The sequence below is a fragment of the Cygnus atratus genome, chromosome 3, assembly GCF_013377495.2.
Source record: "Cygnus atratus isolate AKBS03 ecotype Queensland, Australia chromosome 3, CAtr_DNAZoo_HiC_assembly, whole genome shotgun sequence".
Classification (NCBI taxonomy): domain Eukaryota; kingdom Metazoa; phylum Chordata; class Aves; order Anseriformes; family Anatidae; genus Cygnus; species Cygnus atratus.
In genome coordinates this window covers 49,170,400-49,237,310 of record NC_066364.1, presented here as the reverse complement: position 1 = coordinate 49,237,310, position 66,911 = coordinate 49,170,400, and the positions used below count along the sequence as shown (strand labels likewise).

Sequence of the window (66,911 nt, the reverse complement as noted above, 5' to 3'; positions counted from 1 at the left end):
TAAAACTAAAATGCCGGATGCCTTTGAAAGTCTTATTCATTCCAGACAGTTATTTCAGTGCACCCCTTCTCGCTTAGTTTAGCTCAGGTCTAGCATCAGATTCTTCCTAAGGTTTAAGAGCAACACCAGCAACTTTGCCACATGCCTCCGTCAAGGCTTAGCCCTTCTTAGTCCTCAGTGGAACGGAGCAAGTGGCACATGGGCCTTATTCAGGCTCTCTGCACAGAGGTGGACTCAATCATTATTGATGAAAGATTAGTAGACGTGGTATCTGCACACTATTTGTATTGGACTACATAGACTTATATGGAGTCTGTAGCTCCATTTTTAACTTACGCTACACAAAATCAGTTGTGAAAATATAAATTAAAAAATGGTAGCTTGAGGACACCGAGTTACCAGTCTCTGGCAGTTTCATCCAAGTGTCTGTAGATGTCCCACTGTTGTTACACCTCATGTGTGTGTCAACACTCACTTGCTGGTGCAGCGATCGTGCCTTGTGACTGTGGACCACAGAAAACTGATAGATAGGAAAGCATCGTTCTGGCTGGTAGTTTTATGGCTTTCTGTCCCAGCTTTCCTTTTTTCGGTCTACCTCCAGACCTGGGAGTATATTCTTTGCTTGTGAGTCTGTATCCTCTTGGCCACCCTTGTCTGAGGGGGGGTGGCACGGGAAGCTTCTGCACATCGGGGTTCAGACAGCTGGGATTGTGTGAGCCCTGCCACCCCTGGTTTGAAAACAGAATTCTTCTCATCTTAGGCACCTACTCATGTGCTAGCTGGCACGATCTCATCAAAACAAGTCTTCCCATGTTTACCTTTTGACATGTACCCTAAAATCAGACACCTAAATTACTGTACATAAATATTCTATATGCTGTATTGTTTGTGTTTTTCTGTTGTATCTGCATAGGCATATTAGTTTTAGTGACTTCTGAAACCAAAATAATGATTTATATCCCCTTGTAAAATATTTTTTTCTTCACTGCACTGTCCTGGAGTGGAAGTAGCATTTTTGGTACTGGACTTAGGATTTGATCATATACTATATGAGGACTGCTGTGCTTTGAAGCCCAGCAAAAGTCAGGCAGTTTAAGTTTAGGGTGTTTCTGGGTGATAAGTGAAGCACAAAGGGGTGTTTACTCTCCCTTCAGTTATGTGAGTGTCCCAGTATCTGCAGAGAAAACTTCAGAAGAGAACTGCATAGACTATGGCTTCTGTCCAGATATATTTTGCTCAGCAAAAGTATGCGCTTAACCTTACCCATGTGAGTAATCCCATCATTATTCAGAGGAGCACTTGAAAACATACTTTGATGACTACAGATAGGATTACTCACACGCTGTGGCTTTCTGTTTTGCCGAGGAGCAGACCCAGTACTCTTCCACTGCTTCCAGATCCCCCTGCCCCGGTTCCCAGAGCAGAACAAATGTCCTTATCTGCAAGATCTGTTGCCAAACCCTGCCTTAAACAAGGGCTTAACCACACCAAAGAATGTCATGCAATAGCCCTAACAGGGAATGAAACTGATACTGTCTGACATTACAACCGCTGTCCCCATCACAGAGCTCCAAGCAATCGCATTATTTTGGGGTTCTTTCACATGATGCTCTTTTTTTCATACATGGTCCTATCTTAAACTCCTCAGTCTGGAGTACTGGGGACAGTACAGTGTATTTTAACAAGGTACTAAAGAACAGCTAATCTGTCTGCTTTGCTACCTGCAGAATAACTGATCTGGGGGTTACACTGTTAAGTAGTTACACGTTCTTGTGACCTGAGGGATTCAGGACCAGGTCATCTGTAATTGGTATGTGTGAGGTAGAGAAAATAAGAAAAAGGAAAAGTCTTAAATGTGTGATGACACTGAGTAATCCTTACAGGCTATGATTTTAATTATGACTCTAAAACACAGTGCAGCTTGATAGTCTTTAACCCTTAAAGCCAGGTCGTCCTGTCACTGAAGTCAGTTGGTATTTGATCTTCGATTAAGTGAGACCTGAATTTCCCTAGCCCAATGATACTATATATATATATTTCCCCTGGAAATAAAATGTTAATCGTTCTACTGGTACACTTTTTGTGACTTTATGCATGACTAGCTTTGAGGATCCTCTGGGGCATCCTTTTCTTTCAGTTGAGGAAGCATATTACTGTAAGAAAGGAAATAGCATTTGTGTATATATACTGGTAGAATTTCTGTTTGCTTGCTTTTTTCCACGTGGAGAAGAATATGTTTAACACTAGTCATACATTATAAATGTAGCATAGACAGAGTGAGTTGATTTATTTCTCTTAAATATTCACAGATGATCTAAATCCTCTCAAAGGAGAGCACTGGGTTTGAGAACAAATGCTTCTAAGTTCCTTTGGGGCATATTTTCTTCTCATAGTTCATGAAAAGAATTTCTTTTCATATATATTTTTTTTTATCTGAGTCCTTCAGTTCTTTTATGTTTATATTTGTCATCTCTATCTTAGTGCAAATTTATTGTGCTGGTCAATGGCTCTGGAGATTTGTAATGGTTTTATGAGATATTGGATTAGAATTCTTATCTGTCTTAATTGCTGGTCATTATTGCACAATAATAATGTGTTTTATCCTGAAACTGATATAATATTTTATTAAACAGTCTTGCAATTTTTAGGGACGTATTTTCTGAGTTAAAAATAGGAATAAGAGCAATTATCATTAATTTAATGATAACTAAGGGAAAGGATTAAGTAAATGTATTTGCTATTTTGAATCTGTATTTTAAAATGATGTGAAAAGATTCATTTTCTACTTTAATAGCTGACGTGATTTTCAATTTATGAAAATTTTAACCATGTAGAAAAAAAAGCTCTGCAAACTATGTGCACTCTGTGTTGAATGCTTTGGGTGGTGCCGAGTGTCTGAACAAGGGAGCGAACCCTGCCTGGGGGTTGAGGGGCTTTGTGTAACAAAACCCAGGACAGTCTGGCACCCCCCACTCCGGGCGAAAAGGGGTAGAGGTCTCACTGGCATCTCTCACAGTTTATTTTTACCAACTCCTTACGTGCAGTCGCTCAGGAAGCCTCCATAGCAGGGGGCTGAGCAACATACAAGGCCTTTGCGTGTGCCTTTCACAAGGGCTTATAAAATGCAAGGTCGCATGTACTCTGGAGGCATGATGCCAGAACGGCATTTGGAGCTGCTAAAAGGAGAGTCTGGATTCATCCTATACACTTGCACAAGCATATCTTAAAGATGCTTGCCTGAATCCCGCAACAGATTTGTAGAAGATAAATTAAATTCAAAGATTAAGAAGAAAATGGTGAGTGTAGACAAAAGAATAAGTTTTTTGCTATCAAGGGAAATGCAATCAAGCCTTATCTGCATTGCTTCATCTCTTGTGAAGAAGATTTAGAGCACATCTGTGTGCTGGTAACCTAGCCATTTTGTACCAGATTGTGTACCAGATGAATCGTGCATTTTGGAAACACAGGAGAAGTATGTATTCTTGGGAAAGAGTTATTTGCCCAGAATATGTGGATTTAATACAATATACGTGACTAATGATTTTTTAAGTGTGTATTTATTATCTGCAGTTACATGCAATAATAAAGACAAACACATTATTTAATCTTTACACCCTTGTATAATTTGATCAACTTCCGACACTCACCAGCTCTCCATTTGGTGCACACTCCTGGCAGGAGCTGGGCTGGTGCTCTGGTGTTTCATGGAGATCCCTGCTGCAGCAAAACACGTGATTCTTTTTTTGCCAGTATTTGTATAAGCTGGCTGGGCCAGTAGTCTCTAGGACAAATTCAATAGCGACAAAAAGAGCTGCAGATGTTGTAGAAATGACAAAACAATACAATTGATATCCACTTGGTGTTCAGTTGATGTGAAAACTAAGTGTAACTTCTTCGTGCAGGAACTGGAGTGGACAGACAGCATACAGAAAATGAGAATTGCAGCAATCTATAGCCCTACTCTTTGTGATTTGTCCTTTTAGCCCTTCTCAGGAGTCTATTTATTTTCCAGTTCTCTTAACTCTCAAATTAGTGCAATCTGTGCCAAGATTTTATTAATCTTATTTATTCTGATCAAGTTACACCCGTCACTTGACTTCATCATTCATACTTTTGATGGCTTTGTATGTCCCTGCCAGGTGATTTAGTTTCTTCCCTGAAGGTAACCATAGTGAATGATTCTGCTAAGAGAAATGCTATGCAGGAGATGAGGAAAAACAATAAGAACAGCTCACTGAAAGCCTAAAATGAGACATCTGAATAATCTCTGATACTGACTGCAAGAGCACTGAGTTTGATGATGCTGAGAAAAATCAAGCCTAAAAATGGGGAAGTATCCTTTTCTTGTTATATCTGATGTATTAATCTGATTGCAAAGAGGTTTGGACACAAAAACAGCTCTTTCAAATAAATGACTAGCCTAGGTTTATGAATAACCAGAAGCAGTGAGGAATCACTTCCCCACCTAGTGACAGATAACTCTCCTTCTGCATTCCTGTCTGACCCAGGCTCGGATACTGCTCGGGTGCTAGTTGCAGGCCCTGTGGGTAGGACCCAGTGCTCACAGGCGTCTCATTATTCATGTTGCCTCCTAATGTATCTCGTGGGGATAGAGCTGGCTTGCACAGGAGTAGGAAAAACCAACACCAAGGGGCAATTCTTAAGAAGATTGTCTCCATGGTCTCGTTGCCACTGATGAAAATGAAATGAAGTTTTTACTGAGGTGATCATGGATATAGCAAAAGAACCAGGGATAAATGGATGATCTCTGAGCAATATTTTCACAAAGTTTTTCAATAGATAAGTCAGTATTGCTGGTGTCTTTCTCATATTGAGTAAATATTAGGAGTGAGTAAATAGCATGTGGAAACAGTAAAATGAGGAGCAGCGTAGCCTCTGTGCTGGAAGGCTAACTTGCCATGGACATCGGTGCCGACTTGATCTTTGAACTGGTTAAAGAAGTGGTAGAAGGGATCCGTACCATTGATAAGATCAGAAACAGGTTAGCACTGCTGTGTTCACAGAGGTCAGTTCTGTTTATCATTGCTGCTGTTTTCAAGAGCACACACAAAGCCAAGGGATTTCTAAGTTAAACAAAGGGCAACATCTCTTGAGCATAGCTGGAGCTGGGCCGACGGTGCTCCGAGATACCACAGCCAGTTGTTTGGAAACAGCTCCAGGTATGACCATGTCGTGCTTGTTTGATTCTGGAAGCGTGGCCCCCTCCTCCTGAGTGACCAAATCACGAGCTGCACTCAGCCAAAGGGAGTAACAGCCACTGTCACAGAATTTGTAGTGAATGCTGCACCTGGAATACTATTTGGCAAATGTTTGTTGGTTGAAAAACACACATTTTGTGCAATGCACAGAATATATACACAAACATCCAGGGAGACTTAGGCAGTTGGGCTGTTACGTGGGCAAGGACCTGTCCCTTCTTGTGAGTTTTCCCACCTTTCATGAGAAAGGAACAACATGAGTAGCAAAAACTTCTCATATCTTGAAGGCCTCAGCACAGAATGGCTAATTTTTGGTGAGCTGGGGCTCTGGGAGTTAGAGCAAAGATGTTCTGTATCGTGCTGCTCATATCAGTGAAGAGCAGGGGTAAGAAAAATAACAGCACTAAAGTCCTGCAGGGATAAACAAACTTTTGTGGTGGGAAGTCACACAGATTACAGAGAAAGAGAAGACAGAGCTCCTCCTGCACCCTAAAATATGGTGTGCATTACTTATGGGCTCTTTAGCAAAGCACGGTGTGTTCATCCTTCCAAAATACTTTAGCACATGGAAGAAAGAGAGTTATTTAATGAGATTATTGCAAGAGTCGGTATCACAAACCAGCATGTATTTTCTGAATCTCTTTCTCAGGAGAAGGCCCACTGGGAATTCCCTGAAACATTCAGCCGTGCATAAACATCTGATACAGAAAATTTCTATCCAAATCCTTTAAGTTTGGCAAAGTTATAAGCAACTAGAGGTAGAATCTCAGGATGAAAAATCACAGGCAATTTTAATCTTAGCTGGCACTGCAACCTCTGTTGATATTTGAAGGGGGAGAGATTTCCACATCTGAAAGGCTCCTCTCCAAAACTGTACATACCCATCAGTGACTCAAAATAGTGTATGTTTTATGATAGGTACATCAAGCCATCAACATTTTCATTTCTAAACAAGCAAACCTTCTCCATTCCTCTGCCCCCTTCCCTGTCTTATACAACTCCATTTTTTACCTTCTAAAAACTTTCAGAAAAAAAATGAGCTGTACTATAATTTTCACAAAATTATTCCCTGTTCCTTTCACCACTGAAGGAAGAAAAATGCATCTATAAAGGCTGGTGATTATGTATGCGTATTATGTCATGTCTTTAGTCTTACTGTTTAAGAGCAGCTTGACTGGGAGGTAAGGTCGGGCACCATGCACGCAGCCTGTGCGCTGTTTGCCCCACTGCTGTGGGTGCCCTGATACCCTCAGGGGGCTGACCATTCTGTAAGTAGGTGGCTATGAGGACAAGGCTTCTGCCTGGAGGATTCATGGCAAACGCTGTTGCAGAAGGCTGGAGGGGAGCCATCTCCAAATGGCACTTTATCACCCAATGTGCCACCACGCCAGTGCCACATGCCCCGGAGCTAAGGCACCGTGCTGTACAATGTTATCAGGATCCCCCTGATCCTGCAGACAGTTCCGTTTCTGGCAAAGCTGCGTTTTTCTGATGACGATGTTAACACCAACAGCCCTGGCTGGCCGTGCTGGCCGGGCCCCTGTGGTTCTGCAGGGACTCGTTATTCATCCACCCTGACGACTGACGTTGCCCTGTGTGTTATCGCCTCCTGGGCTGCTGCCAGGATCTCTTGAGTGTTACAGCAAACTCAGGGCAACATTAGAAGCACCCAGTACGCAGCTAACTGCTCGTAAAGGAGTTAAAACAGGACAGGGGGCCCCAGGGAGCCTCCTCTCTGGGACAAGAGCAGAGCTTGGCGGCTGCCCGGGACGGGAGCCAACGCTGGGCCAGGCGCACGCAGCTCCGCCAGCAGCGGTGGGGCTGGGGCAGCTCTCACGGCCAGCCCGGCCTCTCCACTCCAGGTATTTCCCTCTCGTTTCTCTGGGTTTTGGGTTTTGTCAGCTGGGTGGTGTGTAAGGAAAGAAGCCTGCTCTGCAGGGAAAGGGAGGGAGCGAGCAGCCTGCTCAGCCCACGGCGGGCACAGCCAGCCTGCCTCTGGGGCACCGCAGGCCTCAGGGGCTTAAGGGAATGCTTCAGCACTTGGATGAGGGGGGGAGTGGGGTTAAAAACAATCGCACGACTGCAAGCGTAACCATTTCGAGTTTCCTTAGTTCCCCATTTGTCCATTTTCTGCTCAGCAGTTCAGTCGTGCTTCTTGAACAGCCCACGTGTGTGTGTGGGACCACGCTCGGGCTGGCACGTCGGCCAGCGCCAGGTACGGAGGCTGCCCGCTGAGGAGGACAAAAGGGGCAGCAGCTTTCCCTCAGCCCTGCCAGCGCCAGCAGTCACTGCAACTGGTTTGCCTTTTTAACACTTATTCTTGCAAAACCCTTTGCACAAACAGCTCTGAGAAGTGCCAGCTTAGCGCCAGCTGCCGCGTCAGACCGAAATAGCCTGTCCTCGGGAGCCCTCCCAGGTACCCAGACCGCTGCGGCCTCAGGCGCTCTGTACAGCCCAGGCTGTCCTTGCCGATAGGAGCAGGGCGGCCTTTAGCCTCTGCTTTGCACTCGGTTAATTTTTGGCACGTTAGCACATTAAAGCCTGCTGTGCCCCTGTCTTGCAGCAGTGAGTGCTGGAACCACGGCTTGACAGGTGCCTGTTGGGGCTGGGCTCCTGCGGGCTCCAGCAGTGCCCTCCTGCTCGCCCTCCTGCCGTATTTTGCAGCACTGGGACCGACTGCCAGCAAACCGCCTGCGAAGATCCCACCTGAACTGGGAAGATTTGCGGTGAAACCCGAACCGCCGCTGAGCTGCAGCTCCCCTTTCTCCCCCGGCCACGGAGAGGTCAGTTGGGAAACCCAAGCCCCAGCGTGGTCCAAGGGTTGCGCGGGGACGGGCAACCGAGAGCAGGCCTCCGGCAGATGCAAGGTGCACCCATCGCACGTGCTCCAGGGGTGGCCGAAGGAGCGACTGTGCTTGACCGTGGGCTGCTGGGAGGCAGGGAACATCAGCATTATTAAAAATCCCCTCATTTCTGGTTCTTTTCTTCACTTTTTTTCCTTTTTTTAATAACAATTACCGGTACAAAACATTCTGGTGACTATGCTAGGGAACAGAAACCATTGATGCTCTGCCAAATGGGATCCCTGTTGCAGGAGGCTGAGGCTGCAAGGCTGTCAGCTTTGGGGCGCTGGTAGGGCTGAGGGGTGCAGCTGGTGGTCAGAGCTGAATTCCTTCAGCTTGGGTTCGTGGTGGTCAGCGGTGCTGGTTCAGGGTTCATCTTCACCCCTGCGTTGTGCCCATTCTCCCTGCTGTGTGGGCACTTTCATGGTTGTCTCATGAAAGGAGATGTAATGATTAACAGGGAGAGACTTAAGCGTTGCCTGAAGAAGAGGAAGAGGGGTTGTAACACCACTGGGCTGTGGTGCAGAAGGAATGTGATGATGGGCAGCAGTGCTGGCCCCCTCCCTTCCCACACAGCAGGAATATCAAACCTTAAGTAGTAAAACCACAGGGGGAAGTGAGAAGCTGTGAAGTGTTATGAGCAAGGATCTTGAAAATAGATGTGATCCCGCAGTTTTCTTGCCTAAACTTGCATCAAAGATGCTGAAAGCCACAGGAAAATGTGAAATCAGCCCCTCCCTTACAACTGTAGGCACCGTTTTCCAGAAGAGGTTCTCAGAGAGCAGTCGGTGAGGCTGGATTTCTGCAGTCAAGGATGAGCAAGTCCTGTAGGAAGCGCAAGGAGAGTGAGAGTAGGACCATAAAGGAGCAAGACCAAAGGTCCGTCTCACCCAGCATCCTGTCCAAGAGTCAGTATTGACAGATGCTCCAGGAAAATGGGAGAGGCATAGGCAAAGGAGAATTCTGCCCTAGATACATCCTCAGCTTTTGGCAGGAATCCACCATGGGGTGCCCAAGCCAGCAGGTGCCCCTTGACTCTCATATTTAATAAAACTTCAATAATTAATTTAGTAAATTACTTAAAGATAAATCTGAAGGGTTTATCAGCTCTGCCTTTGTCCAGCCTCCTTTGGGCCCATCTAGTCCTTGGTTTGGGGGCCTTGCAGATGCTGATGCTCAGCCTTGCTCCTCACCTTGTAGGTGCCTGTCCCCGCCAGCTCTGTGCCCTGGAGATGGCAGCACCCAAGGTGGCAGTGGTGGGCGCAGGGCTCATCGGCCTGTCCACAGCGCTCTGCATCTCCGAGGCTTTCCCCAGCTGCCGCCTCAGCGTCCTTTCGGAGCAGTTCAGCCCCAACACGACGGGCGATGTGGCAGCCGGGATGCTCATCCCTCACACTTACCCAGGTGAGTGCAAACCGGTGTGACTGCGTGCCCGGGGTGCAGCAATGCACAGCGTTTTGGGAGGAAAAGTACCATTCCCTGCATCCCCACCTGTCCTATCTCCTCGATGCTGGCTTGCATACTTTTCCTCTTTGCATTTTCACTCCCCTGTGCGTTTGGTTGTGTTTGCACGCAGGCACGCCGATCCACGTGCAGAAGCAGTGGTTCAAAGAGACCTTCACGTACCTTTTTGCCATCAGCAACTCGGCTGAGGCATCAGAGGCTGGCATCCACCTGGTCTCTGGGTAAGAGCAGCCTCAAGGGCACCCTTTGGCACGTGTGTGCTTTGTGCTGGAGCAGGCAGAGGCTTTCCTTGCTGGAGCTCAGGAGTATGCCCCGCATGGAGTAGCTCTCATGAGCATATTCCCAAGAAACTGCATTGCAGCTGCTTGGATAGGACATATTTTCAAGCACAGTTCATGCATGGGTGTGTGTAGAGAAACCACTCAAGACTGGCCTGCCTCAAATGTCTTTTTTTGATGGATGATTTCCATGCTGCCATCTACCACTTGCAGACGCTGCAGGGGGACTTCATTGTCCATTCACAGCTGCTGGGAAACTGCTGGGCAGGCAGTCTGAAAAACAGAGCCCTCACAAAGCCTGGACCGCAGCTCCCACCTCCTGGGCATTTCCCTAAATTCACTGCCACCAGCCCCAGGGCTGGAGAGCAGGCGGGGCACGGTCAGTGGGGACAGACTCCTGAATCCTCGGGTTTGTGCTAAGATTGCAGCGACGGGGCAGAGCTTTAGCGGCTAAGTTTTGCAGCTTTTTCTCTGTGTCCTTCCAGCTGGCAGGTGTTTAAAACCCCTCCCAAAGACGAGGTGCCTTTCTGGTCTGACATCGTCCTGGGGTTTCGACCGATGTCCGCAGCAGAGCTGCAGAAGTTCCCACAGCACAGATCCGGCCAGGCCTTCACGACGCTGAAGTGCGACTGCCCACCCTACCTGCTGTGGCTGGAGAAGAGGTCGGTTTGGTGAAGGACGGGTGTGCGGAGAAAAGCCCCGGCCCAGGGGAGCTGGGGGGAGCTTGTTGGGTTTGGACAAAATTGGAGAAGGGCTGTTTCTAACTAGGGAAAACGCAGAGGGCTGGAGTGTGCATTTAGGCCGTGTAAGTGCCTCTGAAATGAGCAAACGGTTGTCTGGACTTGAGAGAAGGCGACAGGCTGCACGCTGATCTGAGATCAAGCGGAGAGACGTGCACCGACACCGCGGTACAAATTGCCAGCCGAGCTGATTGCTTGGATGCCTTTCATCTCGCTGCAACATGGGAGAAAATGTTTCTGCTCCAGCAGGCAGCCCAGGAGGGCGTGCTGCAGTGCCACCAGGGCCACGCCGGGGCTGCGCCGTCTCTCTGCACACACGCTCTGTCGTGTTGCATCGCTCACCGAGTCGGAAACCTCTGCTGAAGCACAAGCGAGTTGTTAAACCCGTTCAGGATCTGCCACGTGATATCTCGTCTCGCCTTATTCCTGTTATAGCCCTCTTATTCCTCAAAGGACGCAGTCTAATAAGATGATCGAGCTCCTTTTCTTTCTCTTCTCTCTGGTGGCGAGAAATGAGAACGTGCTAATGCATGTAACTAATTCCCAAAACCCCAGGGATCTGAGCAGTATTTGTAAACTGTTCTCTTGGCAAGCCACAAGGAAAATTGTCTTTGTGCCCACCTTGCTGGTCCAAAAATGAACTTCAGGAATTTTTTCCTGCTTGCTTGCCTGAATTCAGGAGTTTTCAGCAGTTTTTATTGGTGTATTTTTTATGGAGTGATGGCAGCATCCCAATGACAGTGCTCGGGGGCTCTCCCAGCAATTTGCCGAGCCAGGGCGGCTGCATGAGACCTCCCCAGGTCTTACCAGCTCTTGCAGCATCCTGCTGCACCCAGGCCCCTGTCCCCAGAGCACCAGGTGTGCCTTGGATCTGCACCTCAGCTTGCTTGAGCTGTTAAAGCTGGGACCGTTACAGAAATGAGTTGTTAAGTCCATGAGGATCTGTCTGTCTATCTAGGGTTGTATGGCAGACCCTGCTGTGTAATATTCATCAACGTGCTTGACCTTTTCCTGTCCAACAAGTTAAAAAAAATAGCTTTGATCAGGCCAAATCAGTCAAGTCACAAACAGAAGCCCCATGTGGTTTTCTTTACTTTTTATCCCATCTGTTGTCCCATCCTGTTTTTGATCTGTTAAAGGCCATCTCACGTACTTAATGTGCATAATAATTACACGCGGGTCTAGGAGGTTCCTTTCTACCTCACTTCTGGCTTTTTTCTTTGTTTTTCAGGCTGAGAGCAAACGGTGTCCAGGTGCATACCAGAAAAGTTGCAGACTTATGGGAGCTGCACAGGGAGTACGACATTGTGGTCAACTGCACGGGCATTGGAGCCCACCAGCTCGTGGGGGACCCGGAGCTGCTCCCCGTCAGGGGACAGGTTCTCAAGGTGCACGCTCCTTGGGTGAAACACTTCATCCGGGACGGGGACGGCTCGACTTACGTCTACCCGGGGATACACAGCGTAACCCTGGGGGGAACCAGGGAGAAGGGGAGCTGGAGTCTCTCCCCTGACCCTGGCACTACCAAGGACATCTTTGACAGATGTTGCTCTCTTGAGCCCTCCCTGCAGCGAGCTCAGGATATCAGGGTGAAGGTGGGCTTAAGGCCATCCAGGTCGTCTGTGAGACTGCAGAGAGAGGTCCTGAGCCGGGGAGGAGCAAAGCTCCTGGTGGTCCACAGCTACGGGCACGGGGCAGGTGGCTTTTCGGTGCACAGAGGCACAGCCAAAGAGGCCGCCCGCCTGGTGGGAGAGTGCATTGCTGCCCTGCAGGGCTCCTCATCGAGGGCCAAACTTTGAGTCCCTGAGCCTCCTTTCCCATTTATGACAGGCTAAGGTAGCATTTCCTACTCCTCTGGGCTTTGATTCCATCACTGGAGAGAAGAAACCTAAATCAACAGCTTGTGCCATTGCAGATGCTCGGTGGTATCTCACCTGGCTTCCAGCAGCCCCCTTGGAAAGGTGTGATGGGTCAATCCAAGTATTAGTCCAGCTGTCCATCTCCTCCATCTATTGTTCCTGCCCTGGGGATTTCTTCTAGCTTTGTACCCAGGAGGATGCGAGATACGTAGATATCCTTCATATAGGAGGAATCAGATTGCTTCAGTATGGTATAAATAACATAGATTATTTCTTCGTCTGCCTGGAAAGGCTATTGGATGCACTAGGTTCAGATTCAGTAAAAAATAGTTCTCTCCTGTTATACCAAATCTAATCTAGTATTGTCCTCTCTCCTGCCACCTTGCTGACAAACTTTACCGTTATCCCTATGATTTAAAATAAAAAGGAAACCTGCCTAGGGCTGCATTACAGTGCTCCAGGTCGGCTCCCACAGAAAACAATACTAGGCCACTCATGCACACCGACCAGACAAGCATGATTTTAAGAGCAGGTTAAATACCTTTTGTATCTTGACATTTCTTTGAGAGGAAGTTGCTCATGTGAACTCATGTGAACTACATCATCTTTCACACTTGTTTGCAACTCTTCTATTCCATGTACCACAGATATTGCTCTCAAACACAGATATTTTCTTCACCCCAACAGCAGCATTGACATGCCCTGTATCCTAAGGAAGAGAATTTTTCAGGGTGGGCTTGGCAGTGCAAACATTTCTTTTCTACTTCTCGTCAGCACTTGCAGTTTCCTTGTAACAGCTCATATAAATAAACCAGTGACAAACCAGGAAGAATCTTAGCACCAACTGCAGTTGCACAGGGGAGAGAAGAGCAATTTAACTCTAGATAAACACCGTAAAGACAAATTTGTCTGTAGCTGGATGCGAGCAAGCTCCTCTCCTGGAAGGAAGCTGAGCCACAGGAGCCCGGACTCTCACTCCATGGCAGAAGCTGAGCTGAACTTTACACTCAGTGATTTAAGCCCTTTGATGTGTCTGAAGATACTCCCCATAATTCACAGAATCACACAGCATCACAGGAGGGCTGAGGTGGGCAGGGCCCTCTGGAGGCCACCTGCTCCAACCCCTGCTCAAGCAGGGATACCCAGAGCTGCTTGCCCAGGACCATCTCCAGGGGGCTTTTGAGGATCTCCAAGGAGGAGACTCCACAGCCTCTCTGGCAGTGCTCAGTCCCCCTCACAGTAAAAAAAAATAAATAAATAAATAAAAAAATTCCTGATGTTTAAAAGCACTTCAAATTAGAGCTTGCTGTCAAAGTACAAGATGAATATCTGTTAGTGATTAAACTGCTCATTAGACTTTAAATGGCTTATTTAAGTGTTAGCACCCACTTTTGAGTAGTTCTTTGTCCTTACAATTACAAAACAGATCAAAATCTTTTAATAAATCACACGATCAGAATTAACTGATAAATTAAAATTGTAATAGCAAAGCAGAGGTCATTTCTGTCGGGTTTTCTTCCATAAACAAGGGGTTTTCTCACTCAGAGGGGCCTGAGAGGGCCAAGCAAGGCCCTTGTGTAACTGCCACGCTCAGAAGTGGCTGCCAGCTCCTGCTACTCACAGGTGGAATGGGGAAAGTTATCCTGCGCAAGGGACAGCTGCCGAAAGGAGCATCATCAAATTAAATTACGGGTCAATTAGTGCTTGGATCAACCTAAGCCAGCCCTGCCTTCAGCGGTCTTGGCCTCTTCTCCTCGGCTCTAGATGCTAATTTTGTGCCTCCCCCCCCCCCCCCAATAATTTGTCCTTTCCAATGGTATGAGCGGTCAGAGCTGCTGCTTTTGGCAGCAGTGTTGGTGTGGTGCTTGTCGAACCACTGCTTTGTCCTCAGATAACACAGAACAAAAAAAAATACATGGTTAAAAAACAGGAGAATGTTTTTTTTTTTTTTCCTGATCTCGATTTTAACCTTAAAAAGTAACAAAAAGTTGAGCTTAATCTGCAGCTAGAAACACTACTACTGCTAATATCCGCCTGTCCATCGGATGGCTTCTGGACCACATCCCGTGCTTTTGTGGTCCCCGACATCGTGTGGTTCCATAAAGGGAGGCACTTCTTCACCCAGGCACAGAGCTCCTTGCCCTTATGTCTCTCCTGAACCTGGACACATCGTTTAATGCCCCCATCTCTCTTATGAGAACCAGCAACTAGTTACTCTCCACGACCCTCCATGAATTTCTAGATCTATACCATGCGCCTTCTCAGACTTCTTTCCCATCTCGAAGACTCCTGGTTTATGTAGTTGCTGCTCATACAAAGCCATCCCACATCTTTGTTCTTCCTTGTTGCCCACCTTTATGCCCTTTCTTTATGCCCTCAGTGACAGTTTAGGCAAACCTTCCCAAAACGCGAGCAGAGCGCGTTGACTGGGTTGTGCTACTCTGCAGCCCCCTCGTTTCCTCTGCTGCTGTAAGATGCTGGTGAAGCCCAGCGTCACTGCTCCTCGCTGCAAAGCTCTGCTGATCCTTCCTTCCTAGGCCATACCTGCCCTTGCAACTGATTTATTATCATGGCTTTCACCACTTGCCTGCCATGGGGGTCAGATTTATTGCATTTCTCCAGGTCATTCTCCAGTGTCACATCCTCTTTGACGTGGCTGTTGTAAGTAAAATGTTGCACACCACCCCTCACGGCGCAACAACTTCGCATTAGCATTCATTTAAAACCCACGAGTGAGTAACATCTGCTTCTCATGAATTTGTTACTATCTCTTTCATCTATTTCGTCTAAAACCTCATCTAATGGCCCTTCAATCCGAGGCAGATTCTCTGCATTATCCCCTTAACAAATGGTTGTGCTGTGGGAATTTCACTGAGCTTTTCTGTGCTGAATGCAGACACAAGTGATCTATCTGGCTGTTCTGTTAGGGCTTATTTGACCTCAAACGCCTTTGATACCCTGATCATCCGCTGACTGCAATCTCTGGTCACCTGTAGCCCCTCTGGCAGCCCCCTGCTCCTGATGGGTCAGAGAAAGCTTTTGGTCTATTAGCAAATTATTTCTTCAAAGTCTTTTTTTAGCCTGCCTGTTTCTACTTTTCATTTGAAAGAGTTCGTGTTCTCTTCCATTTCCTCCTTTGGACGTGATTTATTTTGCTTCTTGCCATGTAATTTTTATCGTGATATTACAAAAAGCCAGTAACTGTCTTTCTTCTGGAAAGGCTCTGACACTTCCGTTGGGTTGGTGCCCTTGTGTAAAATCCAAACATTTTAGTCTCACATCTTATTTTTAGACTTAGAGCAAACAGAAGCAAGCTCACGTGCAGCCTGACTGCTTCAATTCCTGTGCGCTGTTAAAGGGGCTTTATTTGTCCAGATTGCACCTTGCCATTTCCCGATTACTTGTGGTTATGAAGATGTTAGAACAGCACCTTTAAGGCCATGCCATCTTCTGCCCCTGCTCCTCTCTGCCTGGTTGCTTTCTCCCCATCTCTAGCTTGAAAATCCTTTAAAAATATTACTCTTTCGCACAGAGGCTGTCTTCCCTGCTAAGGTCATGCCATGCAAAGACTGACCCCCTGGAGTTTGTTGAGGTGAGGCCTTCCCTGCTTTAGCTGCCCAAGCCTTGAGCATCAGTCTCTGGTGATATCTTATCAGGCATCCTTGAGTCTCTGCTCCTCACCCAAGGTCCTTGCCAGAAGCTGAAGCAAAGGTGTGGCCACTGTGAACTCTTCGGCTCCAGCTGAAGATGGCATCCGAGCAATTTGCAAAACTCAGTTTTGGTTCTAAATCTGGCTGGGCTCTTGCATCGGCTCCATAGTCTTCACCTGGAAACACCAAGTAGGTGTTGGGGAAACACCCGCACACGGGAACGGGTTAATTAGAAGGTCGTTAAGCCTCCTTGACTTTCCATGGTGATGGAAGAGCCCTTAAAGAACGTCACGTAGCTGTCCCCTGTGGAAAGCTGCTGTCTCTCTACAGGCAGGAGCAGTTCATGCTTTCCTCGCCCACGTCAGCTCCAGGGCTCACTCAAGACATGATAATTTCTCCTACCTAGCACAACATCCTCCCCTCCCAGGTCCTTCACTCACCTGTCTGAAATCCCTGGGGGAGATAATTAGGTTTCAACACCAGCCTGGCCCCGGGAGGCCCTCCCTCCTAAGCCCATGCATGTCCACACATGAGCTAAAGGGACCGTACCAGAGCCGTGCCTTCCTACCCGCGCTTTCTAATCGCCGTTGACTAGGCACTCCTGGCAGATGGCAACCAATCTGTCACGCTCGTAATGAACTTCAGAGGCATAATTCTGGCACAGAAAAGGAACAATTATATTTTGAGACGTTTTTATCCGTCCTTACGACTTGCAGACAGCAGATGGGCTGCGTGATGGATTTTAGAACTTGAGCACAAAATAATAGTTTTCTGCAAGAGGGGATTTCGTTGGTTTTCTCTGCAAAAACAAAGCCATAAAGACATATTGTCTTGATATAGGCTTTTGCCTATATTTAAAACAAATTGCCAAATTTCTGAAAAACATGGGAAAATTAGAGTTCCCCATTCATTATAATTCTTTTCCAGTCAAGTACAACTTGAATAAACTTCAGTGTGACACATTCAAATTCCTTTGGTTTGGAGTAAATGATGTAGTAATTAAAGGGAAAATCATGGTCTGGACCGAGATTTATGTTGTTTCCGCAGCTATTTTAAAGAATTGTGTAACGCTGCACGACGGTTTATTTTATCCTGCTTTATTCCCTGTTTTCCACCAGAGGGAGATGTTGGATCGAGCAGTTACTGACACAAACCCACAAGCTCGATAACAAAGCCCAAACGACGTGATGCTGAACTCAGATGGTGGAAATGTGGGTGCCTGTGGGGTTGCACTTACCTGTAAGGCACTGCTGGCTTGGAGAACTTGGGTGCTGCAGGAGAGCATAAGAAATGATCGTGTTCAGTTAGGGCCTTCAAATCTTACGGGGAGAGCTTAAAAAAAAAAGCGTCAAGGAAGCAGAAATGTGAGGGGAACAGCACACCTGAAGCTGTTGTTAATAAAAATGCTAGGTTATAATCCTAAACCAAGCTATTGCTATTACAGGGTCTTGTGAAGCTTTTCACCCACCAAAAGGCTGCAGGGGAAATCATTGCCATGGGTAGCCAAGCATCTGTGGTTCCCCATGTTATGGAGCTGGACATCCCCCAGGTCCATCCCCACAGGGCTCCAGCCTCACCCAGCTCTTGGGGAGCAGCTCGTCTCCCACACGGCAATCAGGTGCTGAGGTGTTAGTAACTGTCAGTGTTTTAGGGCTGATCAGAAATAGCCCGTTTCCTTCCTGAGAATCCCCCTCAAACGCCTGTTTTTCTCAATAAAGACGTCAAAGTCAACATTTCTTGGAGGAGGAAAATTGGAGATCGGTTGTGGTTTAACCCTGGCAGGCAGCTTGACCCCACACGGCCACTCGCTCACTCTCCCCAGGTGGGGAGTGAACTGGAGAGGTAAAAGTGCCAGACCTCACGGGTCGAGACCAAGACAGCTCGCTCCAGGGGCAGGAAAGGCCTCGGCTCTGTGCGAGCACTGCTCTGCAACAACTGAAACATCCCCATGTTATCACCCCTGTTCTCATCACAGATCCAAAGCACGGCACTGTGTGAGCCTCTGCAAAGAAATCAACTCCATCCCAGCCCAAACCATGACATGCGTTGAAATTCAGCCATATGAAAAAAGGCAGGTGAAAAGAAAGTGGAAAGAAACTTTTTGAAAGTGAGCTTCAGTGAAATGTTATTTCCAAATGTAACAGAAGTTTTAAGGCAATCTTTTCTCTGTTCTGTTTCTCTCCTGTGAGACTTCATCTCATGCCATCAGTAGGAGAGCGCTGTTAAAATGCTTTGCTTTCCTCCATTTGTGGTCATCCTCCTGTGCATTACCCACAAGGGGACAAGGTATTTCGGACAAGGTTTTTCTCACATGTTAACAGGCGTACACCGTGTGCACCCCACGCATCGTCCTCACGTCCCTGTTCTAAACTACCTCCTTGTTGGATTTCAGCTGCTGACCATGTCCTGGAAAACACTCGTCCTGGTTATCTGCTGTGGCAGGGCTCCCAGGTTAATCGCCATCCTTGCTCCAGGTGATAATCTGGATAAAGCAAAGGGCTGGAAAATAAACCTCCTCCAGGGGATGCACTGGAGCCAAGGAGGGAGCCTTGTGTCTGCTTTCCAGGGGCTTTTGGATTGGGCTCCAGGGGGATAAAGCCTCTCGTCCCTGCATGCCCTACAGCCTGTTGACTTCTGGAAGAAAGGGGCTTAAGCACCTGAGGTCCAGGAAGCTGGGTCTCCTTGCAGCGCTGAAGAACGTGGGGAGGCTTCTCAGTCACTTGGGTCTCTGCTTCCTGATCAGTGCAGTAAACGAGCCAAGTTTTGGGAAAGTGCAGGAAACCTCGGGCTCCAAGAAGCAGCCCACACCTTCCCAGAGGTGAAGTGCTGGGTGAGACGCGTCGAGAAGCACCGACGACCTCGCTTTTGAAAATCCCTCCAAGGCTTGCTGTGGCTTTTGGCCGTGCTGTGAGTGTGCCTGCACAATGTCAGACTTCCAGCAGTAATCACGGGGAGAACTGCCACGGAGATTTGCAGCAGGGTAATTGCCTCAAACAGAAGGATAAATAGCTTTTTGTGGCATTTAATGGGCCTCTTAAGTGAATGGCAATAAACTCCATGTGAACAGATGTTTTCTCTCTTTTTTTTCGTTCCCTTGCATCTCATACATAATCATGCCCTAAAATGTTCTTGTCTGGGTTTCTGAGAGCAATCTTGCTGGTGTTTGTCTTAGTGTAAGACTGAGCACTCCGGCACAAAGACTGAGCAAAAAGCCCTTGATTTCATGAGGCAGTGGGCAAAACTGGAACACAGGAGGCTCCCTCTGAGCACCAGGAGGCACTTCTTCACTGTGAGCGTGACGGAGCACAGGCACGGGTTGCCCACAGAGGCTGTGGGGTCTCCTCCTTGGAGATCTTCAAAATCCACCTGGAGATGGTCCTGGGCAAGCAGCTCTGGGTGTCCCTGCTTGAGCAGGGCTTGGCGCGGGTGGCCTCCAGAGGTCCCTGCCCACCTCAGCCACGCTGTGATGCTGCGATCCCTAACAGCTCCGGCTGCTGTACCTCCGTGACCATTTTCTGTCCCTCGCATTAAGGGAAGGAGTGAGAAGTTAGTGGAAAAGTTTGCCCCTTCCAGCCACTGCGCTGCAGGTCTCGGTGCTAGGGTCGCTCCCCGCTTGCTGCAATGCCCTGGGCATTGCAACATTCTTCAGATATGGGTGAAACCTCTCGTAAAGGTGGATGCATATTTCAAAGCTCACCTGCATATGGGCCCAGGATGTTTTTGCACACCTCCTTCCTGCAGAACCTGTCCCGAACGCTGCTTTTCACCCACCAGATCCACCCGGGCTGCTGCCAGCCACCCCCAGCTTCTCTTTGACCCTATTGCCTTTAACGAGGCACAAACTGTACGGACGCATGCCAGTGCAGCGGGCAGCACTGCTAGACAGAAAAAGCGCACAGCGCATCGGCTGCGGGTCTCCATTTGTTGGTGAAGCTGCTGCCTGGCTCTTCTGCTGCTGAACAGCCCCCGGGCTGCGGCTGGCGGCCCTTCTCCCGGTGGGGGGACCTCTTCCCCAGGCGCCTGCAGATGAAAGCCACTCTGACATCTGCTCCCTCACTCCAGCGCTGTTACCATCCCCTACATAAACGCTCTCGTTGGACTGCGCTATGTAAACCCATTAAAAGCACGTAGTAGAAAGGCTTATGTAACTTCTTAAAGCCGTAATTACTAACCCAGCTGCGGTGCTTGGCAGAACTGTGAGCGTTATAGATTAATCCTCTTGCCAAATCACGTGTTTTAATGAAAGATATTCATCCTCAGGCTCAGAAGTGCAAAAATGCCTGTAAGATTGGTTGCATCCAAAAAAAAGAAAAGAAAAAAAAAAGAAAGAAAAAAGAAAGAAAAAAAGGAGAAAACTGCACCCAGATTAAGACCAAGGTAATCTGTAAAACATACAGAAAAATGGAGTTTCTAATAGAAACTCAGGGTAATTTTTACGCAAAGTTGGACATCTGTCTGGGATTACAGTGGAGATACAGGGGGAATACAGACAACAAACTAATACCGCAAAAATCTTTCTGCGATAGCACTTGAACTGAATTTGGGATATACCTGCTTAATTCCTGTAAACCAGCATGTCTTTTTTTTAAAAAAATAGCAGTACCTGTTTTCAATTTGTAGACTGGAATCTGTTCAATGAAATTGTCAGCCTTTACTGCAAAAAGCAGGCAGAGTTTTGCTCATCCAGAACGCAGAATGCAAAATCACTGTTGCTCCTTCCTAGGAGAGAAATACAGCTGCTGGAGGCAACAGTCTCATTGTGGTTGCCACGAAGATTAGGCCTGAATTAACAAAGGGAAGGCTTGGGGACAGCAGAGAGCTGCAGAGCATCTCTTACTGACGAGCCTTCTTGTTGCCTTCTTCCAGCACAAACATGAGCATGTGCACGGGTACCGCTACGTGCAGGTGGGGATGCACAAGAGCATGCCTCCGAGCTAAGCCTTGGTCTACGATCCCCTCTTCAGGCCATTCATTATTGCGTATCCCTTTCACCAGTTTCAGAGCACATGGCCAGGCTGTCTGGATCTCTCTGTCGTCAGCGGGGAGGGAGCGCTGCTGCCTGTGTCCCTGGCGTCGAGCTGGCGCGCAGCAGCATCGGCCTTTTGTTGGGCTGCCCGCACAGACTGCCGGCGTGAGGAGGAACGAGGGGAGGCCGCACAAACAGTCCCCTTATCTGCTATCTCCAAGCCTACCAGCGGTGAGCTATGAAGTGGTTTCAGTGTTCCAGGCAGCTGAGTTTTTGCTACGATAGCCTTTCAGATGCATATTTCTCAGCAGCCGTAAGCGGATAACAGACCTGTGTGGCCAGTTTGCTTCTGGGTCACTAGCATCTAAAAGGTAACAGGAAGAGAGGCTTTCCCCGAGTTGTAAGTGGGATTTAGAGCACAGGGAGGACTAAGCAGAGCTCCTGCAAAAGGTCTGTCACCTTGTGCACGGGTGAATACAGCCAGCGTTTTCAACTTCAAGGAGCAGAAGTGAGACCAGGCTGGCAGCCCGGCAGTCACTGACAGTCACCCGGGGACCTCCAAGTGTTTTGTCCCACATTCCGGAGGACTACAGCAGAGTCCCAGCACACAGATGTGCAAGGCAGTAAAACCAGCCTGGAATGAAGCTCTGCCTCCTCCAGGCTCAGGATGAGTCCCCACGCACAGCTCCACATCTTCTGCAGGGGGACGCTGTGCTTGGCTTCATGCAGCCGCTTTTAATGCGACCTTGTGGAAGTTTCTGCACAAAAGCTCTCTGTTTTCAGGCACACGGACCAACGTCACTGCAGCTTTCAAAGCACGAGCCAGGAGTGTAGGAGGGAGGAGAGGAAAAAAGGTCGTCCTTCGCTCTGTCCTGTAGATTTTGGCATGTGGCTCATACCAAATGGGGTTGTTAAGCTGAGTAGAAAAGAGCATTTTTAATCATTCTCTCATTTTATAGGAGGGACACTTTACTTCCATTAACAGCCCTTGGAGAATCCAATAAATTCCCAGTGGTGTTTTTCCTGCCTGGGCTTTAATTCTGCATAGAGATCTGGGCAAACATTTTGCCAAGCCAGAAGATGAACACAAGTCATGACAGTGGGTGGAGGCAGAACGTTACAGCTGAGAATGGCCGTAAGAGAAATCAGCATCAAATGACTGCTGCAAAGAAGGTGGCAATGGAAAACTGAAGGAATTTGTCCTTGTCTCGCCTTTTCTATGATGTTCTCAAATCCACAGCCCAGCACAAGATCAACCTTTTCCTTGAGCTGGCTGGCTTCAGCTGGCCACACAGCAGCAGGTCCTCTGGAGCAAACAGAGAGCCTCACCTTGACCCCTGCTTTAAATGAGCCCCACAACCAACCCCAGCAAGTTGGTGCTGCCCTTAGTGCTGTGAGCCCGGCATGCATTTGCTTCGCATGGACTTTTAGGATTCTTTGAACTAGGATGTGATCTGTTGAAGTCTGGTGTGTGCGTAATGGAAAGCTCACCAGTGTCAGGAGAGGTTTTGCTACACAACAGTATCCCAGGCAAGATTTAATTTATGAGCAGAAGAGACAGGACTGAAGCAATGAACTTCCATTAATGTTAAATTTCTTCCTCGCAGAAGTTTAGCACTCTGCTGCTAGGAAAATTCATGAATACTGGTGGAATTTCATATTTTTAAGGACTTTCTCTGAAGAAATGAAGGGAGCTGTAGAAATTTGTGGTAGAAAAAGTAGTAGAAATAGCTGTAGAAATAGTAGTAGACACATCAGGAGCCAAGTTTGATTCCAGTTATGAAGGCATAACACTCACTGCTCTCAGTAGGAATGTCATGCTCATACTCAAAGCCGGTGTTTTTGCTACTCCTTGCGTTATGTGGCAGCACTTTTTGCTGCGATGGATCCAGCATGATACATTTTCCCCTAAGACTATCCAACTTGCTTGGGGGACAGCAGGGAGGGGAGGCCGCTTGCTGCCCATCTCAAAAAGCAAGCATGCTTTGCAGAAGCTGTGAAACCACCTGAATGCATTTGCTGGCACCTCAGAAAGGCTGAGATGATTCCCCCGGCTGAACAGGAGCCGCATGCACGATACTGGAATTTTGATTTCCTTTTCCTCCCAACAGGAGCTGCTCACAGGCAGGTGCCTTTGCAGCTCATTCCTGGGGAAATAAATTAGTTTGCAACTCACTCCAGGTTGCTGGATGCTGGAGAGGTGAGAATTTGAAGGTGCCACCTTAATTCCCATTGACTCTTGTGCTAGTCCAGGTACCTGAGGTTTCCTGAGGTCTTTGTTTCAGTGTTGCCTTTTTCTCTGTCTTTAGAAATCCTCTGTTCTGTTTAAGATGGGCAGACTTACGTTTAAAGAGATGGGGGAGAGGCATAAGAAATGCAGCCGTTTGTTAAAACACAAAGGATAAAGGAAACACCAAGCTCCCAGGCTGTTCTTTACGGGGATCGCTCCCCGCATCCTCCCAAACAGAGGAAGGCCGATCAGCCTGGCGGGGACCCACACGAGATCAGCGTTTAGGGCTGTGGTTTGGTGAGGACCAGAAGAGCGGCGGGGTTCAGAGCTTTCCACTGAAGCTGTACAACAACAGCACAACAGCAAGCGGACGTTGGATGCTAAATATGGGAAAGACCCGATTTTTTTTTCCTGATGGACCTCATTTATTTGACTGCGCTCTGACAAAGCGTTTAGGAAAGCTTCAGTCCCTCAGCGTTTAAACTTCGAGCGGCTTTGGGGAGCTCGATCCCCTCACACTGCTGCGGGATTCTCCTCACAGCCACAAGCCTGCTGCCACCGGGCCTTCCCCTTCCAAAACTGACCGGCAGGGAGCCCGGGGGGCCCGGGTGTGAGGGCAGGGGGCTGGGGGCTGAAGGCTGGGGTCTGAGGGCTGGGGTCTGGGGGCTGAGGGCTGAGGGCCAGACAGGCCCCTCCGCCCCCTTCCCGCCGCGGTGCCCGGGGCCCGTGGCGGCCCCTCCCCGGCCGGCCCCGCTCGGGGCGGGGTCTCGCCGCTGCCCCATCGGCCCGGGCCCCGTCCCGCCGGCGGCATGAGCCCTGCGGCGGGGCGGCGATGCCCAAGGAGCGGCCGCTGCGGCGGGGCTCGGCCTTCCGCCTCTGCCTGCTCTCGGCCGCGCTCTTCCTCTGCCTCCAGCTGAGCATGCGGCGATCCTGGTGCCCGGAGGAGAAGCCCCGGGGGGCGGCGGCTGCGGAGCTGGCTCCCCCCCGGGCTCCCCCCCGGGGTCCCCCCCAGTCCCGCGGCACGGCGGCGCCCCCGGGCCGGCGGCGGGTGACCTACGTGCGGAGCGGCCGGCGGCGGGGCGCCCAGCCCGGCTGCTGCCCCCCGCAGCCCCCGGGCGGCCCCCGCAGGAAGGTAGGGGCCGGGGGAGGGCAGCCGTGTCGCGACAGGAGCCGGGGGGTGGCTCTGTGGCAGCTCGGGGGGTTGTCGTGTCAGACACCGAGGTGCTGGTGCAGACCTTTGAACGTGCGGCCGCCAGAGCCTGCCTGGACGGAGAGACCTCTTGGTCGCCTCCAGACACCACCTGGGCAGGTGTCCCCTGCCCTGCCCGTGTGCAAATCCGCTCTCCTCTCTTTGCACATATTCCCCCAGTAGTTTATTTAAAGCAGAGGTAATCAGTGAGCTCTTGCGTTTTAGATTTTCTCTTGTTCTGCCTCGTCTTCCATGGGGAGCTGTGATGGGAAAAGGAAACCGCTGGTTTCTCTCCCTGGTTTCCTGAAGGCTTTAGAAGGAGAAATGAGATGATGCCTTACATCCTTCACCACCATGGCAGTGATGAGGATGACGTTGTCGCGGGGTGGCATTGTTCTTCAGCATGATAACCACGTGGCATCCTGGCGTTGGTACCTTGTTGAGGTGTCTGCATCTCGCAGTGTCAGTTTTTGTGGCTTTTCTGGTCAATGTTGAGTTAGCTGGTGTTCTCCTAAAGCCCAGCTTTTGAATGATTGTAATTATGGGATAATTTTAGCATTCATAGGAAAAAAATTGTTATCACGTGGATTCAGATAGCTTCTTGAAGACATGCGCTAAGCATGGCATCAAACACAGGAGACAAAAGTAAAGCACTCCCTGAACCTGTTTCATGATCTTTTTGAGGAAATCAAAGGGGAGAACTAGCAATACGAGAGAGCGCTCATCGCACCAGAGACCTAGCAGTGCTTCGTGGTGTTGGAGAGCTCGAGGCTCCCTCGTCCCACAGTATGTTTCCATGCATTTCCAGGTGACGTGCTTCAAACATCACTGCTGTAGGGTCATGGTGTTTGGCACATTGCTGATGAGGCTTCAATTAAATCCCAGTAATTAATTCAAGTGAAAAATATTAGGAAATATAGAGTAGAGTGGGGTTGCCTGTTTAAGTCTGAGACCACAAAGTTGTCTCCATGTTCAGCCCTTTGGCTGAAGCATGTTGATTCAGACTAAGAAAATCTAATCCTTGAAGTGAAGATAAGGCTGTGGAGATAGTGGGAGTGAAATTCTGGGAATTTCTGGTTTGAGGAGAGAGTCAGTAAACGAAGACATAGGGGAAAAACCTGAAGAGAAAATAAAAGTGGTCTGAATACTGCCATTTTTTCTTGTTGACGTGGCGATCAGGTACAATAGCTTAAAGAAGAGGACTGATTCATTTGGGTTTTATTCTTATTTATAGGCTTGTCACCAGGAAATCCTTTACTTCCCTAGGTCACTTCAGACTGTTCTAAGACAAGGTGAGGGCTCTTACCAGGCACGGACACTCACACCAGCGGTCTGTGGCTTCTTCCAGCCCTGTTGGAGAAAGGTGGCAGCACCAGACTGCTGCCAGCAGCTGGCTGGTGTGCGCAGGTTTGGGCTGGTGGAGAGGGATGCAGCCAGCTCAGCTGTGCTTTGCCAGGTTGGGATTGTCGTTTGCCATGGGTTTTGTATGCTTTTGCACGCTCCATCTGTCCGTAAACCACTGTCGGTCCATTTCTGAAGTCTGCAGGGGCTTTCAGGTATGTTTTTCCTCGCTGCTGGTTTAGTTGTTGGAATATATTGCGATGTGTGAGCCAGCAGGATGGTGGTGGTAAAAAATCAGCTACGGTGAGCTGTGCTCCGTTTCCTTCGTGTCGTTTCATTACAACTCTGCTTCAGCTTACATCACTGAATTAAAGGAAAAGGCTGATGAACAGAAAGTTTCCATCAGTCTAGCTGAATATCCTACTTTCTGGCCTTATAAAAGAAATTGCAAAAACACACAGGGAAATTATCTGATGACTACTTTGAATTACTTTAAAGTTTCCTGAAGCAGAGTTCTGTCATTTATTTCTCAAGCAGAGCTGCAGTTAAGCAAACAACAGCGCCAAAAGGGTGGGAAAGAAAGACCCAGACAGGGTGGGAAAGATGGAGATTTGCCTGTAAGTGGCCCTTGTGTCTGCAGGAAATTGCTGGTGTAAACGTGTGCTTTTCTTGATCACGGATAAATCTCTTTGAGTGGACAGAGGGACTGTATGGCAGATGGAAGGAGTTTACCACCGAGGTTACAAGTGTCTGTGCATTCCTTAGCACCTAAGGTGCATGTATGAAAAATACTTGTGGAAAACCACAGGGAATAAAGTCACTGTTGGTGCTCTTGCTGGAAAGTAATAGTCAAAGTTTGGCTTTCTCGATGATCTTCTGAAGAACATGGAGAGTTGCATGATGTGCTGCAAATGTAAAGCAAACAGAAGTTTGTGATCCCATTTGCAGTTTGGTGGGAGTGCTTAAAACTGTGTTGTTGATAATAAAATGACCAAATATGTTTATAAACTGACTCTAAACTCTGCTTGTGTTGAGCATTGGTATGGGAATGTACAGAGCAGATAACAAAACTCCAGCTACATGTAAACAATTTAAATTCTGACACGTGTACCAGCTCTTGTAGTAGGTATCAGTGAGATCTGCACTCTCACCGACACCCACAGACATCGGAGGCAAGTTTTAAAATGTTATTGCAGGGTGTGACAGTAAAAACAACAACAACAACAACCAACTAAAATATTGCATTTGGAATTTGAAGTAACAGCAAATTCTTATTGCAGTAATTGCAGTAAAAAGCCATGTTAGGCTCTTGTGTTCTGAAATGGGGGGGAGCCTTTTCCATTAGGCTGCTTAGGAAAAGTTGGAGTTATTTGACTTCTAGGCAGATTTATTTCCATGTAGGAGGAGGAGAAGAAAAATGAAGTTTTACATGGTGCAGTACAGTTATGCACAGGAAAAAAAAAAAAAAAAAGATTTTAGTCTGGGCAGATGTTTTAAGTTCCTGCAGTTGTCCTTGCCAATGCTGGCAAGTTCTGTGACTGTCTCTCCTAAAAAACGAGGTTTGGGTTCCTGCTTTCTGCATGGGTTTGGCTGGGTTTTACAGTCCAGGATTCCTGGGAGGTGGACTTGGTGTAATGCTTCAAGTCACAAGGCTGTAGCCACAGGTGGATTTCTGAAAGCGTGCCTTCTTTAAGACTAGAAGGAAACAACTACATTTTGTTTTAAAACAGTAATATCCGCTGTAAACCTCTCTGTCTGTTTGGGCTATTCAAAGGCAAGGAGTGTGGCAACTGCCCAAGTTAACCTGATGACAATGGATGCTCTTTCACATCTATGGATATGAAAATCTTTGCCTTTGGTGATTTAAAGCTAAGATTTTGCTGCGTGGGTCCATTTGCATTTTGTCTGCAGTTACAACATATATTGAAACATGAAGCATCATTGCCTAAAACAGAACAATTTTGTGGCATTGTATTTTTGTAGGCATTACTTATACTTGTATACATTCTTATTTTTGTTCTTCAAAGATAGAGACTAATTGTTTTTCGCTGTTTGTTGGATGGTTGTTTCCCCCCTCCCCAAATAAGAACTATATCCAGAAGGCTACTGCTTCTCTTCAGCAATGACTGATGCATTCTCATCTTTAATGGAGTGATATCTTCAAAGCAATGGGGAATAACTCTTTTATAGTTTTTCGGTAGTTAATAATATGGCAAGTTCAAAATGACTCCAAGCAATTTAGCATTGCATTAATGCTAAGGTTTTACTTACAATTTAATTTTTATTTTTACTTTGAAAATGGCGATGCTACTTTCACTTATGTCGGTGATATGTAGGGCTTCTGCGAAGAGTCCTTTTGAATTGTTCTGTGAATCTGGTAAGCAAATGTATTAGAAGTTTTCATTTTACTTGTATGTATATTGTTTTTAAGCTGACTTCACATCTTTAAAATCTGATAAGCTTTGGATACTACTTGGATAGGGGGTTACTCTGCATCTTGATGGGCAAGAGCCAAAATTCTTGGAGAAAACTTGATCTAGTCTTTGACTTTGGTGAAGTCAAATACATATGTCTGTTGGAGAGTGAATAATGTCTTAGCTTTTACAAACATGGACTGCAGCTATGATTTGGTTGCAGAAAAAGAGTGTAACACTGAAGAGCTGGGAATTACTTCACTTGAACCTGGGCACCTCCGAGCTGACCAACTAGAGAGAGTGTCAATGGGAGGGAAAAGATCTGAAGAGGTACAGGCAGCCAGACCTCTAAGGTTTAACTTAGAGGTTTTTTAACATAGACCTCTTGTTTTAAATAGAACAAAGTACGTTATGAGAGGAGTGTGCCAAGGCTCTTCAAACTCAAAACAAAATTGTTTTTTTGGAGGACATAATGACCAATTGTTCCCTAGGTCCACCGTAAGCGGGACAAGAAGTAACTGGCTTCATTTTCAGGCGAGATGTTAGGAAAATGTTTTAACTCTCCAGTTGGGTAAGCAATGGAAAGGCCCTCAGCAAAAGTGTGAACTTTGGCGAGACGTCCGGCGAAGCTCTTAGCCGTGCTGCAAGGCATGGAGGTAGAGCTGAGTCAGCCTCCTGAGGTCACTTCCACACTTACCTGCCCCGCAATTAGCGAAGCAGTCTGGCGGGCAGAGTGTGATTATCCAGTCTGGAATTAAGCCTGAACAATGACCTAATGTCAATTTAATAAAAAGAGGTGATGGGGTCTTTAAAGGCTCTAAGTGGTCATTGCTGTGGCTTAATACCTCACTGGAGAGACCAGACTCCTCCGTAATAGTCCTGTGCTGACTGAGTGGCCCCAGAGGAAGGAGCATTACTTGACAACTTTTTTCCTCTAGCGCTTGGAGGTCTCTTAGCAAAGATAAACCGACCCAAAGTTGCTAAGCTTGTAAGATTCGCACGAGGTAGCAGCTTACGGCTTCGGGCCATTAGTGCCTGGGGAACAGCTGTGAGAGCCTTGGTCTTTGCTCAGATATTCAGGCTTATAGCACAGGCTGGGGGAAAGGTTATTGTGTTTGGAAGAAAAGACCGAACTTCTGTTGATAGCAGTTCTCAACAGCCGACCATCACATCTCGGGAGCACCAGCCAGCTCTACCGCTGGGTGGGGACAGCTGAGGGACCAAAAGGTACAGGGAGAGCGCAGGGATCCTTCCTACTGTCTCTGACAAAGAACATCGCTGGCATTTTGCTGTATTTCAGCCACCAATTAAATGTATTTACGGTAGACTGTAAAGAGGAGGTGGTCGTCTTGTTTCTGACAGCGATGTTACTTGCAGGCTTGTGAGGCAAATGGTCACTCAGAATAACCTTGATTCTTACACGCTTTGTATTACCTGAAATAGATTTGTCCTCCATGAATTTTTGAGAAGCGGCTGGGGAATATTATCTTTCAGAAGCATTACAGCTGAATGAGATGTAATTATACCCAACAATACAGATTTCTTTCAAATACCTACTCACGACTTTCTTTCTCCTGTATAGAGAATAACTTTTCGTAGATAGCTGTGGCACAGAAAAATTGTTTTTAGGGTATATAAGCTTCCCCATCTAAAGACGTAACCCAGAGATGGAGGCGGCAAGTTCTCCTTTTGGTATCTTGTTCCATAATTGGCTGTTTTGGTAGTTGTTCCAGCTTTTTCTTGAGCCAACCTGGGCGGTCTGTGAGCCCCATGCAGAAAGTGGATCCTTCATGACTGTGGTAGCTGATGGAGGAAGAAGACCACGCTGACCCGATCCCATTTGCTGTCCTCAGCTCAGACTATTGAACTGGGCTGCTGCCAAGGGAAGTGACCGGTTTTCCTGTCCTCCAGCCTGTGCAGCGATGCTGTAGTGAGTGGCTGAGTAGCTCTGGGCATGGCCTGTAGGTCCCACAAGAGGGTGGGGATTGAGTAAATATTTAACTTGGTAGCCAGTAAGGGTTTCATCCCAGCGCGTTCAGTCAGTTCACATCAGCACTGACCCATCTGTTAGAGCTGTGCATGGTAGGTGCTCGTGTGCCAGACGTCTCTGTCACGCTGAAGGGAAGACTTCAGCGACTCCCACTGGATTTTATCCACGTGCTTTGACGTCTCCACTGAGTCTCCATCGATGTAGGTGGTGCAGCGTGGGACCTGGGGCAGCGCTGTGCTCCAGAGACACCAGCACGTGACAGCGATGGCTGTCACTCACAGCACAGCCCGGATAAAAGACTGAATGCGTAGGTGAGAAAGTCTGTGCAAACCACCACTCATCTTCATGGCATCCGCAGTATGCCCCTCTTATCGCGTGTTCTAATATTAACTCGGAAATCTGTTTGTCTTGGACGGCCGCTCAGCAATCCGGAGCTGCGTGCAGTGGATGTGAGTCACTTAACTAACTCGAGCGTTTTCATAGCTGGTAGATACTTTTGAGTATGATGAGACATTGTCTAGAATCCTTCCGATCTGCTGAAGTCTAAGACCAAATACAGTTTGTTCAGTGGAGCAAGTAAAAAGGAAAAAAAGAGCTTTGATCTTTTTTTTTTTTTTTAAATTGTGGTAACGCATGTATGTGCTGGAATCTGTTATGTTGCATTGCTCACCCTGATGTTGGTGTTCACGTTGCTGTATACAGAAGTGACAGTGTGACACGCTGTCCTGTTTTGAGTAAGCAGATTTCTGATGGAAGCTGTGTGTGCAAATGAACTGGGTGAGGTAAGCGAAAGCCAAGATTGTGAATTCTCTCTCGTGATAATACGTCGGTCCGCTTGAGCAGGAGAGGGCTGTGGCACTTCCAGACATGTAGGCAGTACTGAATGTCGGACCTTAAATGACACGTGCGTTCCCCTGCCTGATCTCTTTCTGCCCTGTCTCTGTCTGTCTTTCTTTCAGATGCGCTGCTCGGCTCGGGCGTGGTGGAGAAAGGCACCAGCTGCTGCTTGCTGAGGAGCTGCAGTGTCGGGGGGGGGTGACAGGGTGTCCGTGGTGTCTGGTGGCCTCCTGAAGAGCACAAGTCCTGGGCCTGGAAAGCTCGCTGGCTCTGCAGGAGGCCCTCCCTTTATTTATTTTCCTTTCTTTCTTTTTCATTTTTTTGCAACGTTTAAAAACCAGCCCTGTGATTTATGCCCTCCGTGACACATTTGTAAATCCAGTAAATAAACCTTTCCTTGTCTATGTAATGATAAACGTCGTAGTTCCAGCAGCTGCTCCCACGTGTACAGAAAGCTTGTTTCTTACCAAAGTCTTCTCCATATGCTCTGCAGATGGGAAGAAAATGGCTTTGCGGTGCTCTTTGAAATTCAGTAGCATAGAGCTGCCTGGTCTGTACAAAACCCAAATCTGAGGAACCCTTGTGAGGATCCGACTGCCTTGGGTTTTAGATGCAAAATCTCTGGTTTTATATGCTGGTTGTGGAAAGAGCTAACCAAGAGCTCACGTAACAAGGGACCTGCTGGCGTTTGCTTCAGGTTCCACCCTCTGATGGGTTTGAGGTGCAGCTTCAGGTGCACTGCTGTAGATTTGCTGGCAGTGACAGAATCCTGGGTGGTTTCCAGGACTGATTTGTGGCTTCTGCAGACGAAAGACATTGAACACTCTGCCCATCTTGGCGTGTGGAAAACAAACCTGGCGTGCCTAACTAGGAAAGGCCTGCGGAGAGCCAGTTAGACAGCACATCTCTTGGGGATATTGCTGAAACAGGGGATGCTCACTGTTCTTGCTATCGGTTTTGACAAGGTAAGAAGACGCTGTTTTTTCTTTCCTGACAGGCCAGTCTGCTGGGAAAAATTAACCTGGGCAAAAAGTAAGCAAAGAAGCGCATATCGATGACATACCTGGGGCTGGAAGTGGCTGGGAAATGTGCACAGTTTGCACTGATGTTAGGGCAATGATGTTAGAGCATGAGCATTCGGGGGTCACCCCTGCTGCTGATTAACGGGGAGCTTCAAAGTAGGGTGCCTTTTGTTTAGCATCCTCTTTCGTATTTCACAAAGAGACAGTGTTTGAAATGGTAGGGGAAGAGATGGCAATGTCTAATGATACAGCATGTAATTTTAAATATTGCTTACCACGTAAAAGCCTAAAAATGATAAGAATTGGTTTGAAATCCTTCCTATCCCCTGCAGAGTCGGCAGCATTAGTGGAGGATGGAGATTTATCCCAGAGATGAGCACTGCAGGGTAGGAAGTTGTAGAGACTGTCTGAAAAAAAAAAACAACAAAGGAATGATAAAATTTGTTAATACCAACACGTCTCATTTTGGACTTTGCTCATTTATGTTCTGCAGCACTGGAAATTTCAAAAAAAAGTGAACTTTGTTTCATCCTGAATAGGGCACAGTAATAGTGTCTTGTTCGTTTTCCCTCACTCTTCTGAGAAAATTAAGCAAGAAGCAATTATGTGTCAATTGGCTGCTGCCGAGCTGCTATGTTTCTCCTTAGTTATATGTCTTGATGAATAGTTTGGTCTCGTAGTTGTTATTCATTATGATGTCCGTGGGAATTCTGGGTACCTCACAAGTTCAAGGTCAATCCACGTAGCTGGCTAGCGCTATATTCTGTGTAATGTTTAGCATTGGTGATCAAACGTTGGAAAATGTCCTTCACTGAAGAGGATGGTGCAGATTTGCACAAGCGCATCCACCACAGGCTTATAATACTTGGGTCTATACCTACTTAGCTTGAACAAAAAATATTTTATGTCCTTTGAAACTAGCTTTATTTCCTTCTTTACAAATTGGAGAATAAACGCGTGTCATGGTTTTGGCTGGGATAGGGTTGATTTTCTTCATAGGGGCTTGTGTGGTGCTGTGCTTTGGAATTGTGATGAAAATAGTGGTGATACCAGAGGGATGTTTCAGTCACTGCAGAGCGGTGCTCGCACAGAGCCAAGGCCTCTCCTGCTCCTGGTGCTGCCCGGCCAGCGAGGAGGCTGGGGGTGCCCCAGGAGCTGGGAGGGGACATGGCCAGGACAGCTGGCCCAGGCTGCCCACAGGGATGTCCCACACCCTGTGGTGCCGTGCTCAGCGACAGCAGCTGGGGGAAAGGAGGAGGCAGGGGGGACGTTGGGGTGATGGCGTTTGTCTTCCCAAGGAGCCGTGCCGCAGGGTGAGCCCTGCTCTCCTGGAGGTGGCTGAACCCCTGCCTGCCGATGGGAAGCACCAAATGGATTCCTTGTTCTGCTGCGCTTGTGTGTGGCTTTTGCTTTGCCTAGCAAGCTGTCTTGGCCTCCACCCATGAGGTCTGGCACTTTTACCTCTCCAGTTCTCTCCCTGATCCCACCTGGGGGCAGTGAGTGAGTGACTGTGTGGGGCTGAGCTGCCTGACGGGGTTAAACCACAGAATGTGCAATCTTACATTTAAACACCTAGCAACTTGTAAGCCAGTTCTTGTTCATTTTCTAGAAGGAGGGAAATAATTGCCCAGTGGATGGTCAGTCTTGCTTTGTTTGAAAGACTTCTACATAGCTCTAGATGGTGGGTAGTAATCCATAATCATATTAACAACAAGAAAAGGAATATGTATGCATTTAAAGCTAGTATACATTTCATTCTAGGGAGCTCCATTGCCTTGTTTTATTAACTACCATGTACATGAGATAAGTAGTTGAAGAAGTAAGTGAAGTTTGGCTGTTAGAGCCATCCCTGGCTGCCCAGCAAAACGCAGTATGATCAAGTGAGCTGGTGGTGGGTTGAGGGACAGAAGCCCCTAGGTCTCTGTTGTGATTTATCTGTCTGTCTCACCTAAGGTTTTATGCTGTCAAAGCTAAATACCTGTAGAAGTCCTGCAGCCTTTTAGTTTACCCAGTGGTAAGAATTAATGTTTACTTCCTTTGTGATATTACAGAAGTTCAATTGGAAATAGCGCCTTCTCCTCCCAAGGCACAGAAGGCCCTTGTTACCAGTAGGAGCACGACCATTCATGTGATTTATGGCGGGCTCGCTGGAGCTGATCTTTTGCTTATGGCTGTGGCACCTCTTTTATGTCTTTGTTGGATGAAATTCAGGGATGAGCTGGTGTGTTTGGGGCTACACAGATCTACTGATCTTCCACTGGTGTGGATGCATCGCCAGTACAGGCTGGTGGTGAAGGGGTTTTCTGATGCTTCAGATTGCTCTGTGGGGTAAGAAGTGTGGTGGATCATTTCCTTTTAGACACTTGCATTCCTCTTGGAAGAGAGAGAAAGCTGTGCAAGTGTGAAACACTCTTATTTCTGTGGAAGCATTTTTACTTTAAAGCACTTTTTTTTTTTTGGCAGGTTCTTAGCCTCAGGCAAAGCCAGTGGATGGGCTGCCAGAAACATCCCTATCTGTAAATCGTGATTAGAGTGCTGGAATTTGCACAAAATAAACTCGGCTTATCTGGCTAGCTGAGTATTTACTGATGAATTCTGTTTGTTGTAGCCTGTGGTTTGAATATTGAGACGAAGCCAGCCTAGGGGAAGACAGCTTTCTTTTTTCTTTTTTTTTTCCCTGTTGTGTGGATTATGACATCTCCCTTATTCTCTCAACCAAGGAATCTCAACTTCATTTAAAGCAGGTAGGCATACTGATTGAAACCCTGGTCTTGGCTCTGCTTAGCAAAAGTCTAAATTTGACAAGCAATGAATGTCAGTGGTTGCTCTGTCTGTTTCTGGCTGTTATTCTTATGTGTTGGCAAGCAGGTACTGCAAATAATTCAGCCGATTGAGTATTACACTGCTTAAGTGGTTTGGAGAATTTGCCTCCATAAATTTCAGTCTGTTCTAGCTCCTGGTTTTATCTCCATCAGATGAATTATCACCCTGTCAGCCTCTGGATAGTGCTGGAATTCTGCTGCCCGATTTGTTAGTGTTTTTTTTTTTCCATAACAAAGAAATCCCAATCGCTGTGCTACATGAAGAATAAATTAGATGCAGTGCTTTCTGAATTCATAAGCATCTACAGAATAACATTTTGGCTGGTGCTCTGATACAGGTGTTTTCTGTAAGCCACGAGCCTGCACCCAGGCTGCTGCAGGTGAGTAAGCAGAGTCCAGGTCAGTGGGTAGATTTACAAAGGGGGTGTCCACAGCAGCCAATTTAAGGCTGGAAAGCTGGTTCCCAACAGCCGTGTCCTACTGAAGCCAGGGATTCATGCTGAATTCAACAGAGCATTAGTCACCCCAAATCCTCTGCATATCTGGCCCTGTCATGTTAGTTTTGGAAAGGACTCCTAACTTCCCCAAAGCCACGTCATATAGCTCAAGTGGCATACATTCTGCCACTTCATGGGGTGCCAAGCAGCCTTTATTTTTTTCCCTATGCAGGCTGGGCCCAGCCAGGCCCCTGGGGCACGGCCATGGCGCTCCTCCCGGCACGGGGCCTAGGCCGCGGTGGCGAGGGACCCGCTGTGTCCCCCGGCCTGCCAGGCCTTGCTGGAGGGTGGCCACGGCAGATCAGGGCTGTGTATGTGTGGCTGCGTTTCATGCAGTCAGCTGGGAAATGGGGAGCAGGAAATGAATGTTTTCTTCATTTCGTGGCAAAACTTTGCATTCAGGAAGCGTCGCTTCTTTCCTTTCCCCTGCGAACCAGGAGAGTTTGACTTCAGGTGCAAGCCTCAGCCTCGGGCAGCAAGTGACGCTGACAGGCTCTCGAGCAAAGCCCTGGGGGTGATGCTGAGAGCTGTGTGCGTGGGCTCTGGCCCTGGGCAAGCAATGTTAGCTGCCCTGCAGCGTCCTGGAGGAGGAGATGGTGCCCAGGAGCTAGGTGCATCCTAGGGTTTCCCTCCTCAGTTAAATACAACACACCCATCCAGGCATCTGTACACCTCTGGCCACTGAACTTCTTCAAGCGCAAGTCACATCGGAACCTCATTTAAATTGAAGACATTCCCTTATTAATGCAGAAAGCATTTTTATTGCAGCACCGCTTTCCATCGGCGGGATTTGATTTGGTAAATAGCCTTGCTGCAGGGGAGAACCTGCCTGCATTAATTATGTTGCTTGCTTGTCTTGGCACAGGACTTTTGTTCCTCAGCCTAATGCTCCGTGGTCAAACCTCAGGATAATGCACGGCAGTTTGATAGCACTGGGGTCTGTCTGGGAGGGACCCCATACGTGGTCAGCTTGTTCCACTGCACACAACTGGTACCTACAGGGAACAAAGCAAGTCTTTGGTGGCTGGATAGAGACGGCTGTGTGCTTGTCTGCAGTGTTGTCAGAGATGCCTCCGCTTTAGATAAACTCCAAAAAATAAAGATTAAAATAAGGAAATAGAAATATTTTCTATACAAATTCTTTCTAGTTCCTTACGGACCTCATGCAGCTCATGAAAGTTTCACTGTTGGAGTGGAAATTCTCAGTTTTGGTGGCAGCAAGATCAGATTCTAGCTGTGCTTGCCCTGTGACACTCTCCATATCTTGTGCTTCAGATGAGATTTCTGCAGTATGGTTTCTTTGGTGCAAAATGCTTGTTTAAGGAAGCCAAATGGCAAAGAAAAATAGAAAATAATAATAATTTTAAAAGAAAAAAAGAAACAGTTCAGACCTGTAGAGACGGGATACCTATAAAAGCAGCCATGTTAGAAATTAATTCACTCAGATCTTTAAATATGAGTCACGGTAGAAGCCTGTATTTTAAGTTACAGCCTACTGAACCTGTGCTTGGCCCAGCTACTTTGACATTAATGATGTGGAGTAGTATATTTTTGTAGTCGTACCTCTTGTGAACCTTCTGTGTGCTGTAATTCTGTGTGTTGTATTCTGTAATGCTGATTATGTTTAGCTAAAGGGGAACTTTCTCAAGGGTTTTTCTAAAGGAGGTCTGTGCTGAGGCGTGCTTGGTCTTTCCTATTGACACCTCTGCTTTGAGGTGGATTTTTTTTTTACTTGTGCCACGTCTTGCTGCTCCAAATGTAAAACATTCGGAGTTATTCAGCCCTGCTGAAGAATAAAGTGCAGTGAAGCATTAGGTCGGGCTTGCAGCTGACGAGTAGACTCAACCCTACAAAATACAAAGCTGTAGCTTTTGTGCAGCGTGGTGTGTCTGAGGTTCTGGTCTGGGCTTCCTCGTCTCCCAAGCTAAATGTCTATGGTGTTGATGCATCTGAGCCAGTCCTCTAGGCTGCCTTTGCAGTTAATGGAGAGAAATGGAGCTTTCCAGTGCGTGATTCATCTTACTTATTTTAGACGTCTGCTCTGTAGTGAGATGAATCATGCCCTCAAAGAGCCCGTCTGCCTCATCTGTCCTGTCGCACAGCTCGGCTTCCCAGCCGCCTGCAGGAGCCTGGTCACTGGTTGTCCTCGTTGCATGAATGTTCCTTCACTCCTGGCTCTCCCTGGGAGTCAACCAGCTAATTGCCTCCGAAACCAGACGTAGGAGGGATCACTTGCTGCAAGAGCTGCTGTGTTAGCAGCGTGAGGAGCAATGTACCAGGTTTGGCTGCCTCCGTCCTCAGAAGCCCTCCCACACATCTCAGCAGGCTTCGCGCTGGGTACGTGTCCCCTGCAAGGCGTGCTGGCACGTGCTATAAAGCCAGTACTCCGATGGGCTGCCACGCAGTAATTTCTGTGTTCAAAGAACTTTTGAATTGAAAAAAACACCACAGCACCACCAAAAACCACAAAGATAATATGCTCAAGGGCTCCAGAGGCAGCCCAAAGAAGATGACCAAGCCCTGTCCATCGTGTCCAGAGGTAGCCTTCTTTAGCCTTCAGGAACATGACCCAGTAATTACACATTTGCTTTGTAGACGTCTGAAATTTTGCAATTTGAATCCCACCCATTGCATTTTAAAATGATAAGAACTCTGCAAAATTTCACCCAAGAGTTCAGCTATACACTTCCAAAAGGAGGTGAACATAGTGATATGCAGGGTAGAGCCAGAACAGCTGAAGATGTGTATCATTCGTTTCTATGGCTAGCAAATATTTACAGTTATTGATGGAATTTATTGCCACAAGCGCTTTCCACTCATATTTGGTTCTGCCTCAAATATAAAAAAATACTGTTGCACAGTTTAATCAGATGATTTTATATTTTCCCCTGGTTTAAGACACCAGTGTGTGTATTGACAAGTCTTTTATTTCTTCACCGGAAGCCACAGATTTGGTGGCAGGACAATGGGAATCCAAAATTTTTGTCTATAAACATGGCTGATATTTTAATAGGCTGCTAAAGAAGAAGAAAACTTAAATGAGGGAAAAATCAGTTACTGAGTTAAAAAGATGGAAACAAGGGAAAGTTCTTGACTAATTCCCTTTCACATTTAAACAGAAGGGAAGGGAAGGGTTGAGCTGTTTGAATTACTGGACTGAAACTTTACAATTGATCTGGGAAAAATTTCATGATTTACACTTTTGTGCCCAAGCTAATGCTAGAAAAGCCAGAAATTCTGCAAACCTACCATTTTACACCTGATAGATCATGAGCCTTTTGCACATGCTTATTTAAACTTTTTATTATAATTTCAGATTTTTTTATGACAAATGATGCCATGTGTGCTACGGATTATTTAGGGGTTATCAGATGATTATCGCAGATGGCTGGTGAGGGAAAAAAAATAGAAATAAATGGTCTGTGGGGAAAAGTCACCACAGATTACTGCCAGATTGGTCTGAAGGAAACATCAGTCCATATGTGTGAAATATGTGGAAAAAAATCAGACCTTCAAATGGATTCTAGCTTTCATAAGAAAGCAATGGCATTGACTTAAGGTTTTCTGTGCTCTCTGGTTATCTCATCTACTGAAAACCTAGGCATCACTCTGGGTAGCATTTTCTTAACATACGTTATACTTCTGGGACTGCTGAAGTTGGTGTCTGACCAGTGCTTGCAACAAAGTCTGTCTGAAAACTGATTTTTGGTACAGTGCTAATTTCATGTAAAGCGCCCACAAGTGAAATGATGTATGTATAGAGATACTTCAGGATATTTAGTAGGATATTTTAAAGCGGTATTGTAACTTTCCAGCTGGTGTCATCTATTCATATGAAGAAACAATCAGGACATCCTCATGTTCAGGTGTCATGGTGCCTTGTCAGATGAGTCCTGACCGTCAGGAGATAGCCTACCAGTGGTGACAGCAGTGGACAGAGATGCAGAAAATCGGAACTGGTGTTCTGGGTCCTCCTGGATGAATGCGTGATGTGTGTGGCGGCCACAGGGATCTGCTCACAGCTACTGTCTACAAGCAAGGAAAGCCACATCATGATGCCACTGCTGGGTCTGCGTTGAGGAAACAGGGTCACAAAACCTGGAGGGCAAGCACTTCTAGGAAATGAGTGTGCGTTTATCAGGAATAAACCTGATTTTCCCGAAGCAGCTGGTTTGCAGGGACTGGGTACACGTTATTTGCAGATTTCGTTTGAGAAGGCTTCCATGGGTACGAACACTATGGAGCAGGCTGAAAAATATCTGAAAAACTATAAACAAAGGCTGCCAATGGGCATAAGGAGTGCCAGCTTCAGGAGGGCTTTTTGTCCGTCCTGAACATACCCGTACTGCGTCACCGACATCAGCGGGTTACCCCCTGCAGGCAACTTGATTCAAGAGCCGTACTCTGCTTTCATCCCCGTTCATCGTTTGTGGATCTCATTGTATTGTAACTACTGATCTGCCCAGTGTGGGTGTTCAGTAGGTGTTCGAGCAGACCCCTCGAATGTATTCATTAGCGAGTGGAAATGGGCTTCTTCGTTGGAAGGGGCTAGGGACCAAAGGTGACGTCTGAGAAGCTATTCAAAAGCATTGCCGTGAATCAGGAGCTCTGTCACAAAAATAGCGTTTGTGTGGTGCTCTTAAATATAAAGGGCTATAGAAAAGGTTGATCTCTTTCTGTTCTTTTTAGTGAATCTGACTTATTAAGCCACCGTGTTTTTAACCTCCTTTTCATGTGTTTATTGATAAATTTTGGAGACCTATCAGTGGAAAGACAGTTTGTTGTCTTTAACATTTTAAGGAGCTGAGAGTAAGCCGTGATAGCTCTTTGATACCCCACTCTTCTGAAAAAGAACCTCATTCATGTGATTAATTATAGTGTTGTTTTTTTTTTTTTTCTTTTTCTTCCCTGTCCCCACAATGGCTGCCCTGTAATTCCACTACTTAATGAGATCCTTCTCATCCAAATAGATTTCAGAACAAATGGGCACAGATGTTTAGGTGTCTGGGGTTTCTTCTGCTTGAAAATGATTGTCAGTCTTCATTTTCATTTCAGCTTTCAAGCCGGTAGAAACAACGGCATTCCTGCCATTGCAAGCGTTATTCAGGCGTGTGAACTGTGACTCATTCTGAAAGATTACACACTTTTCCCTCCCGAGCGTGCACCTATCCTCCTGCTGGGTTAGCTGCTTGCAGGCCGCTGTCTGAAGCCAGCGTGCTGGGGTACATGCTGCTGCAGAGCTTTTTGGCTGGCTGGTGTTCAGCCTTGTGCTGTGCAGAATATAGCAGTCCCCTGCTATTGCAGACAGCAAGCTTCAGGGTGGGAGATGCTACTTTTGTCTATTTCTGAAAAATATGTTATCAAATGTCTTTTTCAGCATCTCTTTACAGAAACAAACAAACAAAACCCAACGGAAAACAAAGAGCAAACCCTAAAAGAACAATAAACCTCATACAGACCTCCTGGCTCCCATTCACTCCAGCCTATGTTTACTTTGGCTGAAAAAACACCAGTTCGTAATATCAGCTCAAGGCAAGCTCCATCTGGTCTGACCGTCCTCTTTCATCACCTTTGTTTTCTGGTTTTGTCCTCTCCTTTTCTCCCTGGTGTCAGAGGATTCCTGCTGTCACCACGCAGGCTCGTGGTCCCCAGCGGGGCTGGCTGCTGCCTCCCCACCAGCCCAGGCCTTGGGGCTGGGCTGCTCCCCTCCATCATCTGACTCCATCCAGGCCTGTTGATCGTTATCTCCTGTATGCTTTCCAGGGCTTTTTGTGAAATAAGGTCCTGTAGGAATCCCAAATGTGTTTTTTTTTTCACAGCATCTCAGGATAGCTGAGGTGGGAAGGGCACTCTGGAGGCCATCTGGTCCAGCCCCTGCTCAAGCAGGGACACCCAGAGCTGCTTGCCCAGGACCACGTCCAGGTGGCTTGGTTTGTAGTTTATTGAATGTTGAAATTAATTTATGGAAAAAAAACACACTCATTATGGAAGCCCCGTTAATCACAACTGATTAAAGGGAAGCTTGAAACTACCTACCCAGCCACAGCAGTGAATTCTCCCACCTGAGGATGAAGAGTCGTGAGGAATCAATCTTAATTCAGTACAACTTAACACTGTGCTTGTATTTATATCTACTTGAGGGCAAGAGATAACACGTCTAAATTTCCTAGCACGACAAAAGCAGGCAGAATTTGGGGAAGGTACTGCAGATGGGAGTGCAGAGCCCTGTTGCTATTCGAGCACATGCCTGGAAGACCTTTTCTGTCCCACTTTGTCTGCGTGGGAAGTGTTGTTTGAAAAAGTGACAGGGTCCCCAAGGTTCAAAGCTGATGGGCCTCACAGGGAGTACAGAGAGCATCCACTGCAGCTAGTTCCCCGTGGTTACGAAAATGAGGATTTGTAGGGCCAAGGGGAGCCACACTGGCATTTTTTTCTGGGAAAACAAAGGATTCTGGTATATCTTGTCAGGCAAGCGTGGGGGGTGAAGGGGGCTTTTCTCAAAGAATGCAGGAAGCTATCTTTTCTAATGAGATGAAAATCTTTTTAGATTTTAAAAAAAAGGAAAGAGATTGTTTGCAGAAGTTTCCTTTGGTGATTGGTGTTTGCAGTACAAATCCTTCTTTCAGTGGACGCTGGAGCAGAGAGATGTGATAGACAGAAAATGCAATAGAGATAAAAATGATTTCACTGTTTTCAGATGTCCTGCTAGAGGGTTTAGATATTTAGAGTTTGTTTTTCTTCCTGCATTTATATAAGCTGAGGCTTACCTGGGTGTCCCAGAATAACTGTGTGGACACTTGTATTCTGGATAAAGAACCCTCTTTTCTGAATTAGCTGCATCTGCTTTTGAAGTTGATTATGATAAATCGTACTTAGATGCTCTTTCGCTGGAGCTCAAACCCTACTTTGTTCTGCAATAACTTTCATGTGCAGACAAGCCCCTAGGAAACTCTTCCTGTTTGAAAGGAAATCTCCTTAATTTATTAGCCCTTGCGCTTTATGCTTGTGCTGAAAATGAATGCTGTTCCTTTAAGTGGTTTGTGTTTTTTTTTTTCTTTGCAGACTGTAAGGTGGCACATTGATCTGCAACCATGGGCAAGTCCAACTCCTTCCCTGAACTTTGAGGCCTTGAGGTTCCTGAAGTATATTAGCACTTCTCAGGTAGGTTTTCATTTCAGCCTCCATTCAGAAAACGGTTCTGCCTGACACAGTCTGTGCCCTCTCAGATAAGGAATTAACCTCACACCAAACTGTTTTTGCAATTGCTTTTGGGTATATGCTTTGTTTCTAAAGTCACTCAACGTTGCAGTGATGGTCACCATGAACGTAAAGGTCAAAATACAGGGTAGAAAGCTTGCATTATATCCTTTCTTTTTATTTACAGACCTATCTGTGTCCTGACAGAAGCACAAAAGGACTGAAATCCCAGCAGTGGTTCCTCTCCCAGCCGCTGTCTCTTTCTCAGACAGAAAAATACTGAGCAGTCTGTAGTGAGAGGGCCGTGTGCTTATCCACTTCAGTTCTCAATAATAATGCAATAACCCCGGTCCTGTTCATTAAAAAAAGGATGCATTTGAGGTTCACAGTAAAATGAGATCAGTGCATCAGTCCCTAGCTTGGATGAATTTTCCAAATAGTGCCGAGAGAACTCTGATTACCTGAGGGCAAAAAAGGGGATGATGACCTGGAGAATTAGTATTTTTATGTGTTTTTTCAAAGGTGACATCTCCAAACCCAGCGTGCATTGACAGATAGTTCCAGGGCTCAGCCTATGTGGAAACTGGGCTGTCGGGTCCACATAGAGACATCACTTCTGCACAACAGCATTTATGCATGTATTTCCTGTAATAAAGAATGGAAAAGGTACTGGATACCCACAGTTCTGATGGGGTGGGTGTTTTAGGTACCTGGGTCTATCAGGAATTGGACCTTGAATGCAAATTTAACTGCACCATTAGCTTCCTCTGAAAAGCAGCAAAAAGTCTCAGCTCACTGAAACGTCATTCACGTAAGAAGTTCTTTGTCAGTGCAGTGCTTTCAGGGCTGAGACAGAAGACTCACCTGAAGCATATCTGGAAAATATGCTGCTGTGCCTACAGTTTGGTAGCTGGGAGGGCAGCAGAGCAGTCACTTATCCTCCTGCTTGTGGTACCCTGGCTAAATGCTCAGAAACACAAAGAGAGCGTCTCTGCCTGCCCTGATGCTGGCACCGAGAGGACAAAAGGCAAGACAACACAGCGAGAGATGTGTGTAGGGCTGCTTGTTTTACAGTGCACAAGTTTAGGCTGAGGCAACATGTTAAGCTGAGAACATCCCTCATCTCATTGCCTTAATAAACAGTGGCAGATGCTGCTAAACTCTGCCAGTTGCGTCAAAACCTACAAGGACGTCAATTAGCAGAGAGTTTATCACTTCTGACACACTTATCAAGAAGTTCTGATCCCAGAGTAACTGACCCTGGGGACAAGCCTAAGTGAAAACAACAAAATGAGAGAAGCTCTTGTTTCTGACCTGGCAGCTGTTACAGGATTAACAGCTGATGGGGTTACACCATGCCGAGTAGGAGCATTTCTGGAAATGGGATCCTACTTATGCAGATGAGCATGGACTCTCGTTATCTTTGCTTGCTGAGCTACTTACTCTGCTGGAGTTCAGCTCCCTGCTGTAGCGTGGAGCAGCTCACGCTGCTGGAGGCAGGAGATGCCGTGTCAGCGGGTCAGGGTATGGCCAGAGAAAGCTTTTTCTTGCCAGTGTCTGGCGACCAGATGAACCACCTTACAAGTGCTGTTATTCGTGTGACAGCAGCGAGTGGAAGCCCAGAGCAGGACATGAGCTCAGCGCAGCAGTGTCTGTAAACAGATGGGTGATGGTGCTAAAGGTAGGGTTCAGGTGTTTTGATTTGGGGTTTTATTTTAATAGCAAGAGCTATTGCTAGCTAAAATTGCTCCAAATTCTGAGGGTTGGAATTGCTCATAATACCATGAGTCAATTAAGTGGCAGCGTTGCAGAATCTCTTATTTTTCTGTAGAGAGCACATTATTCTTCTGTAGCTTAAAATTAGTGCTTGTTATCACAATGCCATTGATTCTTTGACTGTTAAGTGACTGAAGGGAAATGGGTAGTGGGGTGCAGTGCAAATCAGCACTTAAAACTTAGTAAATCCCAAGAGCAGCATGAAGAGATGCTGTATTAGCTTTTATGAATTTTCCATGAGAATCAGGAGCTAAGCAGGAATAGGGAGGTGGTGAAGCAGCTTGCAGCTCTGTGGATGCAATGCTCTGCATAATGATCTTTCAAAGCTTAAACAACTTTAAAAAATAGAGGTTTATTTACTTATTTTGAGGAACATGCTGGAGAGTGCCTATCACAGCAAAGGCTTCCAGTTGTCATTCTCACTTCGGTTTTTGTCTCTATTGTCATCTTTCTACCTTTTTTTTTGGCTGTCTGGCAGTGCCAGCTCCCATCCCCGCAGCCACAGCTGGTGCTGGGTTCAGGGAACAACTTCTCATTGTGGTGGCTCAGCAGGGCTCCTGCAGTGTCTGTATCCCTTCTCCTTTTGCAATGCTTTTATCCTGACTTGAAGCTCTCAAAATATAATAAGCCAGCAGAGCACAGACACGTGCTATGATTCCTCTGTTTAGTTAAACACTTGCTTAAATCCCTTTGTTATTGAATAGGGGGTGTTGTAAGGTCATGATTAAATCTCTTTGGGAGATTCAGGACGCTACAGGTGTACTGTATAGCATACATTGCGGTGACACTGCAATTTGTGATTAAAACATTGAATTGTGACATGATTTGAGCATGGTTCAGGATGCGGAACCTACTCCAAGGTTTGAAAGGAAAAAAAAATAAGCATTTTAATGCTGAAATAACGTGTTCTCAGGAAAATTCATTTCAGGGCATAATATTAATGTTTAATTATTTGCTTTTTAAACTGTGTTGCTCTCTGGGGGATTATGTAAGCCCTGAATTTCACCAAGCAGAACAGACAAACAAGGAAAAAAGTGATCCAATTTCCATAGCTGCGGATCAGATTGACAAGCAGATTTAAATGAAACTTCTTTCCACTCTTTTCCTAGAAGGCAAATTAAAAACAAATTTAAAGTTACGTCTTAAAATAAAACATGCTTTGATTTCAACAGATTTCGTGTGAACACATGAACCTGAGCAGCCTAGGAGGGAACTCCGAAACCACAAAGAAGCCCTGGTCAGTCTGCCTTGATGAGAGGTTTGGCCTCATTCATCGGATCAGAAGCAAGCAGTGCCGTCTCTATTCCCTTGGGTAAGTGCTCCGTTTAAAAGACAGCAGATTTTTCCGTGGTGCATTCGAGCATCAAAGAGCCTTCTAAATGCAGCACAGACTGCAACAAAGCTGTCTTTTAAAATACTGGCTTTGTTCAGGTGTGTTTAGTATGTGCTGATGTGCTTCTGTGAACTCTGTTTTTAGGGAGAAACTTTTCTGCAGGAGGGTCTTCATTTTCCTTCGCTTTTCTGTCAGTATGAAAATAAATTGCCTCACGGTGAGCAGTGAGTGGTAGTTCCAGCAGAGGAAGATGGAAATTAGTGAGATAAACTGGGGAGCAGTACAGCGTCTTCCTGAGCAGAAGTGACTTGCGTAATTGCCAGGTACTTCAAGCAGCATTACTTCTAAAACTTCATTAACTACCCCTGGGAAGAAATTGTACATTTCCATACGAGAACGTGGTTGCTGAGCACTTCAGGGGTGATGTGTGCCGAAGTGATAATAATGAAGGTGGTTGTGGCCTTATTTTAAAACGTTTGTAGTGTGTGTGATGTTTACAACACTTGAGACTGAAGTTTTCGCTCTCGACAGTACAAGTGGCTTTGCAGGTAGCAAAACCACAACTGCAGCCTGTTTCCCTGCTGATAATGCCTCTGCCTCTTGCAAGGACGAGGGAACTCAGTCCTCAGACTTTGTCAGGCCACTGGCCCTTTACATTGTCCCTCAGTGCACAGTTGCATCAGGAGGGTGATCAGCAGGATCTGGACCTCATTTCACACAGGTGGCCCTGTGGCTGCTGCCCAATGCGACTTTGGGGTCCCGTGAGCCAGCTTTAGGTTCGGGGTGCGTTGGAGGGCTTCATCTCCCTTGAACCAGCACAGGCTGTTTCTGTGATATTGCTGCTGCGGGTTCAGAAATGGTCCATGGCAAAGAACTGCGTCTGGGTGACATTTCTCAGTGATGAGCACATGGCAATTAACACCAGCAATTAAAATAAAGTGGATCCAGGGTACGCTGCTTTCATAGGGAGTGCTTTCTATTAATTTGTGTGGGCTTTTATTTGGATCAATCTTGTACTGAGCTGTAAAGCACAAGCTCCTCAGAGAGCGAGGAGCTCTCAGGTCTTGTTCAGCTATGAATATTGCTGTGGCAGAACAACAATACCGAGCCCTTCAGGGATGAATCATACCTACAGAGAGCAAACTCCTTCTGAGCACTGGTCTTACTTGCTGATGTTTTTTAGAGCCCTTTTCAAATGATGCTTCCTTGGTTTTAATGCGAACTATAGGTTTACATGAAGGTTTTTGGTCAGTTTTTCACTTTGCTGTGGAAGTTAGGAGAGATGCTGTATTATCCCACACGTAGGTACAGTCTGTACCTGCTCAGCTGCAGTACTGACTCATTGCCTCAGGTCGTCTGCAGGGAGAAGTGGACACATTTGGGTGGAAAACCAGGTAAGCTGAGTAACCTTCTGGAGGTAGCTGCAGCCTTCACTTGATTATGGAGGAAGTCTAGGATAACACAGCTGTTCACTTTAGGTGTCTTGGCAAAGTACCTGTAGTTCAGTGGAACTAATATATAGACCTTACCCTTCAAGTTACATGATCATTAATATTAGACCCGAGCTCTGTTATTAATGTGCCTCTTGCCTTTTGATATTTTGGATATTTTGGATGAAATTTTTGTTGAAATAGCAAGTAGACACAATGCAGAGTTTATTTCATCTGTGCTGGGAAACAGATTCAGCACAAAGGTGAGCAGCACAAAGGTAACTTGCAGATGGTTTTGAACAAATCTCAACTAGTGAGTGTACTCTGGTGCTTTATGTGGTGCTGCTTTTGATACGGTGCAGGGAGCCCGAATGCCAGATTTTCTGTAGTGGCAGAACAGTAGGGCTTAGCAGAGATTGAAACTGATGTTGGCTCTTCCATCAATCATCAGATACACATGTGCAGTAAATACCCAGCTGTGATGCCTCTAACGAAACATCTAAAATATAAAAGAAAAATATTTGAGGTTAAGGAGGAGCAGTTTTTAATCCTTTGGATTCCTTCCGCAGCCTTTGGAGCTGGTTGCTGCATAATTCTTCTGTCAGACCCGCTTCCTTTAGTTTATGACAGGCAGAAAAATAATTTTGCTCAAGTAAGACAAAAATCCCCTTTAAACATTATTTTTCTTTATCTCATACACTTCATAAAGAGCAAATGGGAAGCATCTGCTTTCAACAAAGAACATTCTCCACGGAGGGGATGGATGGAGGACAAATGTGAAAGTTCAGTGTGAGTGTTACTGGGAATCTTGAATTAAATCCATAAATCATTAAAAATTGAAGAAAGCATGCTGCTTAGACTTTGCCCCGTGAATGCTATAAAGGAGGTTGCTTTTGAATGGGAGTAAGCACTGTCTGAAATGTCTGGAGGTCTTTTTAGATGAGCATTAGTGGCTTCCACTACTGGGAGGCAGCAATGTTTGTGCTTGGGGGTAGGATTTCCCAGTGTGATGTGTAATTGCAGTGTGCATTAGTGAGCTGTAGTTATTAGTGCTAAATCTGCTTAGATTACGCTAAGTCTGTTACAAACACAACAGGCAGGCACTCAAGCTGGTATAATATAAATTAATAGGATTTCAGAAACTTAACAGTTGAGGTTTGAAGAGTCTCACTGCAACACCACGTAAAAGCCTATTTTAGGAGGATCTTAAATTGTAGGAGCTTTAGGATCCAGGCAGGGGATGCTTCTTTTTTCTGAGATGCAGAAATTGCTTATCTGCCTTTGGGTAAGAAAAGAGAGGGGAAGAAAAAGAGGCCAGAAAGGGAGAGATGGACCTTAATATGCATTCTTTTACACCTCTGTCCTGTGGCCCCTTTGGAAGCTGGAGCACCCCATGCTGGAGCAGCTGCAGTTGTCCACGAGAGCTGGCAGCGGGTCCAGCAGTGCTTCTGCTCCTCTTGCACAGGGCTCATCTGCAGGATGTGTTTTCTGCTGCTTTCAAGGCTCACCTTTACCCCTGCTGCAGGGGACCACATGCAACCCCCATCTCTGTAGCCAAGCTCTGTCTTATTCTGTGAGGGATAGATAGGTTGGTGTCTCTAGCATTTTTTATTTTGCTGTTACTGGAGACAGCAGTTGGTCTCTTCTGGTGGCCTTGCTATTTTTCTGTGACCTCAACACATTTCTTAAGGCTGCCTTTTTTTTTTTTAAATCCTTTTTAATTAACAGAAAAACTTTAAAAAAAAAAAACCTCATTTGTTTACTTCTCTTGTGCTGTGTTTTCATTTGGCATGATCACATGTGAGCCTGGCATTTTTCAAACCAGTTTGCAGTTCTGTAGCGACCTTATTTTGTCTGGTAAGTACTTGTGATTGATTAGTTCTCTCTTCAGGTATAAATCTGAGCTGTTAGCCCGAGTGTCAGAAGATATACCAGCCCCTTCTTCACCCTCAACTATTTTTTGTTCTGTTTTCCACCACTGCAAGCCTCCCTTTGCAGTCCACATACGAGTAACAATCTGCTTGAAGGCAGCCTGAGGCCTGCCTACGTCCAAAGCATCTCGATTGTACCAGCTGGAACTGTTAGAAGTGTGTCACGGATGCATGTGTCCATGGGTCGCTGGTAGGCTCATTGCTCTAATGCTGCATTTGTCCCAAACAATTTGTATTTTGTTCCTTTTCAGCCAGCTTCTCATTCCGAAGGGATTACGCCGGTCTTTGTTCATCTGCGCCCCTTCTGTAGAATGCCATATGCAAACAAACACGCCGATTCACTTGGTTAACTTCTGAACTTTTTTCCTGGTGTCTACTGAATGTACTAAAAGAAAACTGCCCTCTTTCCCTCCTACACATCTCTATGGGCTGGAGTCGTGTGAAATATAATCGTTCTTAAAAGCATACTGGGCTGTTCTTGCAGTCCCCGTATCCTTCTACTCACCCAGGACTCCTGAAGGGGAAGATGGTTCAGTGGAGGACCTTCTAGGAGGTCACTGGTACCTTAGGCTTGGCAGATGTGATACCGTATTGGTAACTCCCAAAACATATGCTCTTCCAAACATTGTATCAGGAGTTGGATTCACTTTAGTTTACCAACATGTCATCTATGTCAAACATTTAGTGCTGCCTTAATGTTGTATCCCAGTGTAGTATGATGTAAAATTTATCACGTTTTACACGTTGATGCACATAGCCAGAATTAGTTCAGACACACCATTTTAAATATGCCTAAGCATAATTGTGTTGCCATGTAGCAGATGCTCTGTCAGTACCTCTAAGAGTACTGCCCTACAACGGTTTGTCTGTGGTAGATAAAGGCCATGCTGTACAGAGTACAGAGTGGATATTTTCAATTTGTACAACTGGTTGATGTGCTGAATTAAAAAACCTTGATTCCCTTCCCAGTGCTACATGTGTGTATCCAACAGCATGATTTTGATTAAGTTTAAGGTTTAGTTTATGATTCAAACCACACTTGGAACGAGCTTGGAGGGGATGAGGTGAAGAGGACATCATATTTTACACAGCAGGGAAGGCCTGAGGTCCAGATATGTGATTGCAATGGAAAATACCAGAGTTTTCAGTTTTCTTTTATCCTGTCTGAATCAATTGGCCGTAGGAGGTGGGAGTGTGGCACAGCCTCATAAAGCACGTCTTTTCTTTGCAGAGACCGGGGTTGGGATGACACTATTTTCAGTACAATGGGGCTGTTTGTCCTGCGTTAGGGTCTTTTTCAATTTAGCATCAATCTTTCTCTAAGTGTAAAAACACTGCTGCTGTTGGGAAGGAGGTGTTTTTAAATTTGCATTTTAATCTGTGTCTTCCTGTACACAGATTAGGAGAGCAATTTGTTTTTTGCATCTTATCCCCATTGGTGGCCATTGTGGGTCATCGTTGTGTAGATATGGTAGGAAATATGACTGATTTCTACAAAGCAGCATTGTATACATTTTAAATACATTTGTTCTTCTGCATCTGTTCCTGTAAATTTTCTTTATCTAAGTACTTATTCCGAATCTACAGTGGGCATTATTGTTCTTCATCTTTATTTCTGGTTATCTCATCAGAATTAGGGTAAGATAACCTAACACAGCACTGTGGATAAAATCCCAAGAAGTAGCATGACAGCTCCTCCACTCTGCTTCAGAAACCAACAGGTTGGATTTTTCCTTCTTGCATGCCACAGTCCTCGGGATATTCTCCTCACCAGTAGGTCTTTTTGCAACGTCAGTATTTGCATCTCGTTTGTTCCGTAGGCTGGGCAACGATGACAACCAGTTTGAGATCAGCATGGCTAACAGTGGCTGCGAGGTGCATCGCTTCGACCCCAGCATCAAGTCAGCGCACATCCAGGAGGGTCGGCACCTCTGGTACCATCGCCTCTCTGTTGACTGGAGGGATCCCAATCCAGCCATTGCTGCTCATAGACTTCACAGCAACACGAAGAAGCTGGGCACGATACTGAACGAATTTGGACATCAGAAGGTAAGGACCCGGGCGGCAGGTTTCGGACTGCAAGGTTAAGTGTTGGGAAGGCTGCAGAACTCGTAGAGCAATGGGGTTGGACCAGATGACCTCCAGAGATCCCTTCCAACCTCAACCATTCTGTGACTCTGTGATTCTTGCTGTCTCAGGAGCTCGGGTGCTTTCCAAGGTTATCTCCTGACAACAGTTTTTTCTTCAGAAACACTTGCAAGGCATTCCTTCTAGGGGTGTCTTTTCTATCTCGCTTTTCCTGTGCACTGATAACAGCCACTTTGATTTTAAATCACAAGCCAAATACTTTCCTCCTTCTCCCTTCCTTTTCCCTTCAGCTAGCTGGTGACACTGGGCATTTGTGTTTTCAGACCTGTGGAAGTTCTGGTCATTGCTTGGGTAAGAGTACTAAACTACTCAAGCAGCACAGTTTACAAAGACAAAAATATTTGCATCAACAATTAGAAGAGAAGAGGTAATGGATGGGTTGTTTACATTTTTAGGGTTACTAGTCCTAACCGCAGTCTTCGTCAACAAAAACATCCTGCTTTGAAATTGGCAGTGCTCTGTTTTTTTAACATTTCCTTTTTTTTTAAAAAGGAACTGTAAATACATAAGAAATCTTCAGTTCTCAACTAACTGTTGCCAAAAGACATTTGAGGAAGTTCCTGACACACAGGATTAGGTTGCTTTCAAGAGAGATTTTCCCTCAGAGGATATACTAGCATGAATTGAAATGCTAATATACTTCATTGCCTGCAGATAGTTCTGCATGTCTTTGTGTTTTTTTTTTTTTAAGAAATAGACAGCCTGAGCCAAGGAGGAGCTTTTCCGTAGGATTTACAAAGCAAGCAAGCAGTGCAACATTTGTTTGGTTTGTTATTATAAAACTCAAGATGTCCTTTTCAGTTCATTTCTCGCTTTTCTTTAGCGTTTTCTTTTGGTTCAGCTCTCCTGATTGAACCATTTTGAAGAGAAGAGCAGAAAAAGCATCTTTTCCCTGCTTCTTAGTCATACTGTAATTGTCCTAGGTTGTGCATTAGTGAAACATCTGGGGAGAGGCAGAGATGGCTTTCCTTTGACATATGCCTCACATTGATTGTTTTGATTTTAGATGAATTACTCACAGAGCAAATGATTAATGACCTGATCCAGAAAAAGCACACGAACGTTGTGACACACGAGACCTGCTGGGAACAGTCAGTTGGTTGTCACAGACTGGTGGGGGGCGCTCGTGAGACCTGCTGTGAATTAGAGGAGTGTAGCTGTGAATCTGAGTGTGTAAACTTCTGGGTGAGAGCTGCCTGACGTGAAAGCGCCCAGCTGGAGGGCGGCCCTGGACCACAGTGCTCACATAACGTGTGGGATCGGGCTTTTCTCTAGTTGTGCACACACAGCACAGGATTTGGTTAAGTGTGTTGGCACAACGTGAACACCATGCACGGCCATTTAGTCTACTAGCATTCACATGGCTTCCCTGTGCAAATTAGGACATTAGTGAGGTCAGGAGCTGACTTTCCTCAGTCAGTGTACAGCCATTACATACTTGGCAGTCTTCTGATACTTCCTAGTTGGGAAATACCTGAATAAACCTATTCTACTTACATTGTTCTACTTAGTTTTTGTCTGCTTGGAAGGCCACCTGAAGAGCTGTGTGTTGCATTAAGACACTGGTACGCTCCAGTTTATGACAAGGACATCAAAGTAACTGCTGTGACACTCACATTTTCGTTTTTCCGGTGAATGCAAGTGGAATGTTCCCTGGACTAAATAAATAAGTTAATTCAAAACAGTTTGCATAATATTTTCCAAAGCACTTTTTCAGTTAGAAATTTGAAACATGCTCTTGGTTCCATTCTTTTTAACTTTAAAAATCCTGACGCCTACCCTCAGAGCTGCTCTTTTCCCACTTCAAGGGAGGAATTCCGAACAACATCATTTGAAGTTAATGCCTCATTTTCTCCTTGCTTTTATTCTTAAAGATTTGGGACTCGATCCAAGACCCTCCAAGTGAATGAGAATATTTCCACTGACGTCAGGGACTGTTGAAGAGGGGACAGACAAGGCCTCCTGTAGATTTTACCACTGCAGTCTTGAAAGGAAACCATGCAATTTGGGGGGTTTGTGTGCAAAGACATCAAAGAACTTGACGGGCTTGTTTCTCTCTCTGGCTCGAATGAGAGCACACCTGCTATTCTGCAGTCGGTACTGGGAGCCCTCCCACAGAAGTGGAAACCCATTCTGTTATTATGACAAGAAACACAAACAGTTCTTTTGCTGTTGGAGTGGATTTGAGGAAGCATTAAATGAACTTGATCTTTCTAAAGGGCTGCGTGACATAACACTCCTCTGTTCTCTGAGGAGTGTAAATAGCCTGGAGGTAGAGGAATCATCTAATTCTATAATAGGATGAGATTGAAAAAGGAGACATGCAGTCAGACTATTTTGGGGAACTATAAGAGGGAGAAATCTTTTAAGTGCTGGAATAATCTCCAAAGGATGGAGTGAGAGTCCTGTTTCCTGGCACACAGATCTAGACTGAAAATTTGCTGGTGTATCTTCTGAGATATATCAGTATTTTCAGTATCTTCATATACCTGTATCTTCAGTATTTTATCAGCCACTGGAGAGGATAAAGATGTAAAAATCAATCTTTCTCATATATTTTTTTCCTAATCTTTTTTTTCTTTTTTTTTCTTTTTTTTTATGGGTACTCTCCAGTGCACTGCTGATGAATAGTGTAGAAAAGGGAGAAAGACACCGAATGCTTAAGGTTTTCTTTCTTATTTCATCACGGTTCAGCTTTGTGAAAGCTAGCTTTTTCATATTCTCTCACAGACTGCTGGAGTGAGGGTGCTATGGTACTGGTGTTCCCCACGGATCATTGATAGCTGGATGGGGAACTTCATTCATATAGGATCACTGGATAATTGAAGTCAGAAGAGATTTTGGGAGTCCTGTAGTTCAATCCCTAGCTCAAAGCAAGGGCAGCTATGAAGTCAGACCAGGTTGCTCAGAGTTTTTTCCACTCGAATCGTGGAAAACACTGAGTTTTCTCCAAAGTGGAGACTGCGCAACTTCTCCGGGCAAGCTATTATCCTGCTTGGTGGTCCTCATCATGGAAAAAAAGTATTTCCGTATATCCAGGGAGCCAAAACTGCACACAGTATCTAGATGTACTATCACAAGTGCTGAATACAGGGGGATAATCGCGTCCCTTGGTCGATGGGCCATGCTCCTGCTAATGCATCCCAGGATGCTGTTGACCTTCTTTGCACAGTGAACCCCAGGGCCTTTCTGCAGAGCTGCTCTCCAGCCAGCCAGGCAGATACCCAGCCCCTCTCATGGCAGTGTGTCCTTCCTCCCCAGCCGCAGGACTTGGTGCTGTCCTTGTTGAATTTCATCAGGTCTGGATTTGTCACAACCACTTCCATGGTCTGGCAAGGGGTTCACCAGTCTGAATTGCGGTCATTACAAGGGGGGCAATTCGGCTGTCTAAATAAACTGTTCACCTAGTCCCAGCAGAGATTTGCTTTGTAGCTAGTACTGGTGTCATCCTCAGAAGGTTGCTGCGTTCCATGGAGCCCAGACTTCAGTATGCAGGAAGACTGTAAAGAAAAGACTGTGCTGAAATGCAAACTCCACCCTCCCACTCCAACGTTGTCCCCTCCACAAAGAGTCACCACCCTTACTCAGAAATTCAAATCAGGCTGCTACATGTATTCTACACTCTAAAGATCGTGCTGTAAAGCAAAATTTAAAACCTTTGACAGAAGGGCCCTGAGCAGCAGAAGCAAGCAAGAGTTCATTCTGCCTTGAGTGGATGTTCCCGAGACTCAGTCATGCGTGTTCACATGCACAGACTCTTAATTCAGAAGTAGTTCGCCGCCTTCTTGAGCTCTGCAGGTCAAATCTCATGTGCTGCCATCAGTAAGGGCTGTGAATTTGCATTCTTTGGTGGCGCAAGGCAGCAGCGAATAAGGTGCTTTCCTGGAAAACAAATTAAACTAGAAAGGAGAGTCTGAGCATGCAAAGTATCATCTTCATTTAATCAGGAAGTGCTCATAGGCGTATCTTTTGGGGGATGGCAGAGCTGCGTTCAACTCCTTCCACTCAAGTCATCTTGAACAAATCATAAGAGACCAGACTGTGCCATTGTTTATTATTAAAAGAAATGCAAAAAGATCTTTAAGTCCCAGTTTTGATTAGAAGGCTTTAATTTACGCTGGCATCTGCATGAAGAATTGTTTGTTTGACAACCTGGCTAAGAGAAAAAAAAAAAAGACTCCTCCCTTTCACCTGTTACTTAATACAACACAACCCCAAAACCTTACACCCGGCAGCCATCTTGATTAATAACCTCATCTCCTCCTCAGCAAGTGATTTATCCCTTGCCTCATCTCCTAAAGCAGATACTGCAGACTCCATTTCATGCTGCACTTTCAGCTTTATGAAGAGTGGAGTGGAAGAGCAAAGATTAAAGAAGATCAATTTACCTTTTTGATTTAAAATCAACTCAATGTTGGTAGTACATAAATAAATACAAAATAAAAGCCCAGGAAAAACTGCATAACAAGTTAGTTGTGCGTGGAGATCTGATTAATGAAACAAAAATTAACTCTCCAGATTGGGAAAAGTCCACCTTCAACTTCTGGAGCAACTAAATCCACGCAGCCACGCATTACTATGTGCATCGTGGGACTGCAGGGGCCAGAGCTGTCTGTGAAGTTTTTGATCCTGCCCTGAGCTCGGGATGAGGAGCCAGCAGCTCGGAAGCCCAGGAACTTCTGCAGGGAGCTGTGTCCTCGTGGCCTCTGCTGCTGTGGCCGGAGGACAGCCCCGCTCAGCCTGCCGAGGTGGGAGCACGAGTTCACATCCCCGTGCTGCTCTGTTTGGCCCGGCGTCAGAGCAGCCAAAGGAGACTGGATCTCTTGAGTTGCTGTGTTGCACAAATCCTTCGGTAAATGTTTGGAGTTCTGTTGAAAGGGCTTATTTTTTTTTTCTTTGCTGTACTGTGCTTATCTGGGGCTTTTCCAGAATCGTAGTTCTAGAAGGAAGACAGACACCCTTCATCTGATGATAGCATCACTATTTTCAGAACCTTAGGCTTAAGTGGCCCCTTTTTCTGCAGCTGCCATTTACTCCCCAGATGTATTTGTGAAGAACAGCCTTTGTTTCGGCAGGGTTATCGTACTGGCCTTTAAGTCTCCTCTGACAGGAGAGATCCTACATTTTCCATAATATCTTATTAGTTTTTGCCTGCCCCTCTTGCAGCTGGAAGACAAGTGATCAGAGCAGTGCTCCAGAGCCCTGGTGGGGTCTCAGGCTGTCACTGCCATACTCCCCTTCCTCCCCTGGAAATGCCTTCGCTGCTACCACTTATCAGCCAGGCAGGCACAATACCATAACCCAAAGACCTTAAACTCTAAATAAATGGCCTGCCAAGGGAAGGAGAAGCGTGGAACTCTCCCTTAACTCACATGTCTGCATTGGAGATAGCTGTCGAGGGCCTCATAAACTCAAGGCAAACCTTTTAGGTGCAGTTCATCTCATGCAAGGGCGTGCACTTAAAACATGGCTGGATGGCACGAACTGCCCATCTCAAATTTCCCTTCAGAAGTTCCTCTTCCTCTCTGTGGTCTTTACAGAATTGGACAGCTGGTTTGGGTTGACATGTCTAAGGCCGGGTGAAGTGCGTCCCACCTCGAGTGACTTGCCCTAGTAGCACAGAGGCACAGTCCAGCTGAGTCAGGCAGCCTCCTCATCCTATTCTCCTCTTTTTCTTAAATAATAACACTTCAGAACGTCACCAAAAAGCAGGGTAAGTGCTGAAGCGTGAGAAAATTCCATTAGCGACGAACACAATGAGAAACAAATTCCCCAGACCTGCAAGAATCATTTCCTCTCTCATCAGAGTCAGATGAAATTACCGAAGTATCCAGAGGACTCTCTTTTCTGTCTCATTTTTCCTGGCAGAGAATTATTTCAGCAGCTCTCAGATGTGATAGTTGGAATCATTTTTAATTAAGAAAATGATTTGCAGTTCCGTATTCACTACAGGGTGGTAATTGCAGAAAGTCAGAGTTTAACGTGGCCATGAACAGCACAGCTCTGCTGCGGTGTCACACAACAGTATGTGTGTCTTTTGGGGCTTTTGTTGTGTTTTTAGAAAGTAGTGGGAAAATACTGCCAGATGTGACCTGTGCCACGCTGATAATGTGTGCACGTGTAAGTGATCCAGGAAAAACAGAGGGGATAAGAAAGGGGGACTTGCTACTGGGCGCTGAGAGCGGTGCGGGCGGTGAGCAGGCGGTGCAGTGCAACAAGCAGACGCGGTGGGGCTGGGAAGGGGACCTGAGAAGACCACAGGGAGTGAGAGCATCCTTAAAAATTCTCTGTCTTAATTCCACACATCCCCTTTTTGTTTTTCTTTTTTTTTTGGCTCCAGCTCCAGCCTCGGATTTCTGTGTGAAACCAGAAAGATATGGATGAATGCAAGAGGGATTAGGCAAGGTGTATGGCAACTTCAAGGCGTACAGAGAGGAAAAACTGTAGGATGTGGGGAGCTGTGGCAGTGCCTCCAAACCCAGCTGTGTGCTCAGCATCTCTCTTAGAAGTCCCGAGTTCTGCAGATGTCTCACACGCCTAATTTCTGTGCTGGTTGTGCTGAAAGGGAGAGCACCAGAGATAATAACTTCAGTCAAGCTAGCTAGAAAATGTAAAGTAGTATCTTTTTTTAAGTCATGCCATTAAAGCAAAGGCTCAGAGTGCTGGAGAGCGTGTTATTCTACAATAAGCATCTGCCTCGGGCTCTGTAAATTGATTTATGAGTTCAGGCAAGACTTATTACCCGTAACACACACATTCAGTCCCTTTGAGGTTATGTTTGTACATGCTGGCCCCAATTCATTGGCAGTGTAATGGGACCAATTTCCTTGGAGTTACACCGGAGCTGCAATTCGAGCACTAGCTGGTGTGTGTGCATTGACCTTCTCCTTTGTGGATGTGCCAGTGAGTTAGTGAATTTTAGTCCTGTTGCTGAAACCTAAGTGGCAATTGAACTGGTGCAGCTATTTCCAGCTGCAGGTGGAGCTTCTGCCTTCTGCAACTTCGTTGTGGTTTCCCCTGAGTAATCCACAAGCTGCTCCTGACACAGTATCCTGGCTGCAGGCATTTTTTAATTTCAGTGATAATGAAATCAAAGTGGAAATTGCTCCTTATTTGCTTAGTCAGCTGAGGCTGCTGCTGCCTATGCGGTGTTTCCATCGTAACTGGAGTGAAATTTGGCTGTGAGTAGGAGTGGGCCTGAGCACCTCATGTTTCTGGGAGCGGAGGTCTTTGGTCAGTGATTTACTGCTCGCCACCTCTCCCACCACCTGTATCACACGCTAGAAATGCGTCATGTGCATTCCTGTGCGGGGTCGTCTCTTCGTCTGCTGCATCTCCTTTCACCTCCTTTAAATTCTCTCCACCAATCCTCAAGGTATCGATAAGAATAGTGGTGTTTCTAGGGAACAGGTGGTGTTTCGTATGCAATTATCAGGCACGGAGGGAAGATCTTTTAAATGCTAACGTTGGCTGGGTGAGGTACAACCTGTAGCCTTTTCTTCCCCTAGGAAAAAGGCAGGTGCGATGCCTGAATTGTAATGAAAGTATTTCATTGCCGAAACAGAAATTACGTAGGTCTGCTCTGAAAAGAACCCCACAACTCTCAAGGCATAGTATTGTTTGGTAAAAAATAGCAAGGAAGGAGGATTTTTTTAGGTTTTCATTTTCTTTCTTTGTTGCCTTTGCTGTTGTTAAGGAAGACCCCTCAGAAAAATCAGGTATTCAGAGTCTGTTTCCCCCAGCGCTCCACCATCTTTTGGACACCAGCAGCAGCACCCCACCATTTCCGTGTGAGACAGCGTCATGGTACTACGTGACAGCAGAGGGTCTTGCAGCCGGGATGCTGTTTGCTGTGCTCAACCATTTCACAGCAGCCCCAGCCCTCTGTCCCTTGCACGCACGCACGCACACACTCGCAGCTCTTGCTCCTCCTGGCTTCAGCGGGCAGAACTCTTGCTGATGATCAGGCTGATAAATAATTCAAGATCAGGTTTTCTGGAGCTGCCCGGTGGGAATTCTCCACTTCTCCACTTCTCCACAGGGCCCGAGGGACCCGATGAGGTGACGTTTTGATTTTTCCTCCGCGGTGGAAGAGCTGCACAAAGCAGAAAACGTAACAGAGTGCAAACGGGAGCTGGGGCAGAGTGCTCTTGAGCAGGGATGTGCACTGGTGAGCTGCCGATGCTCTGTGCAGGCGAGGAGCTTGCTGCTGGGGGAAGTGTTAAAGAGCCCCCATGTCCTCACGGTGGCTCCTCACCCTGTTTCCTCTGAGGAGGCATCACTTTGAGCTCCTAGCTAGCAGTGAGCTGCCTGCTGCCTGTTCTGGAGATTGTTCTCTGTTTAAAGAGATGGAGGAGCAAGTTGCTCGAGATGTTTGTGACAGGAAGGTCCTCTGCCTCGGCGTCACCTACACACAGTGCTGCTCTGCTCCATGCTAAGGGTTTGTAGATCCTGCTCTCTGGGCCACTGTATAGGAGCCTTGGGCTTGCTGGGTAGCAAGCTAGACAGCCGGCCATACAGACCTTCATGGAGGAGGTTGTAAATGTGAGTAGGAAGGACGGGAGGTCATCTGAAGGAGCTGTACACCACTGACCAGTAGTGGCTGATTTTTTTCCCTGGTTTCAGTACCCATAGTGCTCACTGTGGCCACAGCCGTCCCCATCTCCCCGACGGGGGGCTCAGGTTGTGCAGGATGGGTCCTGCTCCCAGGGGTTGCAGGGAGCACAGGGAGAGGTGTTCTCAGGCAGCTGGGAGCGCAGTCTGGTGTTAGGCTACATCTGTCGTCAGTCACGGCCCCAGCTCAGAACAAAAGGGGATGAAAGGGGACTTAAAATCCAAGCCCCTGCCTGCTGGTGAGGAGGGGCTGGGTGCATTTTGAAAGAAAAGGCAGGGAAAGAGAGAGGAGTATCATGCTGGAAGACTGCGGATCGGACAAGAAGGAAGCTATGTTTAAAAAAAACAACAACACTCAAGAACCTGTTCGTTACTTGCAAAGCTGTATGCTGTCAAAATACGTATTAAACAGCTTTTTTTTTTTCTAGTTTTATCTGCTGAAAATATAGAATTGCTCTTGGGAGAAAGGGAAAAGCAGGTGCCTCTTTGCTGGTAAATTCCCTAGGGCTGCGATGCAGAAGGACGGGGCACCTGGGAGCTCTCCTCTTGCTTTGCAGCCACCTCCACGTCTCCCCTCGCTGCCCCCAGCTGGCTCCCGCAGCAAGGAGGGACCCCGGCTGCCTGACCTGCGCCGTGTCTGGTTTCCTGGCTGCTGTTTCGCCATGCTGAGCTGGTGCTGGAGGTAATATGGCTAAATTGCTTCTCGGCTGCTCGCTCTCCGTCGACTCTGCTCCACCGGGAGCTCTGAACGGTGCCCACGGGGCAGCCCGTGGCGAGATCCCCGTTAACCCTGGTGCTTCGAGAAAGATCAAGGCAGACAGAGCTCCGGGCTCTGCTTTGGGAGGCACGCTCAGTAACAAGTCATTACCCCGAAAAGCAGAAATGAGCATTCATGCTGAACGTGTTAACTTCCACTAATTGAAACCCATTCTTTCTCAGCTGTTTTGTATGCTTGGTTGTGCATGAGGAAAGGCCTTCATTTTTTTCCCCGAGTGTGACTGGTACAAGGCTTTTCAGAGTAGCGAAGCGCTGAGAAAACATTAAAAAAGCCACATTTTTCTACTTCTTCTGTGATAACCTAGTTAGTTCTAATTGCTCACATTTTTACATTTGGAACAGAAAAAGAGAATAAATGTCTTGTAATCACTCTTGCGATCTGCAGTTTGATGTTTCAAGCTCTGTAATGATTACTTACAGTGCATTACAAACCACACAGCTCGTAGGAGCGCAGATAAAGCAGGCTTCCTGCCCCTGAAATTTGTCATCTGACTGTGAGATGACATTTTGCTAGCAGAAGGATGTTGTTTTGGTCCCCTAGCTTTTGCTTCCCTCCCTGGCCCTTAATTCAGCTGTGCTGGGTTGTTCAGAGAGGCAGCTCCCAGCCCTTGTGGGGCCTGCCGTGGCCCCTGCCCATTGTCCTTCATCCCCAGGGACGGAGATGCCCGTAGGGGAGGTCTGAGGGACAAGGAAACGTGGGATCCAGAGAGCCACGTCTCCTCATGGGAATTCTGGGCAGGAGAAGAGCCGTGGCCATCTTCCGATGTCTTTGGGATGGAGATGAAAGTCTTCTTTCTGCAGGTTCGCATCCTTTGCTGCTAAAGGGCTTCCTTTAACCAGGACCACAGCACAGTCTCCGTGGTCTTTAGCTTCATTTGCTGTCAGTAGTTTCTTGGTATTCTTTAGGAAGTTGGCATGCTGTACTTTTGTATGGGCTCTGTCTTTGGGTGCTGAATGGGAACAGCTTGAAACGAGGGATCGGGGCTTCACAGCACAGCCGCCGGCTGTGGAGATGGCCGCTTTGTTCTCTAGGCTGGCAGGTGAGATCTCACACCACGGGGGGACGGAGCTCGTTCCTGTGGGGTCTGATATCCACCTTTTCTGAAAGGCGGAAATGTAGGTGAGGAGAGTACAGCCCTAAAGGCTGCTAGCCTAACTTAATCTCCTTCTGACAGCGACATTTCTGCTCATCTGGGGACAGCTCGTTTCTGTTGGAAAATGCCAAGCAAGCCTCTTTGTCTGTGAAAGAGAGTTTGTGGAAGATAAGAGGAACCAGTCGTAGTCTGTTAGTACTGAAAGCCAGCAAGCTTCTGACTGCCATCCTTTGCCTTAAGGCACTGTAGGGCTTTGCTCTCTTTCTAGCGTGCCCCCCGGGACTTACCCTCAGAGCTGGCTCCAGCTGTGTTCCCAGGTGAGCTGGAGCTCTGAGTTTATGCATTTGTTTAGTAATCCTTTCACTGGCGCTTTGAATCAAAGCATCCTGGCGGTGGCAGTGCGTCTCTTGTTGGTAGTGCATTTCTTATCACCGAGGGTAAATAAATACCTCCTGAGAAGCCTGATCTTCACAAAACTGCGTTCAGTGTTAGCAGGAGGCTTGTCAGGCACTCAGACACTGACACAAAGCTGTTTTGGCATTCATTTTACCCAATCTGTGGCAAAGAAATGGGGACTGGGGTGAGATGGACACCGGGTCTGGAAGGCAGTCACGGGTGGTCGTGGTACAGACAGGGACCTTCCTCTGGGTCCCCGAGCGGTGCAGAGCACTCAGAGCCACAGAGAGCCTCGGGTTTGTGCATTCGGCACATCCCCACCAGTGCTCTGTTGCTTTTCTGATCGTTTCAGTGCGTGTTTAAGCAGTTATCGTGGCAACTCGCTCTATCCTGCAGACACGTTGGTTAGCAGCTGCCTTTCAGATCGATTTTGTGAATACAGCGCTGCGCATGCAGGGTGCCTGGTGATCAGCCCCAGCAGCTCCCAGGCTGCTGGTGTCACAGGAGAAAAAACAAACAAACCTGGAAGATGAGGAATGGGAACATTACCATGAGAAAAACGATGTCAGGCTGTTACCAGAAAGCCGGATCATGGGAAAACAAAAGCAAATGCTTAGAAACATTTCTTTCCAATCCCTCCCCTAGAAAGAGGTTTTGAATAATTTGTCTCTCCTTTCAAACTCGCAGAAGTCTCACCGAGGCAGAAATGTGTGGTTCCTGAACAGTCCTATGGCAATTGCGCCCACGCGGAATCAAAACCACCTGCAAAATTGCATTGCAGGTAGAGCTGCGAGTCGCTGTCTGAAAAATAAATAACCTATTTAAATGTATACAGGGAAACAGGCGAGCTCAACCATGAAGTGGTTCCTAGCTGAATTTCGTGAGCAGGATCATTTACATTCAGCCTGCTCGTGAACCCAGAGGAGCACTACATGAAACTATTTCTCTGTCCCACGTGTGGACAGACTGACAGGCTCTGTGTTGCAGCTTCAAGCTAGGAAATACCAGAGCTAAGGTTGGCGGTACAGCCTTCGCCTCCCCTTCCCATGCAGACGTGCCACAATACAGGCTTTAATTCCCTAATCCTGCGGTCATTTTCCACTGCCCCCTGCCTCCCTCAGCACGGGGGAGGCACCGTGATGCCTTGATGAGCAGATCCGCAGCAGCCTGGCTTGCTGATACTGTGTGTGTGACCAGGGCATTATTCGAGTCGCCCCCCCAAGCCCTGCTCTGAACACACGGAGTTTTTTCAGCTGTTTTACAGCTTGTCCCACTGAGGTCTCGCAGGGCTTCACAGACACAACCCTTGCACCCTGCAGAGGGTGTTCAGGGATTAAAACCCTCATCTCGTAGATGGAGTCCTCAGCTCTCGGTCCTTTCCTCCTAGCCAGTCCCCTTCTGATGCTTCATCCCGTTTGGCCTCCATTTCCCTCTGGCAGCAGTGTTATCGTCCCACAGCGCAGTGAGGCAGAGGTGGCGGTAGCCCTGTGGCGTCCAGGCCTTACTTCATTGGGAACAAGAACAACCTTTCAAAAAAGATGAAGCCTGGGCTCTCCCTGCGTCTTCAGCCTCTGCACTTTTTGTCCTCAATGTCTCTTTGTCCCTCTGCTGCCAGCCCTGCCTGCCTCTGTCTGTCCCTCAGGCAATCGGGGAGCACAGGCCGTAGACTTTTGGGCATCCACGTGGGATCGATGCAGGTCCAGGCAGGCTGGAAGGGCCTTTGCCATGAAGTGAGAGCTCCTGTGTGGGAAGCCCACGCAGTTACTGACATCAACTTTTGCTGTGTGGGGTTGGGGTTAGGTTTTGTGGCCAGCCCCACCACCGGCCTGTTGCTCACTGGGTTTGTTCTGATGCAGACTGAGACTCCTGATGCAGTGGGTTGCCTTGCTTCATCGTCCCCATCAATGACCAAAACAACCCCTTGACTTAAGGCTGAATTTGAATTTTAGGGTAGGGAGGGAGCCTGTTGTGTGGGATAGACAGGACCCATCCAGACTAAGCAGCTAGCCATGCTAAGGCTGGTTTTGGATTTGACCACACACCTTACCGTGAGACCAGTTTGTCTTCCTGTCCCTTGGTAGCACCCCAAAGAAGCTTGGCAAGCGCGGCCTCTTGAAACTTCGATGTTTCTGCTTACAGCTGTGTTATTGTGCCCTTAAATTCAGGCTCTTCAGGGTCTGCTTCAGCTTGCTAATGGCACTTCATCAGCTGTAGTGGGGCCCGCCTGCTGACTTGCAACATTTCTGCAGGTTTTTCTTTTTTTTTTTCCTCTCTTTTTTTTTTTTTTGCTGTTCTTGACTCTAAATAAAGTCTTCAGTTTTCACTTCAAACACATCCCGTGTGTGAACAGATGGGCACAAGCAGCAGCTCAGGTGGAACAGCGCAGGAAAACCACGCTCCCCCGGGAGTTTCCCCTGTCCTGCTCTAGGGAAGAAGCGCACTTCAGCCTGGCAGCATCTGTGCACCGGCAGGTCAGCGCTTTTTACCAGGTGTGAAATTTTGATGAAATGCTCTTTCTTTGTTTTCAAAAGGTACAGCTCCCCTCCCCCAACTCACCTCAAAGAAAAGCCAGTCTGCAGTTGTGTTGGGCTGTGAGAAGCTGGTTTTCTGAATATCCAACTGCAAAATTAAATAATGGCCTAAAATCAAAATGGGGCACTTGTTGTATTTTGTACTTTATCATAATGTTTTCCTTTCAAAGAAATTCATGGCTTCTTTCCTGTTATCCCTTAATTTTTGGAGGAGCTGCCCATCAAACTCTGGACAGTCTTTGCATAATTTTCCTTTGAATTTGTTCTCCTTGCTCAGCGTGAGTACTGATGCCTGCAACAACTTCAGACAGCAGCGTGGCAGCGGGGGGGGCTCGTGACCTGTGTGGCTAGGAGCATTCATTTCACTTCGGCCTCCTCTTGCGCTCGTGTGTTGTGTACCGCTCTCACCTCCTTGCCAGGTCCTCGGGACTGGACCCATCCTCTTGTGCATGTGGCAGCTGGCAATGAGGCCTCCACTCTGCTGTGGTGCAATTAACCACTGTTATTTCATCTTTTTCTGTCACAGGGTTTTGTGATGGAGAAATAAGGAACAGCAATGCGTTAGTGTCTTTGGTTGGTGAGATGGTTGAATTTTCTCCATAGCTTCGCTGCTGCCACAAGATCTGTGAAGGAACAAGAACGCACTTTGGCTCTAAGAGCAGCTCAGAGTACAAAGCTTTTCAGACTAGGAGCTGGAGGCAGAAGTGCTGTGAAACTTCACGTACTGTCCTGTCAGTATTAGCCCTAGGATGCTCTGAGATTATTATTTTTAGACACGAAAGCCACTGTATATAAGAGTAATTATGTATATTGTATAATGGGAACGCCTGGCCTCAGACGTTGCTGCCAGTAATTGCAAAGCCTGTCATTTTCACCTAGCAGTTATGTTTTTGTTGCAGATTGATGTCCTCAAGGCAGATGTGGAGAGCGCGGAGTGGAAAATTCTGGAAAACCTGATCCTGGAAGATGTTGTTGAGCAGATCGGACAGTTGGTCTTTGAGGTGCACATCCACTGGCCTGGCTTCGAGGTCAGTGGCAATGACAGCACCGTGGTGCGGTACTGGTACAGTCTGCTCCGAGAACTGGAGCTGAAGGACTTCAGGCTTTTCCATACCTACAAAGACTTATCAAAACCACAGATGTTTCTGAAAAAGGCAGCCTTCAATGCCAGTAGCTGTTACACACTGAGCTGGGTGAATACAAGATGGCAACAGCAGGAAGGAATTTATGATGTGTGACCGCGAGCCATCTGTCCATTACTGAAGAGGACCTTGGAGTCACTGGCTAAAGTTGCTAAATATGCATACAGCAGTTGCTGATTAAATGGGCTGGCTTTTATTTTTGTACATTGTCAAAAGACCTGGCACTAGGAGATGATGCCTGTTGTAAATCTTTAGGTATAGCAGTATATTTGCCAGCAAGTATACTTTCTTAGAGGATGGGCATTCTGCAAAGGTTTGTCTGGGGAAGCTAAGAGCAGCTTTTTGAGTTTGGCCTTTCTCACACGCCTGGCAGTGCGACACAGATACTTGGCTGCAGGAGGAGCTGCCACCAGAGCCCCCCTCCTTGCCCTTCAGAGACCTCTGTCATGTAATGCCAGCCACAGAAGGCAGGGCTTCACTAGTTTATCTGCTCAAAGAACAGCTTGTCTTAAATTCCTCTTGGAATGTCTGTGACGAATGGTTTCTCATCTAGTGAGATGCTTATGTCAAACTGAAACCTGGTCTTTTTTAGCTTGGTTTTGGGTTTGGGTAAACGTTCTGCAGCGTGCCTTTTCCAGTGCTGTACCTGGATGCTTCTCAGCACATAGCTTCCCTGGCCCAGCCTGCCTCTCCCCGGCACGGGCAGGACAGACCCCAGGGCTGCACTGGCGCTCACAGAGGCAGTGGCCACCTGCCCTCAGAGGTGTAGGGATATGCCCTGCTCTGCAGGCACGCTGGGCACCGTGCGCTGGCATGCAGGTTGCTTGCAGGGTGCTTCCAGCAGCCAGGCTTGGTCATTCCCTGAGAAGCTAAGCAATGCAGGGAGCTAAAAAGTCTATAGCAAATTGTTTCTTTTCTAAAGACTTTTGACATTAAACTTTGCATTGAAATACCAGATCACACCATTTCTGTGTCTTTGATATATGTGCTTTGTAACTACCTTTGATTTCAAACCTCCATGGGGTTCAGTGTTCCTCCCCTTGGTGTTCCTCAGTCCGGCATTGTGTTTCAAGAAGTCTCTCTCATTGTCCCTGTACTGTGCATTCTCTTGTAACGTTCTGATTTCCTTCTCCTCTTCATACCCTTCTTACCTCTTTCACCCTCTTTGCTGTCTCATCTCCC

The 66,911-nt window shown here is 46.8% G+C and overlaps 2 protein-coding genes across 10 annotated transcripts; both read left to right on the top strand.

Moving 5' to 3' along the window:
* Positions 1–7,007: 7,007 nt before the first annotated feature.
* Positions 7,008–13,309, top strand: DDO (D-aspartate oxidase). Of its 2 annotated transcripts, XM_050709731.1 has the most exons (8): positions 7,015–7,081; positions 7,361–7,434; positions 7,564–7,635; positions 7,783–8,002; positions 9,263–9,466; positions 9,639–9,747; positions 10,290–10,466; positions 11,776–13,309. In XM_050709731.1, exons 5-8 carry the CDS (start codon positions 9,295–9,297, stop codon positions 12,341–12,343), a joined length of 1,026 nt encoding a protein of 341 aa, XP_050565688.1. In that variant the 5' UTR covers positions 7,015–7,081; positions 7,361–7,434; positions 7,564–7,635; positions 7,783–8,002; positions 9,263–9,294; the 3' UTR covers positions 12,344–13,309. The 2 variants fall into 2 exon arrangements, with proteins under 2 accessions (XP_035420714.1, XP_050565688.1); XM_035564821.1 differs by lacking the exon at positions 7,361–7,434 and having other exon boundaries at positions 7,008–7,081.
* A 10,726-nt stretch (positions 13,310–24,035) lies between these two features.
* METTL24 (methyltransferase like 24) lies at positions 24,036–66,686 on the top strand. Of its 8 annotated transcripts, none has more exons than XM_035564791.2 (5): positions 24,036–24,381; positions 42,424–42,522; positions 45,507–45,646; positions 50,849–51,077; positions 65,487–66,686. In XM_035564791.2, exons 1-5 carry the CDS (start codon positions 24,082–24,084, stop codon positions 65,823–65,825), a joined length of 1,107 nt encoding a protein of 368 aa, XP_035420684.1. In that variant the 5' UTR covers positions 24,036–24,081; the 3' UTR covers positions 65,826–66,686. The 8 variants fall into 8 exon arrangements, with proteins under 8 accessions (XP_035420684.1, XP_050565632.1, XP_035420688.1 ...); XM_050709675.1 differs by lacking the exon at positions 65,487–66,686 and adding an exon at positions 60,347–60,689; XM_035564795.2 differs by lacking the exon at positions 24,036–24,381 and adding an exon at positions 30,211–30,494.
* Positions 66,687–66,911: the final 225 nt, after the last annotated feature.

Coding starts and splice junctions, on each gene's coding strand:
- DDO (XM_035564821.1), top strand. CDS start 9,295: ATGGCAGCACCCAAGGTGGCAGTGGTGGGCGCAGGGCTCATCGGCCTG. Junction 9,467..9,638: donor CATCCCTCACACTTACCCAG/GTGAGTGCAAAC, acceptor GTTTGCACGCAG/GCACGCCGATCCACGTGCAG. Junction 9,748..10,289: donor GGCATCCACCTGGTCTCTGG/GTAAGAGCAGCC, acceptor GTGTCCTTCCAG/CTGGCAGGTGTTTAAAACCC.
- METTL24 (XM_035564791.2), top strand. CDS start 24,082: ATGCCCAAGGAGCGGCCGCTGCGGCGGGGCTCGGCCTTCCGCCTCTGC. Junction 42,523..45,506: donor AGTATATTAGCACTTCTCAG/GTAGGTTTTCAT, acceptor TGATTTCAACAG/ATTTCGTGTGAACACATGAA. Junction 51,078..65,486: donor ACGAATTTGGACATCAGAAG/GTAAGGACCCGG, acceptor TTTTTGTTGCAG/ATTGATGTCCTCAAGGCAGA.